The 72,089-nt window shown below is 33.3% G+C and overlaps 1 protein-coding gene and 1 non-coding gene across 4 annotated transcripts; one reads left to right on the top strand and one right to left on the bottom strand.

The window, feature by feature from the left end:
* The first annotated feature begins 12,782 nt into the window (after positions 1-12,782).
* LOC145318840 (uncharacterized) lies at positions 12,783-71,864 on the top strand. Of its 3 annotated transcripts, none has more exons than XM_080160493.1 (5): positions 12,783-12,879; positions 13,477-13,578; positions 26,650-26,734; positions 62,855-62,946; positions 67,214-71,864. In XM_080160493.1, exons 1-4 carry the CDS (start codon positions 12,810-12,812, stop codon positions 62,901-62,903), a joined length of 306 nt encoding a protein of 101 aa, XP_080016619.1. In that variant the 5' UTR covers positions 12,783-12,809; the 3' UTR covers positions 62,904-62,946; positions 67,214-71,864. The 3 variants fall into 3 exon arrangements, with proteins under 3 accessions (XP_080016619.1, XP_080016620.1, XP_080016621.1); XM_080160494.1 differs by having other exon boundaries at positions 62,855-62,950; XM_080160495.1 differs by lacking the exon at positions 62,855-62,946 and having other exon boundaries at positions 67,214-67,819.
* Positions 54,070-54,141, bottom strand: TRNAT-UGU (transfer RNA threonine (anticodon UGU)). The gene has a single exon. It is a non-coding gene; the product is annotated as a tRNA-Thr (tRNA).
* Positions 71,865-72,089: the final 225 nt, after the last annotated feature.

The following is a 72,089-nucleotide window of genomic DNA, read 5'->3' as shown; positions in this document are numbered from 1 at the left end:
ATTAGTTTCAATATTCGTATTAAACAGGAAAAAGAAACTAAGTCGTCGTTATAATTATTGTTTGTTATTTTTGGTGTAAGGTTTTTTTTAATGAAACTTTTTTGGATCTCATGAATTCGATTTCTGCGGATTTTCTGGTTGCCAGAAATGAAATCTACGCATCTTTTTTAGCTAGATGACATTTGTCTGGTTAAGATTGGATAAAAAATTCTTTGGTTGGTTAAATTTAATAAGTGTGCCCTCTTACTTTTAATTTTTTTCATAAATAAAAGGGAGTTGGGAGGTATAAGTGATCAACCAGCCACTTGTGGGAAAGAACCTCCTATTGGCTGCTCTTATGCTATTTGTTTTGTACTCAATCTTAAACAATATCAGGGATCTTAAGGGATAATACAATGGATTTTTAATTAAATGGTCAAATCCAATTAGGCTTCTGGACATTAAAATGGTTTGGACACTGATAATTTTTACAAACCATTCAAGGTTTCATGCCCAAGTTTTTTAAGCCAACGAATGAGGTATTATTTATATGGACTTTATGGTAAATGGAGAAAGTCACTCAAAAATCAGACATGTTACGTCATAAAAATGAGCGATTATCCATCTCTTATTTAGAGGTTTTCTTTCCCACTTCTCCTCTCATCTCTCACATTTTTATGACGTCACATGTCTGATTTTTAGGTGACTTTCTCCATTTCAGTATCAGTATAATTTTCATTCTAATATCCCCTACTTCCTGAATATTCTTGCCTATGTATTGTTATTGTAAGTAGAATAATGAGAATAAAAACTAATTAATTACTGTATATACATTTCCTTAACTTAGGTCTGTATCTGTTATAACAAGGAATATTTTATGCATAGATAGCAAGGCAACAATGATTCATAGATTATATAAACTAACCTCCACTCATTTTGAAATAAATTGAATAAAGGGAGAAGAGTAGGTTTTCTTATTTTTGTTTATGGTATGTTTGTTTGGGTAACACTGCAGGGTTAGGGCACCGCATTTATAATCCCCGCAGGGTAAGGCACAAGAAGAAAACTACCACCCCTTACTTTCAATATTTTTTTTAATTATGGGGGGATTTCAGTGGCTATACAGTCAGCCAACATTATTAATCTCATTATCAGCAGCTGCCGAGCCTTGGTTAATTGAAAAAACCTGAAGTGTAATGTTAGAAGGTGTTTGTGGTAAATAAGTTGTGGGGTCATTTGTATTTCTATATTTCTCTCTCTGTTAAAAGCCTCATAAATCAAACTCTTTTGTTGGTCTTATAACACAAAATCCTTTAAATTGCAATTGTTCAACCGATAATATAAAGAGTGTTCATGTGGAAACTTCCAGTCAAATGAGCTTATTAGGTCAAACTGAGGTGGATTCTTAAAAAGCTTTTAGTGGTGCTCGCTAAACTTTTGTGTAAAAATCCTCCAAAATCGCATTAAAAACTTCATAAATTAAACAAAATCTTATGTTAATAACCCTTTTGTGATTTAATTAAATTTATGTTGATTTTTTATAGGATTTTGGAGGATTTTTCACAATTTTTTTAGCTAGCCTCACTAATTTTAGCGAGGCAGTGAGCCAAAAAGTTTTTTTAAGAATTCACCTCTGTTTTTAATTATGCGTCAAAATTGAGTAGAGATTGACCTAATAAGCGCATTTGACTGGAAGCTTGCACCCAATTTTACAAATTATTGCAAAAAAATGACGCTCTTTAAGGGATAAGACAATAGACAAAAAGTTAGTTAATGTACATCCCCAATTATGATAAAGAAATTTACAATTTCTGAAGATTACAATGATTGGTTGAACTAGTTTGAACTAACTAATCAAGGTTTCATCAACTTTTTAAGAAAAAGTGTTTTAAAATTTAGATACCAGTATAAGTTACAGTTCAAAATTAGCTTAAAATCGCCACAAACGTTTTAAATTGTCAATATCTTAAATTTCGAAGTTTCTCAAAAATTGGCCATGTGATGTCATTAGGGAGAAGAGGGAAGTGGGAAAGAAAACCTCTTAAAAAGACACAATACAATCTTTCCCTATTTTGTATTAATTTTGCGGAACATGATTCCAGTTACGTCATATTTTTCTTTCCCGAAAAAGGGAAGGGGGAAGAAAAAAAGAAATGGGAGAAAAGGGGGTTTTCCCCATCTCTTTTGAAGAGATTTTCTTCCCCCCTTCCCTTTTTCGGGAAAGAAAAATATGACGTAACTGGAATCATGTTCCGCAAAATAAATACAAAATCAGGAAAGATTGTATTGTGTCCTTAAAAAGAGTTGGATAATCCCTCATTTTTATTACGTCACATGGCTTATAATTGAGACACTTTGTAAGTTAAGTCCCTCAAAATCCCTCTATAAACAAAATAGATGCTGTGAGTATTGGTGCAAAAAATATGACGTAACAAAAAAAATTAGCCAATGAGAGGCCGTTATTGACCAATGGTAAAATTTATAGTGGACTCTCATTGGCTAATTTTTTTTGTTACGTCATATTTTTTGCACCAATACTCACAGCATCAACAAAATATAAATAGCTATTTAAATTTTTATCATCATATTATTTTCTGCAGCCAAATTTGCTTTGATACATAATTTTCCTTTTAGCAGACAACATTTGTGGGATTAGCTATAAATGTTTATCTAAAGAACAAAAGCCAAAATATGGTCATAATATTTTTGGTCTCTAAAACTATTTCTAGTATTTGTTCTTTTTAGTAGCGAGGCTAGACGGCTCAATTTTTTTTAGTGAAGTTTTCCTGTACTTTAAGCATACAGTATGTAACTTAATTGGTCCGTCGGTCATGCTTAAAACATTGATGTAAATCATGAAAAGATAAGTTGATAATGGCCACTTTTCATATAAAATTTACATTATAATATTAGGTCAACACAATATCTTTAGTTTTCCTTATGAAAAAAAATTTTAAAATTATAATTAAATTGTAAATAAAAATTGATGAACAAATGTTGAAACTTATCTGATTTGTCCTAAATCTAAATTTATCATCCCGAAAACTTTGATTTATACTCTTGGATAACTTTATATTTTATTTATGGCATCGCCTCTCGCCTATAGCTCTAAACATGCGGGGCAATTATTAACATTTACCTAAATAAACCTTTAGAATAACCTACTGTGAAAATAGGACGAAACCCGCTACTTCGTTTTCTTCCCATGATCTAGAAGTTTCTAAAGTTTGTAAATGGTCAAAATTTCATAAAGGGGAAACAATTTTTACAAGATAGTATAAAGTATTGACTTTTGCTATCATGCGTTTTGCTATCCTGTTTTATATTGAAGAATTTACTTTATCTTAAGAAGTTTATTGTTAAGATATTGAAAACGTTTTCCACGTCTGATGCATATCGATGAATAGAATATATCCTGATATGTCTCAATAATAATAGAGCATGCAAGAGAAATTATTCCCTCCTCCCACCTCCCCAGTGTAAATTCATCTTTTTAATTAAAATTTTATAATTCAATATAAAAAATTTTAATGAAGTATTGACTTTTGCTATCCTGTTTTATATTGAAGAATTTACTTTATCTTAAGAAGTTTATTGTTAAGATATTGGAAACGTTTTCCACGTCTGATGCATATTGATGAATAGCATATATCCTGATATGTATCAATAATAATAGAGCATGCAAGAGAAATTATTCCCTCCTCCCACCTCCCCAGTGTAAATTCATCTTTTTAATTAAAATTTTATAATTCAATATAAAAAATTTTAATGAATTTTCAGCAATTATTTTTGAGCTGCTATGCCTAACTATGTATATATAATAATCAGTGATTTGTTAAGGACAGACGGACAAACAAATAATGCAGAAAAGCTTTGTTGTAAATAAGTTTAATGTTACACAGAGTTTTCATACCTAAACACTGATATGTAAGGAACAAATAATCTTAAGAGAAATCAACTGAAGCAATCAATGAAAAGCAATAATGTTAACTTTATTGGGGTATAGTCCTTTCCACGACATCCCTCCATAAGGGGCGATTAGTCGTATTTTTAAAATGGCTTTTTATAGGTTATTTTAGGTTAGGTTAGGTTAAATTGTGTTAGATGATTGCTCCACAGGGTTAGGTAAATGGCCTCGCAGGGTTAGAGCCCCCTGCAGGGGCTAGAAATGGGAGAAAAGCTACTGTGAAAAATACGAAGAATCGCCCCTTATGGAGGGATGTCGTGAAAAGGACTATACCCCTTTATTGTAAAGCAAAAGTGTGATTGAATTTTATTTAATTACAGTGAGCAGTACAAAGGTTTGATTGAATTCATTTTTAACTCAACTTTCTTTTTATTCTCAATTACTTTACAATTGGGATATCATTATGATTTTCTGAAGCGCTTGCAAGTGTCATGTGTGATGTCATAAAAATACTTCTTAAAAGGAGATATGAGAGAAAAGTGGTAAAGGAAACCCCTTTAAAAGATATATATGATAGAGATTTTTTTAAATTGCACACACAACACTTTCTATCGCTTTGGATTTTTAATCTGTATGGTTACAGAGAATGAGTCAGATAAAAATATTTACTTTCATTCTCTGCGGAGTTTCTTTTTGAGGAAACATTTTCACTATCATTGTGATATGGTATTGTAGATGGTATTATCCATATTTGCATTGATGTCAGAGATAAGGGTAAAGGCCGTATCAGTTTTAAGAATTGCATTTTTATCGATAAAAATTGGAAGATGTGTTTATTTTTTTTGGAATTTGAGAAATATTTTGATCAGAAATTGTATAAACAACCTTAATAATTTAACAAAAAAGATAATCAACTTTTTCAACAATATATAATATTGTTGCATTGTTAAAAATTATTTTTAAAAAAATTGTTTTGCCATGGAGGAGGGGATTACCGCCCTAAATATTTTGGTGAATAAAATATCCAAATTCACCTGATTTTGTAAAAATACAGAAAAGCTTTGAGGATTAACAAGGACGTCAACCTCCATATTCCTTTATTCTTGATTGCATGCCAAAATGCATCAAGATAACTTTGTGGAAGCAAAATGCGGGTGTGTTCAGGTGTGTGTATGTGTGTGTGTGTGGGTGTGTGTATGTGTGTGTGTGTACGGAGTAAAACTTATAAAAGAATTCAGAAGATGATGTTTCTACCTTTTTAGCATTATAACATCCTGACAAGGATAATTATGTCCAATAATAAACAGAGTTTTAGAAATTAACTAACACAGAACTCCCTTTTTATTGTACACTGGTACCCGACGTTTTATGTACTGGATTTCTTATAAAATTTACTAACAAGCTTTGGGACCCTTAATAAAATATTAATGTGTACACCAACTATTGTCTATTTTCTTAACCCTTAAGTTACCTCCTCACATAAAGTTTTGGATATTTTTTTAAGGAATGAGAAACTGTCCCAATTTTGTATAACTTTAGCGGAACAAGTTCCAATTACGTCATATTTTTCTTTCCCGAAAAAGGGAGGGGGGGGGGAAGAAAATCTCTTCAAAAGAGATGGGGAAAACCCCCTTTTCTCCCATCTCTTTTTTCTTCCCCCCTTCCCTTTTTTTTCTTCCCCCCTTCTCTTTTTCGGGAAAGAAAAATATGACGTAATTGGAACTTGTTCCGCTAAAGTTATACAAAATTGGGACAGTTTCTCATTCCTCTATTTTTTGGCTATAAATTTTTCTTGTATTTTTACATACAGTTTTTTACATGTATAATAATGTAAGGTAGGGGAAGATATTAGTTCAAGTAGAGGGATCACAGTTGTATATTAGAAGTAGAAATTAATACTTTTTTGTCCTTTTCTAAAGCTAGGGTTAGTCCAGTCACCATATTTTTTTGCCATTAAAAAATATCCACACATAATTTGCTTAAAACTTCAACAAAAATGTTTCATAAAAAAAAAACAAGGATTACAACAACCTTAAAAGCAAAGCTTTAAATCAGAAACAAACTACTAGCAAATATATAGTAATAATGCATTTAATTAAGTAACATTGTTCAGAAATTTGAACGTATTCTAAAATTCAAGTGAATAGAATGATTATCTCATTTAAATATTGTTTTTTAAGCCAAATATCGTGTTTAAAACGGACATACCTAAACTGATATCATGGTAATGAATGATTTATTACCATGAATTGCTTGACATAATTTTAATGTGTTTTTTTTGTAAAAAAATATCAAAATTAAGTTTTCATTTCAATAAGTCTCTAAAGGCAACGCAAATAGTTTTTTTTCTTCAATTTCTTAAACTTTTTGAATGAGTCATTTTGAATTCCAATTATTTTCCACTGTGTCAGGATAGAAGATATTATACAAGTGAAAATTGAGCTGGGCCATCGAATGCACAAAATTAGACATTTTATTCTTATGGCTATTCTCAGGGAGGGAGGTGACAGTGGGCTAAAATTGCACTTGTACCTAGTACGTATAATAATTACCGTATCTAATTTTTTAACTCTAAAACTGTAGGTGCTTTTATTGAATTTAAATTAGTTAGTTTTAAGCATGTATTGTCTGCAAACTTTTCAACCAATAATTTTAATCTACAGAATTGGGATAACGGTCAAATTATCATCCATTGACGTATATCTTAAGATCCTTGGGTTAATCTTAACGGTTCTTTATCTAAGTAAGGATTATTTTACTCTTTTAAGGAAAGTCCACGAGCAGTGAACATAATGAATTAAAGAATAGAATTGGAAAGAGTTTAATAGTAGTCTTGCCCAAACAATACATAATATAACTTAGTTGTCTACATTTTTTAAAATTAAATTTTTAATAAAAACTCAAAATACTGCGACGCATTTTCTACTTTTTGAGTACACTTCAGTGCACTTGATGAAAAAATACAATTTTCTCAATAAAAAAGTTTTCTGCAAAAGGAGGGGTCATCGAAGAATAAGCCAGGTAGTTGATTGGAGTATACATCTATACTTATAAATTTATTCTAGGAACAATAGCTTAATAATCAAATCATAAAATTAAATAGTTTAAAACTGTATATATCAAAAAGTATGCAAGTAGTTGTTAATTTTGGTGTTTGTTGATAAAATGCTTATTTAAGTTAAAGAGTAACTGCAAATCTAAAAATAGCACCAACCATATTTATAGCTTGGAAATATAAAATGCAAATAGATTAGTGAAGGAAATTGAATAAATTTTTTTCTTGTGTGTTTAGAAATAATTAATTCTTCTTTTTTGTATTTTCGTGTTTTTAAATGTTTCTATGTTATATGTAAAATATACAATTGTTAAAATAAGTATATTCAGCAAAAAAAAGAGAACAGTAAACTGTAATTAAGAAATAATAAAAGTCAATCTTATGACAGGGATCTTAGGGGATAAGACAATAGACGATAAATTTGTGTACATCCACATTGATGAAAACAAAATTATCTCTTCTGTAGAATTATTGGTTTAAAAGTTTTTACATATGCTAGTCTACCAATAAAATCCCAATTTACAGTCCAATGTCCCATCCCTACCTGAGTTATGGCAGATTTAAACTATCAAAAGTTAATTTTATAAAAACGTTTACAAAGTTGAAAAGTAAAAGGTTTGCAGGTTCTTATAATTAAGTTCTCATACAATAGAAAAAGGAAAATCTGAATATAACATAATAAAAAAATTCATCAAGAAATTTAGAAAATTTATGCTATGAAACATACATAGTTTATAGAAGTAGGGGGTGTAGACTGTAAACTCCCATTATTTTCAATTTAGGAGGGGGGTTTATGTACTCGCTAGGCACTTTGAGGGAAAGCACCAAATCTTCTCCTATCTATTTTTCCTCAAATTTGTCAACTTATTTGTTCTTTATGTCTTAATAAACAAAATCCAAATTATCAAACACCATCTAAAAGTCAAACATACAAAAATGAAAACAAGGATGACAACATCCATAAGAATGGAAGGAAAGATAAAAATGTATTACAAAGAACAGCTGCCGATTAAACTAGGAATATACAGACGGGTGGATAATGCATACACAAGTTAAATAAAAGATAAATATTACACTTGGTATTTTTCTCAAATTTTTTTATCCTATTAAATAGCATCCTGAAAAATCTATGCTTCTTCCAAAATGTCAAAGATTGAGAAATGAATGACAAAAATATATTTTAATATACTAATGGCTACGCACCTAGCCTCTAATGGAGGGTGGGAAAGGTTTAGAGAATAATCTAAAACCATCCAGTCATTTTATAAACCTTCACTAAAATAGTAACTCCAGCATATTCTGAAATCTTTAGCTTCAGACTAAAAATAACTTTATGTATTTATATTATAGGATACTGTATCTATCTGCTTTAAAAACATTTATTTAAAACAATTTTCACCTTTACCTTACGCAAAATAATAAAAAAAAACTTTTTCGATAAAAACAAAAATGAAAAATATGTTGAAAAAGTTAAAAAGAAGGATGAATTTAAATTTTGCCGTGAACGCTGGTGGAATATATTTGAAATTCTATTTTTGATCTTAGGTTCATGGTTCACATCTGGGACTCAGACAAAAATATGGTTTTTTTGATATTTTTGTTTTTTTTTTGGCAAGAAGTTTCAGCTGTATATCTTTAGTAGGAGCCAAGAAAATCCGTTATTAAAAGTACAAGTGGCTAAAAATCTGCTTAAAAGTAGTCCGACTGCATACAGTCGGACATTTCTACTAAAAATCTTTTTAAAAAAACACACACACACTCTACACCACTCCCATAGAGTTTTTTAATAAAAATAATAAATGAACAAATATGTTATTAAAAGATAAGGGTTAGAATTATATAGGTAAAAAGATAAGGATATACAAACTAATTTATTATCGCATAAAATAATATCTTTTAAAACATCATTAAGATTGACGAATTGATGTACATTTATTGTTAATAAAAAAGCTGCACTGCAAAAAAAATTTAAATTGTTCTTGAATTCTTACTCCTGTTCGCTGTTGAATTGAGAATATCCACTTTTTATCCACAAATATCTTAAGCAAATTCTCATATACAAAGGAGTTATTTTTTCATTTTTTTATCAAGTTTAAAATTACATTGGCTAGGTTAGGTTAAAAGTAAACGCGAACACTTTTCGTAATTATAGTCAATAATTTTTTTCCTAGAGTAATTTTAGGTGATTTATATTTTTAAATTTGTAATATATCTTTATTCAGTTCTTGGACCGTAGGACGGACGAACGTACATAACTGCTTCATTTATATAGCAGCTAAGCAAAACAATTTTGTAATTCAAAATAAAATGGAGTGCTTGAAATTTGAGAAAAAAGTAACGCAATATCTGTCTGTCCGTTTCAGGCAAGTTGTTTTTTTCCCAAGAAATCTTTATTTTGAAATTATCATTAACATTATCATCTACGCAATTATGACCATTTGCGTTCTTTAATTTAAATTTGAAGAAAAGCAAGGAACTTTAGGGATAAGACATTAGAATAAAAATTGATCTACATCCTTAATGAATATAAACAATATTACCCTTTCCTGTGTTTATGCAACTGTGGGTACCATTTACAATGTATGTATTCCTCCCTAAAAATTTGTTATACTAAGAAGGGTGACAACTTGAATAAATGTTTAAATCCCAAACTGACACAAATAATACAGGGCATTTCTTTTTAAAAATTTTAATATCCTAATATAAAAGTAACAGAATGTGTGTGAGTCTGTCTATCTATCTGTGTGTAGCGGATGGATCTCGGTAACCCATAAACCGATTTAAACATTTACAAAGTTTTCTCAAAACTTTGGGTACTGAATTTCAAACATATAGTGTCCAAACTTGTCAACCAAAATTTTTAATCTATGAATGGGGTGAATGTTTATTATCATTGGGTCAATTTATCGCCCATTGTCGTATCCCTTACGATTCCTGGGACCCCGTAGAAAGATATGAAAATCCCTAAACTGACAGGTCTTACTTTAGGTCTTCATCTTTACATAGTCAACAACATCTATTCAATAAATACTATTATATTTTCTGCACGTCAATTAAGATCTCACCAACTGATAGAGCTCGTCATTATAGGAAATCTTTAAATAGGTCCTAGGATGGTTTTCGGCTATTTTAATTTCAGACTTAAGTCTAAAGATAAAAAATTGTATTTTTTTAAATAAGGTATATGCCTTCACTGAAAATTTCCTCTGTCCATATTTAATAACAACTGACTGACTGACGGACAGACCAAGTGAAATATAGGGTAGCTTACTACAAATAACACACATTAACAAGGATGATTATAAAAAGCTTAAATTATAAATGGACACAACCAAATTGTAAAAAAGATTCTCTTTTACCAATCTTTGTTGTTTTAATGTTCTTTTTATCCTTTATTACATAAAGTAGTATTTTTTTTGTCTTAAGCTTAAGATTTTAAGAAATACTGAACTGTTAAGTTCTCCTTTTTACGTCAACTTAAAATAGGTTCTAGGATGGTTTTAGGCTATTTTATGCCACCTTATTATTTACCCTTTGTATACACAGCCCTTAGATGTTAGGGGCGCTTCTGCTGGTATCTATTCTAAATATTGTATTTGAATATACTGCCTTTTCTAACAAAATACATTTATTTGTTCCACTTAGAATTGTCATTTTCAATTTACACTTATATTTTTCACTAAGGCTCAGCTGCTGTTAATTTTAAAAATCTTCTGCGGCTGTAGATGGAGTAATAATGCGGATGCTGATTCAAAATTGTTTTAAACAAAATTTTAAAATTGAAAATTTAGAGCTGAACAAAAAATTTATGTAGAAATCGACTATACATAAGTTTTATTTTGAGTAATTTTGCGATTGATCAGTACAGTGGGGCATGTGGCTACGCGGCTGCAGTTGCTAGAAAATACAACTGAAGCTGCCAAGCCCTGTTTTATTTTTATTGTTAGCATAAAATTTTATATAAGAATTATTATCTAACCATACAATTTGATTATCATATATGGAAAAAAATATTTCTTATTTAAACTAAAACATAGTTCTGTTTTCAATTTTTTTTTGGATATTTCTGTATTTTATGCATTTACTACTTTTTTATAGGACGGACGGATGGACAATGACATCCAACTACTGCATTTTAGATGGAATAATAATCTCTACTTTTGAGTATGCTTGAATAGTTTGCTTTGTAATTGACCAGTACCTTTTGTAATATATAAATTATTTCATTTCAAGCTTGATTCGTAAAAAAGATTCAGATATTTTTTGCAGATCACTTAATTGAGCACTGATATACCTCCTCTTCCCCCAAATCCTTATTTTGAGGTAAGTAAAAAAATAGGGGGATTGTAGTTTTTCATTTGTTTATTATTTAGTTTAAGTTAGGTTATATTGGATACTGGGTAGTCCCACAGGATTAGTACACAGCAGGTATAGGCCCTGCAAGAATAGAGCCCACTGCATATGATAGGCTTTATTATTTTTAATTTATTGTATTTCATAAATAAAGAAGGGATTATCAGTCCTCAACTAGCACTTTGTTGGAGAGCATTTTTATAAGTTCACATTTAAAATCATTAGATAAAAAAATGAATCATTCAAGATTTATTCTTTTTCAAGAATTGGGTTCTGACCAGGTTGCCTTTGAGTGTTTGCAATGACCACTATGCAAATATACTTAGATTAACAAGAGAGACAATAGCCAAAGGAAAGAATGAGAAAAAGGGAACGGTAAGCTGTAAAATGACTGCTATCGATGGATAAACAACCTTAACCATATAGTTGACACCAACCACTGGAATATTTAGTTTTGAAAGAAGCAACTAAAATTTAATTTTTACAAAATATGTAATAATTCAACTTTAACTTAAGATTGATAAATAAAATATACTTAGAATGATTTACAGTAGACACAAGTCATTCCTGAGGAGCTTTATAGTTAATTAGGCTCGATTATTCTCAGGTCAAATCCTTTAGGAACACTAGAAACACAAATAAACAAAGGAAAGTACATTTACTTAGGAGGTAAATATAAAAAAGAATATATCTGAGTGTTTTGACTGATTTTGAGGCTATTCCTCAAGAGAATAGTGTTTGTAGAGCATGTACAGTGAATATCTTAGTACATTAACAGACAAAATATATTTTCTATTCAAATTTAGCACATGAAAAACGACAAATTAATCTTGTCTCAAAAATTTTCTGAATCAATTTTAACAACCTTTCATCTAGCTTCTATTAGGCTGAAAAGTTCTTGTAGTTCAAATAATCCTTTAAAGTCTATAAATCCTTTAAGGCTTTGTTTTATTTGCATGGTTAAATAGAATCTAAGATTTAATCTTGGAACATAAATTTTGTAAATGATGCTAAAATTTATAATGTCATTAAACAATGCTTTTAAAAGATATATGATTTTAATTGTTAGTCTCAAGCAGTAGCGCCTATAGCAACTCACTAGGGGAGTAGTGGGAGTATGAAAAGGGGAAGGCAGATCTTCCTAATATGTGGTTTTTATGGGGGTGACAACACCCTAATTATGCTTGCTACTAAGCCTAGTTCTTTCTTTTGGTCATTTTGAAGGATTTTCTGAAATATCTTGTAGTGGTATGATTGGAGCTACTCTATTACTGCAGGAAATGTTTATATTCATCTACCCATTACAAATTACAACTACACCAAAACCACTTTGAACAACTAATTTTGAAAATGTTTTAATCTCATTGATTATAATTAGATCAGCTATCTATGTCATAGAATATATATTGAAAATAACTGCTCTAATTAAATAGATTTTTCTATTTCTCATGTAAATTTTTGTATGATTTTGATTTTCTTGCATATTTCAGATAAAACAATGTGATTTAGTTTTGCATGGTGATCTGGGGAATGATTTTAATCTATAATGATCCTCAATACTTGTTATTCTTCTTAATGTTAGCAGGTATTATAATTATAACTCTTCAGTATGGCTTTGAAACTGATTAAAACCCATTTATTTATAACTGGTTCTGAGCTGTACTGAAAAATAAAATTTTATGAAAAAATAATAATAATAAATCATAGAATTAATCCCTGATTTATAGGCTTTGATCAAATAATTCTTCACTTTACTATCTGTGAAAATCTGTTTATAATGTGACAAAATAAATTAATGTTTTCAGTCTAATGCGCATAATTTTATTAAAACTGTTATGAATTGATTCATCGCATCTCTTTAATCGCTAAATTTATGCTTTACCATAGCTTTCTTGGATAAGAGTATAAGTACAGAGAGAGAAGGGAACAGTGAGCTCTTATTACACTATTCCCCAAAGTTTTATGATAATTTTTTCTTATTCGTCGGCTTCACAACTTTTGGGACTTTGGTGCATTTTGATTGGTTTATTAAGTTGATTGTTCAAATGTTTTAACCACTAATTTTACGCTACAGAAACCATAATTTTGCATCATTAGGAATGTACATCAATTTATTGGCCATTGTCTTATCCCCTCCGATCTCTGGTATAAGTAACAGAGCATGAGATAAATTATGTTTTAGGATTACTTGAGGTTGGTTCGCCTGTGGGTGCTGCCACAGACTCAACACATGTTCAAGTTACAGAGGCCTGGCAATATTCTAATGAAGTCAAAGCTATTATAGGTAATACTATTTTTTTTATGTATCGTAGCTACTATATTACTAATGTGTCTGTCCGACTGCCCATCCGACTGAAACACAAGAATTAATAAATTGTTTTATCTTGTTTTTAGTGTTGGCTGATTTTAAATTTCAAAATTTTTGATTTAAGAGATATCTGTAGTTACCAATTTGGTAACAATATATTTCAAAGATTACCAAAAATATTAATAACAAATCTTTTTTTAAAGTATTAGAGAAAAAAAGAAAATAAAACTAAATTTGTTAAAATGTGTGTTATTTTAAATAACTTTTTATATTGTATTGCCAAAAGATTGCAGACATTTTATTAAAACTTTATTAAATTTTTTCAAAAATCGATATTCAAGAAGAAATCTATTAAACATAGTGGTCACTCTTGAAACAAAAAAAGTGTTTTATAGTTTTTTAATAATAATGAAATATGTTAAATTTCATTAAAATTCGAATTTTATAATTAATTCAATAAAAGAAAGAATATAAAATATTGAAACTAAACTGTTCTATAATTCCACTTAGATTAAATTGTGGGTAGAAATTTTGTTGAAATTGTAATTCCATTGAGTAACTAAGCCAGGCCAAAGGCTTGGCAGCTGCAAAAATTTTACTGCTGCTGATAAGTGTTTTAAACAAATGATATCTGCAATTCAGCAACAAAAATAAACATATTTGTAACTTTAAGTTTGTTGAAACGTCTTTGGCTAGGTTGAATGTGATTTTATATTAATTAAATTAGAAGATAAGGGGGGGGATAGTTTTTCGTTTCTTAGTTTATTGCTTTAGGGCAAGTTAGGATAGGTTATATTACTGCAGGGTAGCACTGCAGGGGTTAGTCTTAGGTAAATAAGTAGCCTCTTTCCTTTTTAAAAATATTGTCCAATAAAAAATGACGCCATACAATACAAATGATCAAGATAAGCCAGTATACAATTTACCATTAGTCAACTACAATGTAAACTGGCCTATCATAGGTCATTAGTATTGTATGACGTCATTTTATTGCACAGAATACGCTGTTTCAATTTATTTACAAAAATATGGTAAAGTAGTTTCAGTGCTCGATAGCCACCAAAAGGGAAAGCACCAGTACCTCCTCTGGGTGTGAATGCGGCAGACGAGCCTTCCGCGAGAACAAAGCTATTAGTTATTCAAATTAATTCTATGAGAAGCCAGAAAATTTACAATTCACTAAAAGAGAAAAAGTATCTTCTGTATGATTGCATTCGGGGATAAAAAAAATAATAATAAATAAATGTACATCACCAATGATAATCAACTAAATTACCCTTTTAAAGATTAAAAATCAATGGCTGAGAAGTTTGGACATTACTAGTTTAAAAAGAATAAATCATAATTCGATATATGTACCGTATGGTTTTGAGCAAACAAATAAGATTTGAAGTTGATTATTTCACAAATTAAATTCTTGAATGGTTGTTACTCTCCAAAAAGTAATTTTGAATTTCTGGGTTTTAGAATGATTATATTAATACGGTAGAGTGAGCATTGCTTACAGAATATAAAGAGTTAGATTAGTAGCAGGGAAAGGATAATGGGAAATATATCAATCTAAAATATAGTTCCTACTGCTTAGGTACGCAACAAAGCAGGCGCAACTTATTACCATGCACACTTAGGACTTCCAGGCAAAGGTCGTGTAAACAAAATAGCTCATGGATTGTTGTATGCTTCCTGATTATAAGGTTCATAAATTTAAGTAAATTTATTCTAAACTTTTAATGCGAAATTTATTGTCAAGCTTTTGTGTTTATATTAAATCAAATATCAATTTTGATAGAGTAATAGTTAATGTTAGTCATAATGTTTTATTAAATGTTAGAAAAAAAATACTACTTTGAAATGTTCTTATTAATATAATTTACTGTTATTTTTAGGAATTTACAAATCAAATGAAAAATGAAAAAAATATTGAAAAGCTTCAATTCTAAAGAAAATAAAATTCTACACAAAATTGAATTTTCAAGTTATTTATCACTTCATAAATTTTTATTTTAAATAAAATATGTATTCCTTCTTTTTGTATTGGTTTTCCTAGTACTAGGTTCGGTAATTTTAGGGAAGCTGGTTGTACTGATTAAAATATCGTTATTGTATAATATATAGTAGAACAAAAATAAAGGCAGCTGATTTATAAAAACGGTAGCTGTGGTCGACTTTATTTAAATTAAGAATATTGGCTGAACGGTTTGCAGCTTATTTTTATAAACTGTAAGAAAAAGGGTGGGAAGCTGTCTGCTTGTCTGACTGTACCTAAAGATCTCACTAACAGCTAAACTTATATGGTTCTCCTTTTAAATGAAGCTTTAGATCTCAAGGTTTATTACTACTTTATGGGGGGTTGCCTCAATACTCCCAAGGGGAAAAAAATGAAAGCAGAGGATTGACCTATTCCCCCTTTCCTCAGGGCTGCTAGTAACACTTTAAAGCAATATCTTACTTTAAATATGAGACATTTCGCTAACTGCTTTACAATATTCAGGAACAAAGGGGAAAGTAAATATATTTGTAACCAGTGGCGTGCGGAGAGGTGCTAAAGGGGAGTGTCAACACTTCACTAAAACAAAATATTGAGGAGAATTTAAGTTTTTCATCTTCATTAAAAACTAGTTGCTAGCCCTAAGAGACCTGTATTGAAAGGGAAGGGAATGACAGAAAATAGCCTAAAATCATTTCAAAATTAGCTCTAAAAATAAAATACGCTAAAACTATCCATGAACTTTCAAGTTTCCCTAAAGAGGAGAACTTAATATGTTCAGTAGGTATCAAAATTTTATGCTACTGACCAGGGAAAAGGGAATGTGATACTGACAATATTAAAGGAAAATTTTCCCACAACCCCCTTCCCCTTTTACTTTCCTTCTTACCCACTCCCCTTCAGAAACATCAAAAATAAAATATACGCTAACTTTACCCCAACAAAATATTAAATTGGCAATTTCAATTGGAATTAATTGGCTGAATAGCAGCCCCTGCTTCTGACAAAAAGGTTAACAATCAAATGCTATATGAAAGTCAGGGTGACACAAATTACAAATAAAGAAAATATGAATAAAATTTCTATATCAATATTAATGCTCATTACATTTTGAAACGTACGGACCCTGGTAATCAAAACAGAGTTACTACGCTTTCTAAATTGTACCATGCTGTTACAGGAATCACCATGAAGTTTGAAATCGATAGGGCAACTATTATAACGATAATAGTTATCTGTAAGGGACAGACAGACCAACCCTATATGTATTTAGAAAATCGCCACTTTAAAAACTTTTTTTTGTTTGTATAATTCTTTTTTTGTACAATCATATTTAAAAATTATTTTCTAGCTGAGATAAATTTTTTACAATGGCTCTTTCTATATTTGAAAGATGTGCTCACACACCCTTGAGAATTGTAGGTTGGCGTATCCGAATAATTTATACCTTAATTTGTGAGACAAAATTTTCAAGCAATTTGTTTACTCCTTTATCCGTTTTTTTTCGTCTAAATATCTGAAGAAAATTTATAGTTTGTGTTGGGGAGGGTTAACTATGCATATAAGCTGTCCCATAATTCATACATCTATACATACCAGGGATAGGACAAGGGATCATTAACTTATATACATACCCAATAAAATACAAAATTAATATTAAGATTATTACTTAAAAAGTTTGGACACTACAATTTTAAAACAAACCAGTCTAAAGAACTCAATGATTTGGATAAAGCTATTTTAAACTTAGAATATCAGTTTAATTTACAGTCTTCTGTCCCCTCCCTCCCTGCGTCTTTACACACACAGCCAGACTAAGGGTCGTGCATACACTCCCGCATATTTTCACATTCGCATTGTGTTTAATATTTGCAGACAAATTTGCAATGGCTATTATACAAATATAACAAAATCCATAAGTAGTGTAGCATCAAAAATCATGGATGGATAAACGGACAAAGCAATTTACAAAGCAAACGTTCAGTGGTCATGAAAAAGAAAATGAAATATAATTAAGATATTTTGAATCATGAACGACGAACTGACAGACAAAGTAAGTGGTAAAATAGATGTTCTTTAAAAAGGGGTATTCTTACAAAAAATAGCAGTTTATCTATTAAAGCTGCCTAAAATATCATATCTCGTTACGGACGTACAGACGGACTGACATACAGACACAGTGAATAAGGGGTAGTATTAAACAGATACGAAAAGTATTTTGTGCTGTTTATGTGGTTGGATTGAATGACCGGAAGAGATAGCACACCAACAAAAGTGCTTTAGATATATCATAGAGAGACTTCCATACTAAATATTATAGAGCAGGAAGAGAGGATTCCCAAAGTTTAATAAGCATGGTCTCTAATACGCTAGCTTAAAATCTTATTGGATGGTTATATATCTCCAAACATTTCAACCTATAGATTTAATTTACTGATGTATACTTTCTGTATCATCATTGGGGATGTATCGTTTATTGTCCTATCCCTTAAGATCCCTGAATATATACATATTAAAAACAATAGAAGATAAATCTTTACTCCAAATTATAGTGCTTAATTATGCCTTTGAAATCTAACTTTATACATTACCAGTCAATTACCAGTTCTTTAGTTAAAAAGTATTTTCGGACACTACTAGTTTAAACCAATCAATCAAGATTAGATACAAAAACAAGTTTAGAAGCAACAAATGAGAGAAATTGTTATAAATCTTTAAGTACCGGTATGATTTACATTCTAAAGTTCTTGGAACAAATTAACAATATAATTTTAGATGGAAAAAATACTGTTGTATAAATAAAATGCCCTCACATCTTCTATGGACATTGTCAACCTTGTTCCATAATAATTTTCTCTTGATTATTTAATCTATAAAAAATTAGATGATTACAAAACATTATGAGTTGGTTTTCCTCTTGGTGAAATTTAGTTCAACCCAGGATACAGGGATTGAACACAGTAGATAATTTGAGTGTAGTAGTCCCTTTTATGACAACGCCTCTTAAGGGTTGTTCCATCGTATTTTCACAATAGCTTTTCATAGGGTTAGGTAATTATCACGAATGGTTTATCAATTGTCCCCACAGGGTTAGAGCCCCCCGTAGGGGCTAGAAATATTAGAAAAACTATAGTGAAAATTCGACGAAACTCCCCTTAAGAGGCGTTGCCACGAAAGTAACTATACCAGATATTTTTTATACAAAAAAATCTTGTTTTAAATGTGTTTATTTTGAACTTTATTGTCTGCTAGTAATAGTGTTGATTGTGTTAAGTAAGTCTCGTCTCTTTTTAGCGGCAAACGATGTGTTAGTACCAAAAGTTTTTAAAATTAGCCAAAATAAGAAAAGTTGCGTTGGTTCCTGGTGCCCAAAGTCAAAGGCAACCAAAACAAAGAATTTAGGATTCATTGTCTCATCCCTGGGTTCAATCATCCTCTAAACTTCAGGAAACTGGGGATAAACCAATTGATTTTAAATTTATCTTCCTCCAATTCAAATGAAGAATAATTAGCATTTAGAAAAGTAAAAAAGCTATCAAAAACAGAAAATCAATTTGTCTTTTCTATGTATTTCTGCTGTTTTGTAATTTATAATTAGAGAGAAACAATTTATAATTGACCCCTCCCTCCCTGATTGAGTCTCCAAATATTAGTTTTAGATTAGCAAAGTTGCGGATTACTGGGGTTGGTTGAAACGGCACATTTGCCACGATTGTTTCAGCTTTTAATGTAATTTTGACAAATAATCTACTCGGTCCCAAAACCCCCTCCCCTCTTAGTTTTTTAAAAATAATATGAAAATAAAGGGGAACGTTATTTTGTCTGTTTGTTTTTGTCAGGTTTAGTTAACTTATATTGGGTAATGGTTAACCCGCAGTATAGATACTACATAGATACTTATGTTTATGTCAGGTTAAGTTACCTTATATTAGGTAATGGTTAACCCCGCAGTATAGATACTACATGGATACTGTGTTTATGTCAGGTGTAGTTAGCTTATATTAGGTAATGGTTAACTCCGCTTTATAGATACTACATGGATACTGTGTTTATGTCAGGTGTAGTTAGCTTATATTAGGTAATGGTTAACCCCGCAGTATAGATACTACATGGATACTGTGTTTATGTCAGGTTAAGTTACCTTATATTAGGTAATGGTTAACCCCGCAGTATAGATACTACATGGATACTGTGTTTATGTCAGGTGTAGTTAGCTTATATTAGGTAATGGTTAACTCCGCTTTATAGATACTACATGGATACTGTGTTTATGTCAGGTGTAGTTAGCTTATATTAGGTAATGGTTAACCCCGCAGTATAGATACTACATGGATACTGTGTTTATGTCAGGTGTAGTTAGCTTATATTAGGTAATGGTTAACCCCGCAGTATAGATACTACATGGATACTGTGTTTATGTCAGGTGTAGTTAGCTTATATTAGGTAATGGTTAACCCCGCAGTATAGATACTACATGGATACTGTGTTTATGTCAGGTTAAGTTACCTTATATTAGGTAATGGTTAACCCCGCAGTATAGATACTATATGGATACTGTGCCAAATTCTCCTGAAAGAATGTTTCTCCCATGTGGCTAATATAACGATAACCCCACGTTATGACCCCATCCCTCCACTGATAATGGTGGAACGTATTAACCAATATTTAAAAACAATAATCAACCTAAATTGACAACAAAAATTCCCATGTCACAATAACCACGCATTTTATATCCATTGCTAGAAACAAAATTGTAAAATACCACAATAACTGTCGGATTTAACACAAGATTTTTATATTTCTGAACACTCAAACATAAATCCAACTACTTTAAGATATAAAAATTTAGGTTATTAAATGTTCAGATTTTATATATCTGAAATTCCACTCTCCATATATTAGAATTAATTCTAATTTCTGTGTCTGTGCCCTCTTTCTATGAATTCATACATTCTAACAAAATTAATGTTTAGATGTAGTATCTATAAAAAGTGCCTAGTTAAGACCTTAACCTTTATTTCAAAATAATTTAAATATGGGGGGGGGGGTTGACGAGGGCCAAACTGCATTACTTTTGCACCACTTTTGACGTCATATTCTCCATCTCTTTTTTAGAGGTTTTCTTTTATGACGTCACAGGAATCAAAAGTGACACAAAAGTAATGCAATTTGGTCTTCGTCTTAGTGTTTATTTATTAGTTTAGGTGAGGATAGGTTAGGTTATTTTGGTTACTAGGTAGCGCCGCAGGTTTAGTTCCCACAGGGTTAGGGCCCGTGAAAGGGGTTAGGTATGAGGGGAAGACTTAAACTCTTAAATTATTTTTTAAATAGGGGAAGGGGGGGTCAGTACCTGATTGGCACTTTAAGGAAAAGTTAGAGCATCCCTTTTTTCGCTGTGCTTCAAGATGATTTTTTATCATTTTTAAAGAATTAAAAAAAGGTCTTTGCATGATTTTATTTTTCTGTTGTCAGGGTTAAACACTTTTTTATCCTCTCCTTTTATCTAATCTGCTTTAGTGTGTGTGTGGTTTCCAGTAGGGTGGGAGGGGACAATAGGTTGTTTATTGCACTAGTCCCCAAAGTTTTATAATAATGCTTTCTTGTTCTTTGGCTCAACAATTTTGGGGACTTTTATTGAATTTTGGTTGCTTAGTTTATTAGGCTGAGTGTCCAAACGTTTCAACCCTTAATTGTAACCTACAGATGGGGTAATTTTGTGTATCACCATAGGAGATGTACATAAATATATAATAATATATAAATGTACATATATCGGCCATTGTCTGATCCCTTTAGATTCCTGGGTTTTCAGGGATACAGGGATAGGACAATAGATAATTTACTATCCTCCTCTCATATTGTGTAATTAGTGGATAGTAAATATTAGAGGAAAAAAGGGTCGTGGATTAATTTTATATAATTATCCTATCCCTCACGGTTAGATGGCGTTGGTTATTTTCCATAGACATTTTGTAATTAGCACATTTTGCCGGGTTTTAATGATCTAGGTATTTAAAAACAGATGAAAAACAAATATCCATATATATAATACATTTTTAACAAAAAAAACTTCAAAGACTACCTAATCTTAAAGAGCGACTTGAGATTAAATTCTTATAATATATCTTTCAGGGAGGAGGGAGACATAGAACTGTAAATTACACTGATTTTATCTATCAGGAATCGTCATGTAAAGTTTGAAATCTATAGGACTTTCCTAAACTAACAATAGGGCTATCCTTAATGGATGGAGCTACCCTTAATAAAGAAAAGCTTGGCTTGTACAAATTAGGAACCTAAATTGAACGGGGTAAAAGATAAACAAAGATATACAAGAGAAGACAAGACATAGAGAAAGAAATAAAAGACAAACAAAGACAAAAGTAACATGATACATCTAATATCAAAGTGAATGATATCCAAGAACTATTTTGTTGATATATAGCGGAGCAAGACAAGCTAACACTATTTTTGTATTAATTAGGATCTGTGGCGTCCTCTAGGGGTTATGGGATGGTTCAACATGTTCCCCCCCCCCCCTTAACATAGAAATTTGAAAAGCCTGTCCTAACCTTTCTTATAGAAAATCTTATAACATATTCAGCAAATGTAATGTTTAAGTTACAATTAGAAAGTATAATTTGTAAAAAATAAATGGATATTCCTTAACTATAGAATAGCTGTGCTACTAAATGAATAGATAAACAGAGGGAGGGGCTAGTAATGGGATCAATTTGGTAATTGTTTTAGGAAACAAATAAACGATTTTTGATGTATGTATATGTAAATAAATCTTCTTCTGCAAACAATTCACTTTAGATAAACAAAGCTTTGGCAAATTCCAGTTTTTTAAAGTGGAACATCCACCCCCCTTCCCGTCAAAGCGGAAGTGTAATGTTTGTACATTTTGTTAAAGTGTCTAATCCCTTATTTTAAAAAATAAATAATGGGGAGGGGTAATGGTGCATCCCGGAAAAAATAAAGGTTTCTACCAAAGTGTTCCCCGATCTTTTACAGATTATGACCTAGATTATTCTTTTTTCTGTAAATACTGCATTTGATTTTAAATATTATGTCTCGATTCCTCCTAACCTTTGCCCCCAAGAAGCCTCTAGGGGCGAAACCGCTTGTAATATATAAAGAATGCAACTTTTCAAGTTGATTGATATATATAACATTAAACTTTCATTTTGAATTCAATTTTGGCATTGTGAGTAGTTTCACATGATCAAATATCAATAATTAAATACATGTAAATAGTTACATAATATTGTACTTACATAGAAGTCCAAGGATGAGGGGAGTGGGATATATTTACCCCGTCAAATTTTAAAACGACCATTTTATCACACTCAAAATTTTTTAAAATACATTAGATTAATTTAATAGTCAAAATAAAACCAGGACCTTGTGGGTTGTATTTGATTTAGCATTAAAGCTACCTGCCCTATTATCTACAAATAAGTTTCATTAGAGCAACTGAAAATTAAATTCAAATATTTTTTTAAATGATACAAAAAAGGTTGAGTAAATCCCATTGACCACTAAGCGTTACGGACTGATGAACAGACATAGTGTATTTTATAGTAACTTTGTTACAAAAACATCTGTTGTTTCCTATAGAAAGACTTATGATTGTTGGATAGTTCCTATTATCAAAAATCTTTATAATCACAGTGTAATTCCTACCCTGGTTATGCTGCTAATTTGCTGTTGAGACTTTGCTACAAAATATCCATAGGAATTGTCTAAATTGTTTACCTATATTCCAATGATTACATAGGCTTTCCCATGTACAAAAGTAATAAGTTGTGTGTGAGTGTGTTTGTTTTTGTGTGTCCAAGAAGATCTTAAAAACTGTAACACCAATGGGTCAACAATTGTCTCAATCCAAAGGCAAACTCTACTCTAGTGCCGCTGCATGCATTATTGTGGCCAATTTTCTATTTATATTTTTCATGTGGATGAATAAATTTATTACACACAATCTTTTTGGGGTGTCTATCGTCCCCTTAATTAATTTGAAATAAATCTAAAATAAAGAGTTCTTTTTTCTCCTATACCCAACCACTGTAAGGGCTCTAACCCTTTAATGCCTAATTATAAGCTAATGTTACTAATACTAGTAACAATAGTGTTTTTTATCTATTTTTTATAAATGTAACATTCTTTAGCTTCGCAAAAAATATTTTAATTTTGAATTTTTTGTTTGAATTTGTAAAAATGTAGATAGTCTTTTAATTAATCATTGTACTATACCATGGAAGTTCTTAGTCTAGAAAAGTACCTCCCCACCACATCAATTTATCGGCCATTGTATTGTCCTTTTCGACCACTGAATATAAGTAGAAATTCGATATTTGATAACACTTTGACTTTAGGCTAGTGTTTCATCAGAAATAGATGTCAAACAATCAGATGCTTTAAATTGATAGGTTTAAAATGGAAAAACCCATCTTACATGATTTTTTTGTAATGGATAAATGGATTCTAGCTTAATATAAAAAGCTCCGTTTCTTGAAATACTATGAAATTTCTTACAAATTGATCCTAGGAATTCTGTAATAGGCCTGTCCTAAAAGAATCCTTTTTCTGACATGATCAGGAAATTGAAAATTGGTGCACAAGAATTTTGCTAAGTATGGACAATCCAGATATGGAAAAACTTTATCAAAAACAAAAAAAAATTAAGAAAAAAAAACAAAAAATTAACGAAACACAGTTTGGAATTATAGAACAAACTTTAAGTGATAAAAAGTTAAATGGTTATCTAAAATAAGGAAAATTTGGTTTTGAATCACAAAAGTTCATCATTAATTTATTATTTTTAATAGTAGTAAACAGTATTTCATACTGCACCCCATCACATTTAGACAGACTGACAAAGTGTGTTATAGAGAAGATTTGCTATTGAAAATACAAAAAAAGTTGAATATCAGATGTTTGAAGTAAGAGCTTTTACAAAAATAATAATCTTTTTCCATTTGTAAATGTATTTGTTATATTTTCTATAGCCATATTATACATACAGACAGACAATTTTATCATCTGCCAATCAAGTTTGTAGGTATTTACAAAGCAATACAAAATTTAAAAGCAACAAGCATTCTGTCTGTATGTTTGCTAAAATCTGGTAAATGTCTGGATCACAATTAGTTAGTTTAGGATTCAATGAAGGTTATAGGTGATTTGCAAGCTCTCAGCAGCTCCATAAACACTTGGTTTATTTTGTTAAAGCTTTGTTACTTTTGGATAATATCATCTTTGTTTTGATGTTTTGTTGAAAAAGGCTTTTTTTGTAATGAAATAATTTCCAGCTGTTATTCAGGGAAGAATACTTTTATACAAACAATAGAAAAGCATTTGTTTTCAGGGATCTTAAGGGATAAGCAATGAATGTAACATTAATATTTGTACCCAATGAAGATAAACAAAATTACCCTTTCTGTAGAATAATGTTATTTGTTGAAAGGATTTGGAAACTGCTAGATTGAACAATCAATATTAAAATCTTATTATAGCAACTCAAGTTATTAAGTTAACAAACGAGATTTATATGAGACATCGTGCTAAAATAAACTTTGGGTCAAAATGTATCTTCCTTCCTGATTTGTAATTATACATTCTAATAATCAAATTAACTAAAGAAATCATACAACATTGATATCAATCCGATTGTTAGAGAGTAGATTGTTACTCCTTTAAGATCTCCCAAATGGCAGTACTAATTTAAACTAAAAGTGTCAAGACTTTTCAACAAATAATTTTCAACTACAATAGAGATAATTTTTGTTTTTCATCACTGGGTATGTCACGGTTCCCTGATTAATCTACATAATAATAGCCAACGGGTTTAAGATTTAAAGAGTAACTTTATCGGTTCCGCGGTAAGCAAGATATTATTAGGCTACAAAAACCTACTCAAACAAAGACATCCTGCTACTTTTATGTAAGGATTATATTTTCTTTTGAAACTTTGTTAGCTTGTTGTTTTTTCGCGTTTTATGGACATAATTGTCTTTTTTCTTATTATTATGTATAGAAAAAAGGTTTTGTATATTGTTTGGTGAGTATTCACTTACGCATTTTATTGATACACCTTGCACATTCCCAATTTAAAAAAACAAATTTATCCCTTTTGTACTTTTAAATTTTTGTTGTTTAATTTGTACACTGGTAATTTCATCTATGCAACCTACAGTTTGAGACACCATGTTTATAAAATTTTGGGTAACATTAGAATTTAGTCCAATCCCCCTTCCTCCCTGGGGAAGTGAATGGATGGTCATTGTATTGTTTTCCTTCTTATGAGAATATTGGGTGATTTCCATCAAAGAACCTAGTCGAGCACTGACCCTTCCCCCCCCCCCGCCTTCGTCTTATTTAGAATTAATTGAAAATAAGGAGGGGGGTACGTTTTTGTATTACTTTAGGTAAGGTAAGGTTAAAATCTGTTATTTCGGGTACTGGGTATATTACTTTGGGGGGGGGGGGGGGGGGGGGGAAGGGGTTCAGTGCTTGATAGGCATTTTAAGGGAATGCACCGATTATTGATACCCCAATGCGTACATTATTATCTCAGAACAAAAGAAAAGTTATTGGTAAATGCCAGGGCTAAAGGGATGAGACAATGGAGAATGAATTAATCTTCTCTCTAATATATGTTAAATACCAGTTTTGAAGGAATAAGACAATGTGCTTTTAAAAAGCCAAGCAAACAATATTCCTCCAGTTTAATTCCTTAATAACAGACTTTGTCAGGGAATCTTCACAAAACAATAATGATTGGTCTCATATTAAACACATTCTTATGGTGACGTTTTTAGTTGCGAAGCTTTATAGGCGTTCAAATCACTTTGTCTTGAATATTTTGTTAAATTCTATTTCCTCTACCCCCTAATAAAAAAAGCACCAAATTGTAGTGTCGAACACTACAAATTTTGAACCAACCAATCAAATTTAATAAAAGTACCCAAAGATTTTAAGCCAAGGCTGTTGTAATACTGAGTACCACTGAAATTTACAGTCAAATTAATTAACTAAATATATTTTTATTGTAGGCGGAGTTCTCGGATTCTGGGGAGGAGTTGGAACTATGGGCACTCTCTTCCTTGTCATTCTTATGGGACAAAAATACTGCTGTAGGTAGGAAACTTATTATAACTGGTCACAGCCAAATATATGCTTCCATTTTGTACAACACAAATGGGTTTTTCTTAAGTTTTGCGAATATTTAAAAGATTTATTAGTACTTTCAAAAAAAAGATCCCTGCCCCATACACCTTATTTGAAGAAAAAAAATGAAAATAGAGGGAAAGAAGGAAGGTTTTCTTTTGATTGTTTATTACTTTATTTAGTGCATCCTAGGCTCAACGGCCACTTGTGGGAAAGCACTAATTTATTTAGCTGTGTATCAACTTCTGCATATTAGTACATTCGCAACATAATAACAGAAAAAGAGTGTTGAATACCTTTGATGTTTTCCGCCCGAATAATAAGTCAGCTATTAAACAGGTGAATTTCTACGGTTAGAGCTTTGCTTTTTAACTTTGACAGATTATTTTGTCTGATTGACCGTCTTGGGTATTAAACTCATATCTTTCAAGAAATCATAGAAATTTTAAAAATTTTACTCAGGTATCTTAACCCTTAACAGTCGGGCCCCTTGCCGCACCTTAATCGGTCTGGGGGGGGGGGGGGCGTTCAACGCCCCCCCCCCTATTATCTCAGTTCCTATTAGAGCTAGAGGGCTAAATTTTTTTGTGCAAGTCCCCTGTTAGATAATGCTTTTCCGACCTTTTATAAGTCAAAGTCAATTTTCGCTTCCTTCACCCTTTTATTTAACAACCTTTGTTTTTAGGTCCTTTTTTACTTAAAAATTTCAAACGGCTGTCATTTTCTTATTTTCGAAGCTAGAAGAACAATTTTTTTACAGAAAATGTTTATCTTTATGTAAATTTTATATTAGAAATATCAAAATATAAATTTCAGCGGCCGAAGCTGTACTTGGCAGCTGCCAGCCGACGCAGTCGGCGGGAAAACGGCGGCGGATCTTTATGAAATTTTAATACGTCATGTAGACATGTAAGAAAAGCTTAACTTTAAAATTTGACGTCTCTAAGTAAAAAATTGCGGCCACAGGAGCCTTTTAAAGATTTCTGGAGACCTGGAGGATCAGGACCTGCAGGATCATACCTGGAACCTGAAATTGACTTGAACACCTTTATTTCATATGAGGTTGTACTACTAGAGGATATTTTAGTATTTTGGTAAGAGAAAATGCTTTGTTTAAGTCAAAAAAAATATTAAGGGTTAAGGAATAAGACATTGGAAAATTCCCAATGATGATTAACAAAATTGCCCTTCTGTGGGTATAAATTATTGGTTGGCAAGTTTAGTCACTTCACTACTACTAGTTTCAAACAAATCAATCAAAACTCAATAAAAGTATTCAGAGTTTTTGAGCCAACGAATAAGATGTTCATATAACTTTGGGTACTAGTGTAATTTATAGTCCAATGTTTCCTTCCCTCCCTTATTTTACGACAGTACAATGTATACATATGTATGTAAAAATATTATACAGCATATTGAATAACATTAAAGTTGGCTTTGTAAAACTAGAATAATCTTTTCCTAAAGTAGAGTAGTAATCCATATATATATATATATATAATAAAGTAATAGAATCTTTGTCTGTTTGTCTGTCTGTCTCTTTGTGTGTATCAAAGGATCTCCCAAGCAACTGAACCGATATGGTTCTCCTTTACAGGGTAGCTTCTATTAGGTCCTGGGAAGGTTCATAAAAATTGTGGGGGAGGGTACTACTACCTTCCAAGAGAAATCACCCCTATAATAAAATTTGCTCCACTGGGTAAAACCTCCTGGACCTGGAGTGTTTAGACATAAGGACAAAACACTTTCCACACTTATTTTCAATTCATTCAAAAAAGAAAGAGACAGGGGTTACTTTGCTAGCTATCCGCTTTGAGGGAAAACACTGAAAATTAATTTCCTTGATTTGACTGTAAAACATAAATATGCACACAAATTTTGCATCTGCAAAGTAATAAACGTGCATAAAATTAGTTTTGGGAGTACATATCTTTTAAATAGATATACCTAACCTCCCCAAAAGGATAAATAATAGTTGGTGATCGCAACGTATTTTACACAGCTTTTTTTGCGGATTTTGAAATGAAAAATCAAAAGATTAAAACCAGTTTTATGATTTTTATTTTTATAATCGTGGGAAATTGTCTGTAATACGATGATTTAATATGACTGAGAACCGATTCTAATCCACCGAATATTAACTGGTTTCGATTGAATACGAGAAAATACTTTCCCTCAAAATACAACTATAACCAGCAGTTATTTTAAAACATGTAGTTACGTGTAAAAATACTTACTCTGGAATATATCTTAAGGGATAAGACAATGGATAATATATTGATGTACATGCCCAATAAGGATAAACAAAATTACCTTCTTCTGTTATTTTATACATTGGAGAAAAAAAACTTTTATTAAATTTTGACAGGTTGGTTCCAAATTTAGAGCGTCCAAACTTTTCAACCAATAAAATATATTTACAGAAAGTGTAATATTGTTTTTTTTTATAATTGGGTTGTACATTAAGTTTTCTTTCAATGTTCATTTAGATCCCTGAAGAGTTTAAACTCTGGGAGGAAGGGGACATTAGACTGTTACACTAGTACTCAAAGTTTAATAATCACTTTTTATTGTTTGTTTGCTTAAAACTTTGGGTACTGTTATTAAGTTTCGGTTGGTTGGATTAATAAGTGAAGTGTCTTAACGTGTCAACCCAGAATTTTAATTTACAAAAGAGGGGTAATTTTATTCACCATAATTGGGAATGTACATCAATTTATCATTCATTGTCTTATCCCTTAAGAACCCTGAACTCTTTTACAAGTATTAGTTACTTTTTAAACTACTACATACTTAATAATAAACTTAATTTTAACTTTTTTTCTGCATATTTATTACGTCACTAGCTTAACTGTGTAAATTGACTTTATTGAGAAGAAATATAGATATATACATGATTTAGTAGGATATCTAAAGCCTGGGGCGTAGCCATACCTTAAGTTAGGGGGGGGGGGGGATTACACCGCAGCCTAAAAAGTGTTTAGCTTAAAATTGTCATTACATATATCATAACATAGCTTATTTTTTTTATAAAGCTTGGACGTCTTTATGAAAAGATTTTTTTAAGTAGCGGGACAAAGTGTCTAAAAAATCAGCCATGTGACGTCATAAAAATGAGGGATTATCCATCTCTTTTTAAGGGTTTTCTTTCCCACTTCTCCTTTTATCTCCCTTATTTTTATGACGTCATATAGCTGATTTTTGAGACACTTTGTCCCGCTACTCTTTTTAAATTTTAGAATTGATTAACCAAATAATATAATCTTGAGATGAATACTAATTCCTACTCCCCCGCGTTTCTACGCCTATGCGAAGCATCTACCATATATTACATAGATAGGCTTAAACCTGATAGGAATATTGATGACCGTGCCTTAAACAAGAATGAAAATATCAATAAACGAGTAGGTCAAAAGATATAAAAATAATTGGTACTTGCTTACATGTGGTAGACTGGAGCACCGAAACCCCCCCCCCCCCGCTTAGTTTTGACAAAAATCAAAAATAAGGGGGGGGTAGTTTTTTAATGTCTGGAAAACGGCAAGGAGGAAAAGTGATCAGCAAGGCAAAGACTTAACCCCCCCCTTAATTTTGAAGAAAATCAAAAATAAGGGGGGGGTAGTTTTTTCACTGCACACACGCCAGAAAGTTGAGTGAGGTAAATCAAGAAAATCCAGTATACCAGAGGGGAAACCTTATTACAGGGATATTCATGTTTTGGGGCATAATTTCCTTATTTATTGACTTTGGCCAGTAAAAGGTTTTAATTTTGCGCAAAATTAAAACCATTTACTGGCCAAAGTCAATAAATAAGGAAATTATGCCCCAAAACATGAATATCCCTGTAATAAGGTTTCCCCTCTGGTATACTGGATTTACTTGATTTACCTCACTCAACTTTCTGGCGTGTTGTACAGTGAAAAAACTACCCCCCCCTTATTTTTGATTTTTGTCAAAACTAAGCGGGGGGGGGGGGGGGTTTCGGTGCTCCGGTCTTCACATGTAAGCAAGCACCAAATAATTTTTTATGTAAATCTAGGAAGAGAAAATAATTAATTGCACCTTGTACCCAAAGTTTTAAAACCAGATTATTCATTGTCTCAAAAAATTTAGGTACTTTCATTGACTTTTAATTGTTTGGTGACAAACTATTTGTGACAAACTATTGAACAAATAATTATAATCTACAAAAGGGTTATTTTTGCGTATCATCAAGTAGAATTTATCATCTTAATTAATCGTTCAATGTTGAATGTCTTATCCCTTAAGAAACCATATGCTTAACCAAGGGATAAGACAATGAACGAAAAAATCATACTCAACTCCAGTGATGATTGACAAAGTAATCCCTTCTGTTTTTAAATAGAATTATTGGTTGATAAGTTTGGACAATATTGTCTAGTGGTTATAAAACTTTGGTTACCTATGTAACTTTTTGTTTTTGTCACCTTAATCCTTGTTAATATTGCCGCATTGTCTTAGAAATCATCATTCCAAAATTAAGAAGATAGGATAGTTGATTTGTATTATAATGGTACAAGGATCTTTTAAAAATGTTTGAAAGGAAGCGGACAATTCTAACATGCCTTAAATTGAGGCCCTAATTAATTATTTTTTACTAATTAATTGTTTGATTAGCATTTAAAATTCTTTGTATTTTGAAGTTCAACGGATTATTGTTTCTTATTGGCCATCTATGGAAATACATCTGTTTATCAGACTACATTATTCAAACCACATTTCCAATATCTAGTTTTATTAAAAAACAGATCAGTCCTATAAATCAAATATATGAAAAATAAAAAAAAAATAAAAAATTGTAAATGTATCAAATCTAAAACTTTTATTTAATAAGGTTCTTAACGATAAAATTTTTTTTTATTTTTTTAGAATTGTCCTATAGTAAATCATACAGGTTGAAATATATCTGCTATTTTACTGTATATCTGTTTTTATTTGCAAAGCAACTCTTTAATTCACTTTGTCTGTCCGTCATTTGATTTATCTCATATTATTTCTTTTTAGTTTCCTTTGATATGACATCTATTTATCTACTATATAACTCATCTTATCTGTTTTTCCAACCAAGATTTTTTGTACTTTGTGAGAAAAGATTATTTCATCAGTCATTCCTCCATCCTATAGATGAAATTGAATCATAAATTTCTTTAATTAATATAAAAAAATGTGAAAAATTAGTTAAAAGTTCTGAAAAATTGATGAAATTGAGGGGGAAAGAGATCGCCCAAATTATGGGAGTAATTTAATTTTACGAGAAATCTAACGTGATAAAAGTACGCACATAGAATAATTAATGTATAAAGTTGCATGGATGTTGTGTGGTAATACGACACCCATACGGACAGGCCCAATACAGAGTTGCTTCGCTGTGACTTATGATAACAAACCCACCGCACTAATCCTATTATATCACTATCCATCTCATGACCGCTGTTAACCCCGCACCCGGCGGTCAAACTAAGCCTGCCTAAATGTGGGGAGGGGACTTGAACATGCAATTATCACGAGTCCATCATGCACTTATATAATCGGGAGGCACTGCCTCCCCTTTTACCACCGCTGCCCCCACAGCCTGTCTACCGGCGGGCGCTAAGCCCTAGCGCCCCACACCCCCTTCAAACCTAACTATTGTCATATTTTTGTTGTATATATATAGTAAACATAACTTGTAAATATTATTCAGTTTAAATATATAATTCTGTATGATTGAATCCTGCTTGTTTGTTTGGTAGAATACTTAAAGGCTAGGGCCCGTTGAATCCGAACTCGTTACCCCGTGGGCCGAGTACGCTCGGCTTACCAGAACTTGGTGTCAGCTGTGAGATCGAGCCTTACAGAACTAGCCTATTCTACCTCTGATTGGACCCTTTGGCAAGTAAGGGGACAATCAGCCGCCAACTGAGAAGCCAACTGACCCGTGAGACGGCCTTTTTAGGTCGAATTTCCATCATTTTGAACGCAATATGTGGGCCTCTGGCCTATGGCAAGCAGATTTAGCCTGCTAAAAGCGCCAGTTAAGACGCTTTGTCCGTGTCGGGTAGGAGTAGCGCTAGGTGCGCAGCCACGGCAACCGGATAATTTAGCTCAGACGGCTACAAAACTGAGTCTAAATTGGCAAGTGTAGCTGGGACAAGCCCCAGGACACCCAGGCCAAACCTACGAGACAGACAGCTGTGTGCTGGTCTCCCTAAGAAGGCAATGTGTGGCTGCAAAGCTTCAGCACACAAGTAAGCCCTACCACTGCGACGGATAGCAGATTTTGAGCCACAGGCACGGCAGGACGGGACATTCCCTGCCGCTGTCTCCCAGGATTCGAACCCGAGGCGCTGTAGGACGGGCCATTCCCTGCCGCCATTTGTCGGGATTCGAACCAGCGGCGCTGTAGGACGGGTCATTCCCTACCGCCGTCACCCCTCTGAACCTTGCAGGACGGACATTCCCTGCTGCCAGTGCTTCCAGAATCACACCTAGGGCTCCTAGTGATAACAACACATCATTGTGTATAAAAAGTCAACCAAGTGATAAAAATAAATATAAAATTGTTGACCAAGTGATAATTAATAAGCTCTAGTGATTCGAAGCTACAGTCTAAGCCACCATGGTAAGCGATACCACCATAGCTGCGGTGCGGCCACCACCAAAGTTTCTGCCAACCCCAGCCGAACGAGAGGCCCCCTTGTCTCAAGGGCAGGACCTCCACTTCCCCTGCCATATCAGGGTGAGGTTTCCTACTCCTGACCCTGCCCAGCATGTACAGGTTGATGCCATGGTTGATTCTGGCAACCGTGTACCAGGGTCTGCTGTAATTTCTGAGCACCTCATGCACGCAATGGGCGTGCAACGCATGTTGATTCCGGACAACACCCAGATCCTGACTGCTAATGAGGAAGGCCAGCCCCTCCAGGTAATTGGAAAATTAAAAGAGTTATATATGGCAGTTTCACACACTCTTATACTCCATCTATACCACGTGACTGTGGTCCGAAATCTCTCCCACCCTCTTAACTTGGGTGGGTATTTTCTCAAGGAGTTCGGAACTAGGCTCTGTTTCGACATGCAACCACCTTGCTTGTGGGCGCGTGGGGAGTTTATCCCACTCCGTGGCGTCCCCATTGACCGGGAGACAGCCGAGAGAGAGCTAAGCTATGAGGGGCCTCTGCCAGGCCCCCTGCCTGAGCAGCCGCGTGTGGTTGAGAAAGGCACACACTGGGTGGACGCTGAGCTCAACGCACACAAGGGCGCTAACCTGCTAGCCATGGGGTTGCCCCCAGTGCCCAAGGTGCCAAGGGAGAGCCTGCCAACAACGTTTCCTGAGATTGCCAGCCCTCCAGAACCAATCTTCTCCTCCGACATTTTTATCAATGGCCAGCCGTGTCCACCTGGCCCCCTCTACCTGGGACCTCCAGCCAGTCCACCAGCCAAGCCCGAGTCCAGACCCGTCAAGTCGCGGTCTGATGTACCCGGAGCCACACTCAACTCTCAGGCCCCAGCCTCTCCCGGCGCCGTGCCCGTCAAGTCGCGGCCGGACGCCCACGGAGCCAAAGCTGGACCCAGTATTTTGGCCTCTCCCAGCACCGAGCCCGTCAAATCGTGGCCGGACGCCCCCGGAGCCAAGCCTGGCTCCGACACGTCAGCCTCTCCAGAAGCCGAGCCCGTCAAGTCGCGGCCGGTGGGTCCCGGAGCCAAGGCTGACCCCTCACCAGCCACGTACAGGCTGAGCGCTGTCACTCCAACTGACGGTCAACCACCCCAGCTCCGCACAGCCAAGCGGGTGGTCCTGCCTGGCCGCGGGGTTATGGCAGTCCCTGTTGAGCTAGTAGGCCATCGCACCAAGGATGCCATTCAACTAGCTGCCCCAGAACAGAGGTTTGGGGAGGACCTTGTTATTCCAGAGGGCCTGTATGCCCACAGGCCTGGCTCTGCCACTGTGTTTAGAGTACTGGTGGTCAATGAGGGGGAGGTGCCCCTCTTGCTGGATGCTGGCCTCCCAGTGGCAGGGGAGCTGGTCAAACCTGACATTCTGGAAGTCTCTGATACGCCTCCCCCGCGTCTCCACTCGGTCCAAGAACCTGCTGAGCCTATAGACATGCAAGAGTTGTGGGAGGCCTTGGAGATGGAAGACAATGAGTTCCTACGCAAGGACCCCTTACTCAAGAAGGAGGTCTGGACTACGTTGTCAGAGTACAGGGACGTCTTCTCCAATTCTACCCCCGGCTGCACAGATGTGGTTGAATTGCAGCTGCGCCTCAAGCCAGGGACCCAGCCGATCCGCCAGAGATTTAGGGATCTGAACCCGCGGCAAGAGGCTGAACTGGAGAAACAACTGGACACTTGGCTGCAGGAAGGAGTCATAGAGCCGTCGGACTCCGCCTGGAGCAGCCCCCTGGTGCCCATCAAGAAGAAGGACGGGAGCACCCGCTGGGCCGTCGACTACAGGGCCCTCAACAAGTGTCTGGAGCTGGACAGCTACCCCCTGCCTAGGATCCAGCAATTGGTGGAACGAGCTGGCGGGCACCGTGTCTACAGTGCTCTAGACGCGGTGGCCGCATACTACACCATCCGTGTGTCTGAAGATAGCCGGCCCTGCACCGCCTTCACCACCCCCAGGGGCTTGTATCAATGGAAAAGGATGCCCTTTGGCCTGTCTACGGCACCGTCTGTCTATTCCAGGTTTATTGCAGGGGTCCTAAACCCACTAGGCACAGCCAACCTCCAGTCATACCTTGACGACGTCCTGACCTTCCACCAGGATACCTGGGCCCACCTGGCCAGGCTCCGAGAGGTCTTGGAAGCCCACCGCAGGGGAGGGATCCGCCTCAAGCCAGCCAAGACCAAGCTGTTCCGGTCCAAGGTGGATTATCTGGGTCACACCCTCAGCCGAGAGGGGATAGCCATGCAAGAGGACTATATTGACCGCATCTTAGACTGGCCAGCCCCTAGCACCCCCAAGGATTTGCTGGCGTTGCTGGGCTTCTTTGGATACTACCGCCTGTTCATCCCAGAGTATGCAGACCTCACATACGAGATGAATCGGCAGAAGACGGCCAAGGCCCTAACCTGGACGCCTGAGATGGAAGCCCAGCTGCTGCAACTCAAGGACAAGTTCCGACAGGCCCCCATCCGAGCGCCGCCCAGATTTGATTTACCAGCAGTGTTCCAGCTCACCACAGATTTCAGCAGCCGCGCCATCTCTGCCATACTGAGTCAATGCCAGGAGGGCAAGGAGAGGCTGATTGCCGCCGTGGGGCGCAAGACAACCGACCCTGAGACGCGCTACCCGTCCTGGAAGGGAGAGATGGCCGCCATTATCTATGGGATCCGAAAATTCCACGGCATCTTGTCCTACCGCAGCTTCCAGATCAACACTGATTCCTCTGCCCTGCTACAGATGAAATCACTGAACACATCCACAGGGATGGTGGCCCGCTGGCAGGAGGAGCTAGCGGCCTTAGACTTTACCGTCTGCCACAGGCCTGGCACCCAGAATACCAACGCCGACGCCCTCAGCCGCCGGGAAGATGCCAACATGCCAACGGCTAGCGCCGAAGAATTAGCAGAGCAGGCTGAGTATATCCACAACCTGGCCCAGCTAGGGGAGCCCGCAGCTAGCCGGCCTCCTGCCGCCCGACTGGACTCAGCTAGAGTATTGGAAGCCCAGACACAGGACCCCCTCCTGCTCCGTGTCCGCCAATGGGTGGCTGATGGCAAGGCCCCAACCAAGGCTGAGCTGCGTGGCAAGGAACGAGACGAGCAGCAGTACGCCAGCCGCTTCTCAGCCCTGGGCCTTGACGAACATGGCTGCCTCACCACCACTGACCAGACTCTGACGGGAGAGAGGACAAGATACCTGCTGCCTTCGGCCCTCCAGCAGGATGCGTTCTTTCTAGCCCATGGGACCCCCATGGCTGGGCACTTTGGGATGGACGCAACTATCGCCCGCGTTGCCATGCATTTCTGGTGGCCCAACCTAGCCCGTGACGTCCGCCTGATGGTACAAACCTGCCCTGAGTGTGTCCAGAAAGTTACCAAGGAGAGGCTGAAGCAGGGGATCCACGTGCCCTCCCGCCAGGGGTACCCACAGCAAGTCCTATTCATCGACCTGGTGGGGCCACTGCCAGAGACTCCAGCTGGGAACCGCTACATCCTCACCTGCCAAGATGGATTTAGCCGGTTTGTCAGCCTCTACGCCATCCCCAACAAGCGCACCCTCACGGTGGCTGAAGCCCTGTTGCACCGCCACCTGGCCACGTTCGGATGCCCCCTGAAGATCCATTCCGACAATGGAATGGAATTTACCGGCCAGGTATTCCAGGAACTGGCCTCCCGGCTTGAAATTGGCCTGACACATCCACCACCCTACAATCCGCAGTCCAACCGAGTGGAGAGGTTTCATAGGACGCTCAACACAGGCATGCGCCTGTTCCTAGACAGAGACGATAACAACTGGGAGCCCCACCTGCCTGCCATCGCCTTTGCCTACAACACCAAGGCCTGTAGGTCCACTGGTGTGACCCCGTTCCTGGCCTTCTTTGGGAGAGAGGCCAAACTGCCGGTGGACATGGTGCTACGGCTGCCAGAGACCGAATATGCTTCAGTTCCAGCCAACGTCCAAGCTCTGTTGCAGCGCTACTATGCAGTTTATGATGCCATCCAGCAGAAAGAGGAGGGAGCCATCAGGAGGAGCGCGGCAGCTTACGAAGGCACGGCCAAGTATGAGGTTGGAGACTTGGTCTGGTACCTGGCCCCTCGCCTGGTGCCAGGAAAGGCAGCCAAGATTACCAAGAGATGGACTGGCCCCTGGAAAGTAGTGAGGAAAGCTACAGAAGTCCATTATGTCATCAAACCTGCCTCTCCAGTAGCCAGGGTCTCAGAAGTTACCGCGCATGTAGGCCGACTGCGCAAATACACTGGAGATGTGACTGCCCACCAGATCCCAGAGGACATCCAAGTTGACGCGGACGGCGACGAGGATGCCACCGAGCTGCCAGTTGGAGCGGCGGCGCCCGCAGCTAGCAACCCAGGAGAGTTCCCAGTGCACCAGCCAGCCGCAGCCGCCCCACAGCCTAGCGGCCAAGATCGTGACCCAGTGGAGGAAAACCTGCAGGAGCAACCCAACGAACCGCCGCCGCCGCCTGCTCCAGAGCCACTCAGAGATGCCATCTGGAACCCTGACGCCGACATGGAGAACCTGCCAGCCAGCAGCGGACCTGTAGGAGAAGAGCCAGCCACTGCGATGGAAGAAGCTGCCCCAGAAGAAGAAGAAGAAGCCATGTGCCCCCTGCTGATGACAGCCATCCCCATCCGGGTAGGAGCTAGGAGGCCAAGCAACCTGAATCAAGCAGGCGCCCCCATGGAGTTCTATGCGCCCTTTGCCATCACCATTCCACCCTTAGGAACCACCAGAATCTGCCTAGGCCTCCGTGTCCAGTTACCAGCCGAGACAGAACTGATCCTGCAGACGAGGCAAAATTTCCAGCGGCGAGGCCTGGCCGTGGCCAACCCACGCCTAGAAGCCAACCAGGAGCTGACAATGCTGATCACCAACCACAGTCAGACCGAGCAACGAGTGTCCCGAGGAGCCTGTGTAGCCCGAGCTGTCCTCCATCGAGCTGTGCCCCAGGAGCTGCCTGTCCGGCGCATGAGCCGGCTGTCGTATCCCCAGGTTCAAGGCCTGGTGTCTCAAGAGCCACGCAACCCTTGAAGGGGAGGTTGTGGTAATACGACACCCATACGGACAGGCCCAATACAGAGTTGCTTCGCTGTGACTTATGATAACAAACCCACCGCACTAATCCTATTATATCACTATCCATCTCATGACCGCTGTTAACCCCGCACCCGGCGGTCAAACTAAGCCTGCCTAAATGTGGGGAGGGGACTTGAACATGCAATTATCACGAGTCCATCATGCACTTATATAATCGGGAGGCACTGCCTCCCCTTTTACCACCGCTGCCCCCACAGCCTGTCTACCGGCGGGCGCTAAGCCCTAGCGCCCCACACCCCCTTCAAACCTAACTATTGTCATATTTTTGTTGTATATATATAGTAAACATAACTTGTAAATATTATTCAGTTTAAATATATAATTCTGTATGATTGAATCCTGCTTGTTTGTTTGGTAGAATACTTAAAGGCTAGGGCCCGTTGAATCCGAACTCGTTACCCCGTGGGCCGAGTACGCTCGGCTTACCAGAGTTGCACCATATTTTTACATACACTAATAAAAATAGTTCTTTCATCTGGCTTATATAACGATACCTATCCACCCCTTTTACCCCCTCCTTAATCCTATCATATAAAGTAGTAAGGTTTTTCTGTCTGTAGCGAAGGGTCTTACTAACCGCTGAACTGATATGGTTCTCCTTTACAGTCATAGGTCTCGAGAAGGTGATCTATTTTGGGGAAGGGTACTACAACCCTCCCAAGAGAAGTCGCCCCTAGGAAAAATTACTCCCTCCCCTCATAAAAATTTTTTTTTTTAAATCTGAAATAAAATATTGGTTTTGGGATTAAACTCCCACCTCCTCAAGTGCTCCTAGAGGCCTCTAGGGTGCGTATCCGCTAGAAGTGACTAAAGTAGTAATCTAAATTGACAAAAAAAAAATTCTCCTGTCATAATATCCACGCAAATTATATCTATTTAAAGAACATACACCTAAGTCAGGAAAAAAGAGGGTTAGAAAATACTTTTTAACCCTATTTAGCACCAAATCACTTAGGTTTGTTTGGCAGTGAAGATATATTGTACTGAAAATTATACTAGTCTAGTACCCTAAGTTATATAACACGTTGCCTTATTCGTTGGCTCAAATTTTGATTACTTTTGTTGGTTGCTTCAAAATTTAAATAGTTTTAAAGTTTTAATACTTTTCATCATCATTGGGGATGTGCATGAATTTATCATCCATTGTCTTATCCCTTAAAAGGACTCTCCACAGAAAAATCAACTTTGGATTTTTGAAAATCTAACCTGAAATTATTATTCTCTGTTCAATTTTAAGCATTTTTGTTTTTGTGGCATCGCGATCGAAGCCCTTTGAAATTTTTTACCTCCTTTAAGTGAATCCTCCCACCATTCAATTTGTGCTGCTTTAGTGATTTTTAGCTTCTATGTTGCCGCATTCATCGCCCTTCTCCGCCGCTACTCCGCTATTCATTGCTGTACGTCGTGTTTCAATACATGCTCCCCTCTCCCTTGTTCAGAAATTAAATGGAGGCTGGGGGTGTTGTGTATAGCGACGTACGCAATGTATAGCGGAGTAGCGGCGGAGAAGGGCGATGAATGCGGCAACTGCGGCAAAAGATGGTTATATTTGGCGAAGGCGAACACAAAATGGAGGCGGCAGGATTGTCCAGTCAAGGAAGAGGATAAATCGTAGAGCGGCCGGTTGCAATGGAGCAAATGTTCTTTAGCGGCAAACATATATTGAGTGGAGGAAAGTGTAGTATATATTGTTATAGCTGCAGTACAAATAGGCGGCGGACAAAATTTTCAAAGGGCTTCGATCGCGATGCCACAAAAACAAAAAATGCCTAAAATTGAACAGAGAATAATAGTTTCAGGTTAGATTTTCAAAAATCCAAAGTTGATTTTTCTGTGGAGAGTCCCCTACATTGAAATAGTTGGTTGAAAAGTAACAGGCACTAAATTTCCTCAGTTTTCATAAGCAATCATATTTTCTAAAGTAATAAGGTTTTTAGCATTTTCTTAACGAAAGTTTTATATTTTTCTCTGAATTAAAAGGTAGCTGTTGGTTCAAGGCCATTTTTCTGCAACTTTCTTCTCCCCCTTCAAATGTAGAGAGCCCCTAGATGTTAGGTGCGACTAAAATATGATCCATTAATCCTAGCAGGAACGAGGTAGTTCAAGTTCAGGTACATTTTTGAAGGTGACAAAAAAATAATAAACCTCAAACTCTATGCCCTTTTTTCTCCAAGCTCAAAGTAACATTGATTTTATCTCAATTGTAGGTATAACAAGGATGACAACATCCATAAAAGCGAAGCTCTGAAAGAGAAGGACAAACGGACTTAAGACTTGTATAATGTCAGAACTGAATAATCAGAATGCGAATGTATAAGAGTCAAAGCAAAATTGTAAATAAATTTGTTGAAAAACTGCTTGATACAGGATAATGATTATGGACATACTTACATTTTTAGGACTTGATTATAGAGTTGCTTCGCTTATAATATTGTACTTTGTTGTCCTAGGAATCAGTATACCAAAAATCAGACCAATCGGATAATTAGGTCACATACAAATTTGTTGTTAAAAATGTAAAAAAATCAACATGTTTAAAATGGACGTACGGACATTCTGGTAATGATTATAGAGTTGCTACGCTTTCTAAATCGTACCTAACTATTACAGGAATCACCATGCAAAATTTTAAATCGATAAGAAAATTCTAACATGCCTAAATTAACGAAAAAGGCTATTTAAAAAAGTAAAAAAATCAACATGTTTAAAATGAACGTACGGACATTTTGGTAATGATTATAGAGTTGCTACGCTTTCTAAATCGTACCTAACTACAAAAGGAATCACCATGCAAAATTTGAAATCGATAGGACAATTCTAACATGTCTAAATTAACGAAAAAAGCTATCCGTTACGGACGGACGTACGGACGGACCGACCCTAATTATAGAAAAGCTTCGCTTTTAAATACATGCATTGCAATGAGTCAAAAAAAAAGTAATTTATCTTTTTCACACTTCTAAAAGTGTAAGGTTGGGTTGAGATGGCAAATTTAACGTCATTACGAGGCGGCAGGCGTCGCTAGAGAATTTTAAACTTCTTAATTACAAAACTTTTCCGTGTTCTAACTTGCCAGGCACAGAAAAACGTAAAGTTTTCGGTGGAAAAACTAATTACTGCACAAAACTCGCTTAAATCTCCTGTTTTTTATTGGACCACCAACCTCCCCCCCCCCCCTCAACCCAGATTTGAAAAATGCAGTAATCTCAATAATTCAATAGATGTTAAATTGATGTAACTCCCAATTTGCCCCTTTTGTAGATTAAGATTAACGGTTGAAAAGTTTGGATACTGCTAGTTTGAACCAACCAATCAAGATTAAATAACAGTTCCCAAAGTCTTTAAACCAAAGATTGAGAGCGCGTTTAAAGGGATCTTAAATGGCCGCTTAATTGATGTAGATTCCCAACTATGACTGACAAAATATCCCTTTTTGTAGATTACAATTAGTGGTTAAAACGTTAGGACACTCAACTTAATGAACCAACCAATCAAAATTCAATAAAAATTGTTAAGCCAGCGAATAAAGAAAAGTTATTATAAAGCTTTGGGGACTAGTGCAATAAACAGCCCAATGTCCCTTCCCTCCCTAGGGTATCAAAAATGGTTGTGTATCAATATAATTTACAATGTCAAATAGAATATGAGGAAGGGTTTAATCTAATTTGAAGAACCTTGAAGATTTTTATTTGGAGGAAAGTGTAAAAGATCTGGATTTAGGGGTTAATTATTTACATTTTTTAGGAGGGGGATGGCTTGGCAAAACAACATAACTTTTTCTCCTGTGACTCACAAAAACTTTGGTGGTTGATGTGCCCCCCCCCCCCCCCACTTGGACGTCATTGGGTGTAATATTGTTCCCTAGTCACTCTGGGGTGATTTCATTATGCTTCACTTTCGATTAGAGGTATCCCTACCAAGAGAGAAAAGTTTGAGTATAAGGATGTATAATAATGTAGATCTATGCGGGGATCTTAAGGGATAAGACAATGGGTAATATATACATTATTGTACGTACTCAATAATGACAAAAAAATTAACACCTCTGTTAATTAAGAATATTGGTTTAAATGATTGGACATTATTAGTTTGAAACCATAATTTAATTAAAAGTATTTACAGTTTTTTTAGCGAATATGATACGTGGATGCTATTGTAATTTACTGTTTAATATCATCTCCCTCCCTGAGCTCTATGAGTGTTAAAAGAATAGCTATGAGTTAGCATTCTCAGACGTGGAGAAATTGAAACACAAACAAACTTTTATTTTATGTACTTTAAAATAATTGTTTTTATGTAGAAATACGAATTTATTAACTAATTCATATATGTATATTTTTTAGCGAAATGTAAACTTAACATGATAAAAGTAAATCCAGGCATAACAGTAATCACTTTGTCAATGTCAGTACTGCTTTTTACGGAAGCTGTCTGAAATTTATTTCCCATTTTTATACTTTAGCCAAATTAAAGAAGAAAAAATGCTGAAGAGTCAAGAAATCAAAGTATTAGGGTGTCTAACTATTTTTCCACCTAAAGTATTAGATAGTATAGACTTTTTTTATAAATTAATTTTGTTCCTTAGAAAACACACACTTATACCCACAAACTCACAATACACTTATTGAAAAGAGGAGCCCAAAAATTGGTTAATTTAATTTAAAGATGCATCTGATAATAGAAATGGCAAAAGATCACGTTAATTCAATTCTTTTCTCTTCCAAAATTTTGCACCAAATTCAATAAAAGTAAGGAGTGTTAAAAGCTATATAATTTAGATAAATGAAATCATTAGGCTATGAATGGTTAACCAATTCTGCATAGATTTTTTGTTGTGTATTTTTTCAAATTTTTTAACCTTAAGAATCTTAAAGAATATAACATTTGGTGATAAATTCATATACGTCCCAAATGATGTTAAACAAAATAACCCCTTCTGTAGATTTGGAATTTTAACCCCAAAGCATAACTTTAATGCATCACAGAAGGAACAGAAGAAGTTTAGTGGTAGAAATCTTCATATCAGACAGACAGATGTATTGACTTATTCTAAGTATTATTATTATTATAGTATGTATAACATGGGGTTTATGAGGTTGTATGTGTACAGTTAAGTCAATTCTGCATTAAAATATGAAGACTTGTGGTCATAAATATTCTTGTCAGGTTTTGAGATAATGTATACTCGTATAAGAGTGTTTCAAAAGCTTATCCGTATTTTCACAATATTTTCTACATTCTCTCTAATTCTATATTCTAAGTTCTTCCTAATTCATACAAATTTTTCTCATATGTTTTTCCTTATTATCAATAATTCTTCCTAATTCTCACAAATTCTTTCTAATTCTTATAAATGCTTTCTAATTCTCACAAATTCTTCCTAATTCTCACAAATTCTTCTTAATTTTCACAAACTCTTCCTAATTATCACTAATTCTCTCTATTTCTGCATTGAAATATAAGAACTAAAGGTCAGAAATATTCATCTCAGTTTCAGATATAATGTATACTCATACCTTTATGAGCCACAATGCAGTTTGTGTATGTGTTTGAAGTTTTTCGTGTGTTTTTCTGTAGGTCAAATAAGGCTAGTTTATTTGGGTTAGAAAGAACCAACACCCCCTTCCACGTTCTTGATTTTAGTAATCAGTTTTTGCCAAGTGCTTTGTGGGTAAGCACCATTTCAGTGAACATTAATGCTGCTTAATGCTACTAAACATAGATTAAAAAAATTATATTCTCAGAAGCTTTATTTATATTATAGCATCAAAAAAACATGTATTTGACACTTTAGTTTATAGTCTGATTCATCTAAAAGCAATATCACCATTATTTGGAACAACTAGAAAAATTTGAAAATACTTCAGAATTTATAGCAGTTTTTTGGAGCCCTCTAATTCACATACATTCATGTATTATATAACTTAAAGGGCTTAACACTATGCTATATTAAACATTACACAATGGATAATTACACATAAAACTACATATAGTACAAATAGGATTTAAGAATTATGCATCTAAGGAAAATCTATAAGTTAAATTCACATTTGCTATTCATTTTATTGAACCTTTTCTAAGATTATTCAATAATCTCAATAAAAAGCCGATATTTTTTGACATTATCATAATCTACTAATGAAAGTATGCCATTGATTTTTGATGGACTATAAAACTTTTCTTGAAAGAAAACTGTAAACATGTTTGAAATTACTTACATTTTAGAATTTGTTATTGCTTTTTATACACAAGGATACATTTTCATAAAGTTTCAATTTAAACAGAAAAACAAGCAAACTTAAATTGTATATCTAATAAAGATTACTAACCTGTACCTGTACCTGTACAAGGGCTCTCAATCCATTTCTATTCTGTGCCTCTGTCTATACTTCATCCAAGGATAGGTAAGCTTTTCCTTTTGGCTTTCTCCTATTCCTCTGTCTTCTGGTACCCATTTAAAGGTTTGTTAAGTAAGTCTTCTAGCATTCATTTGTAATACATACCTAATTCAATAAAAACATTTCTTCTTTATTTGTAATGACATTGCTTCAATATTTGTTCTTTTGTGTAAATTTTTGTTAGATTACTAACCTAACAAATGTAAATCAGACATTAATTAAATCTTTCTCAACAAACATAAACGTTTTGCTTCTTTATGTATAAGTATTTATTCAAGCTTTCCTTGAATTGAGAATGTACCCTGTAACCTGTTTCATTTATTCAACAACAAACTTCTCTTTACTAACTTGTACAGAATGTCAATACAATGTTTCATATTATCTCCATGCCTGTCCTTACTAACTTGTACAGTAAGTCCATACAATGTTTCATATTATCTCCATACTTGTCCTTACTAACTTGTACAGAATGTCTATACAATGTTTCATATTATCTCCATGCTTGTCCTTACTAACTTGTACAGAATGTCTATTCAATGTTTCATATTAACCATGCTTGTCCTTACTAACTTGTACAGAGAGTCCATACAATGTTTCATATTATCTCCATGCTTGTCCTTACTAACTCGTACAGAAAGTCCTACAATGTTTCATATTATCTTCATGCTTGTCTTTACTAACTTGTACAGAATGTCTATACAATGTTTTATATTATCTCCATGCTTGTCCTTACTAACTTGTACAGTAAGTCCATACAATGTTTCATATTATCTTCATGCTTGTTCTTACTAACTTGTACAGAATGTCTATTCAATGTTTTATATTATCTCCATGCTTGTCCTTACTAACTTGTACAGTAAGTCCATACAATGTTTCATATTATCTTCATGCTTGTCTTTACTAACTTGTACAGAATGTCCATACAATGTTTTATATTATCTCCATGCTTGTCCTTACTAACTTGTACAGAAAGTCCATACAATGTTTCATATTATCTCCATTCTTGTCCTTACTAACTTGTACAGAAAGTCCATTCAATGTTTCATATTATCTCCATGCTTGTCCTTACTAACTTGTACAGAAAGTCCATACAATGTTTTATATTATCTCCATACTTGTCTTTCCTAACTTGTACAGAAAGTCCATACAATGTTTTATATTATCTCCATGATTGTCCTTACTAACTTGTACAGAGAGTCTATACAATGTTTCATATTATCTCCATGCTTGTCCTTACTAACTTGTACAGAGAGTCTATACAATGTTTCATATGTTCTCCATGCTTGTCTTTCCTAACTTGTACAGAATGTTCATACAATATTCTCCATGCAAAAATCCTGTTACTTTGGTGTACAGAATTACATTTTAGTTATATGCCAAACACATGTTTGTTTGTGAGAGCATTTAAGTTCTTGAGTTGACATCTGTATAATGGTTTAAAGGAATTGGGTCTTAATCATTTCATTATCAAGGAGAAATTAACTTTGAGGAGTGCATTCGCTTCCACAACTTTCACATCAACAAAATGTATCTTATTATCACAAATACACAATAGAAAATAAATAATTAAGTTTCTTTCAAGTAATAAAAAGCACAGAGAAAAGAATTGTATGTGCTTTTGTAATAATACCCAGCTTCTGTTTTTTATATATTTTAAGCTTGTGATTTAGGGTGGAAACACTCAACTAACAAATTAGGTAGGACTGCCTTTCCCTTTTTTATCACAACAAGACTTTACATTCCCCCTTGGTAAATCCCTGTGCACGCCAATACATGGAATTGAAGGTACACTTTACTTTGAAACTTGTTATACTTCTTAACCTTTTGAACATACAGGTAGCGTATCCTACCCAGTAACAGGGATTTTAGGGGACAAGACAAATATATGCTCATTCTCAAAGATAAACAAAATTACCCCTATTGTAAATTCAAATTTTTACTCATAAGTTTTAATATCGCTAGTTTGAACCAACGAATTAAGTCCATGGTTAACACTGAGATCTTAAAACCAAAAGCCTTTCTATTTAATAGGAAATGATAATAAAAATTAAATTGAAAAGCTTGAATATACCTAAATAGAATAAAATATTTTCTTATCAGTGATGATATTAGACATTTTCTATTGGCTTGCTTTCAAAAGATTTATGGTCTTTTTTCTATCCTAGAAATATTTGCACAATTAGATCTTGATTCACATTTATCATAAGAAGGGAATTATATTTCAAGTAGACTAACAAAAGAGTTTTTAACTTCTTCATTTCTTTTTATTCTTACATTAATATAAGTGGCACTTTGGTGTGGACAATTCGACAATTTACTTTCAATTTTACTGTAAAAAGATCAATCATCACATTACTTTTACACAAAGATTACCTAAAATTTCTATTTTTTTAAGGAATTTCTTTCCATTTTTGCAGGGTTCGGAAGCCGCGCTATCAGCCGCGCGGCTGCGGCTGCTTAAAGTTATGGAAGTGGCTGAGGCTGAGAGTGGCTGAGGCTTAGTGCGGCTGAGAGTGGCTGCGGCTGAATGCGGCTGAGGCTTAATAAGAATTGGGGTGGCTGAGGCTTACAGTGCACACTGGTCTGAAAACGCAGTTTTGGGTAAACAATTCGTTTTCAGCCGTCTTTTGGCCGATTTTAATGCCCAATACAGCAAATTAGGGGTTTTATGGGTCAGGGAGTCCATTTATGAAAAAAAAATACATGACCTCGAAGGTCAAAGACCGTTAAAATGACCTTTAAAGTCTGATTTTTGCCGTTCCCGAGGTTTTATTGGACATTTAGGGCGGGAAGGAGTTGTCAAATCAAGAAGACTCTGAAATACTTTTTTGTAGACAATTGCATTGGCTAAATATCATGTGAAGTAAAAATTTTTGTAAGTATAACCAGTTTTTCACCAGCTGCAAATTTCAAATTTGCGCGTTTTTAATTTTTAATATCTTGATTATTTTATCTAAATTTTCTTGATTTTATCCATTTAGAAAATATTTTAAATCATTGTTATTTCATCTTACTAGAGGCTAATAAAATTATGGCATATTTTTATAAGGATATGCATTTGTTTGTGTGTTTGAATGTGTGTGTGTGTATTCTTGTTTCTCCTCATTCTACGCTACGAAATAACAAGGCGCGAAACACACACACACACACACACACACACACGAAGAAACATAAAGAGTAGGCTGAAAGAATAATATCAATTATATGAATATAAAACAATAAAATTGACATTTAAAAATTTATTTTAACTAACCTACATGAAATATAACAGATTTTTATACTATTTGGCTATTTCGTATGTTTTCATTTTGTTTATTAGATATTACTCCGCAAAAATAGATCCTTCCCCCCTCTACGTGCGTCGGAATAATTCTAAATTACAACATCGATGAAATTTAATCGATCTATTAGTTTTTAAGATAATGCAAAAAACGAACAAAACCGGATGCCTTATATATCGTGAAATATGAAGCTAATTGCAATACCAACAAATTCTCTTTAATAAACATGCAAAAAGCTCAGAGAGTACTCAATAAGAAAATTTTGCCAAACTTACCCTTATCTTAAAAACTAAGAAAAAAAAACACATTTTTGCATTTTGTACCATTTTTTGTGTTATAAATAATTTTTGAACTTATATAGGACTTATTTTAGTTGGACAATTTCCAACATGCGGATATTTGATTTTATCAGATTTAAGCAAGTATAGCCAATTTAACAATGTCAATAATACGTTCTTAGATTTTAGAGTTCTGCAGCTTTGGCCCCAAATTATTTCAAAAAACATATTATCAACATGGGTTGATATTTAAAATATAGGTGGCCCAGGATGTCTTTGAAGGCTGGCAGGTCAACTTTTGTCTAAATTGATGGGTAGGAAAAATTGAATTGTTGACCCCTCCGGACCAGTGTGCAGTGGCTGAATTGGAATTTTGTGGCTGAGGCTTCGAGCGGCTGAGGCTTACAGTGGCTGAGGGTGGCTGAGGCTTACAGTGGCTGAAGGATTTGTGGCTGAGGCTGCGGCTTACTGAAAGCCGCGCGGCTCATAGCGGCTGCGGCTTACAGTGGCTGATTAGAAAATTAAGCCGCGCGGCTGAGTGAGGCTAAGGCTGAGAGTGGCTGATAACATAATTAAGCCTCGCGGCTGATTCTGAGGCTGCGGCTTACTGAAAGCCGTGCGGCTGAGGCTGTGGCTGAATTAAATTCAGCCGCGCAGCTGAATGCGGCTGCGGCTGAATACAATATTAAGCCTTGCGGCTGATCTTATGGCTGATTATAAAATAAGCTTTGCAGCAAAGGCTTCGGCTAAATTGGATTTTTTAAATGCATTCTAGGACATTTTTTGGAGAGTTGAGGGTGGTTAGGGGTTGTGAGAATAAGAGTGGAGGGAAGAGGGGGGAGGACAGCAGGATTTTTTCAAATGTTTGATTCAGAATTAGTACCCAAATTTTATACTGGTACCCAAAGTTTTATACTGGTACCCAAAGTTTATTCTGGTACCCAAAGTTTTATTCTAGTACCCAAAGTTTTATACTGGTACCCAAAATTATATACTAGTACTCAAATTTTATTCTGGTACCCAAAGTTTTATTCTAGTACCCAAAGTTTTATACTGGTACTCAAAGTTTTATACTGGTATCCAAAGTTTTAGTCTGGTACTCAAAGTTTTATACTGGTACCCAAAGTTTAAGTCTGGTACCCAAAGTTTTATAATGGTACCCAAAGTTTTAGACTAGAATCCAAAGTTTTATACTGGTACCCAAATTTTACTGGTAACCAAAGTTTTATACTGGTACACAAAGTTTTATACTGGTACCCAAAGTTTTATACTGGTACCCAAAATTTTATACTGGTACCCAAAGTTTTATTCTGGTACCCAAAGTTTTATACTGGTACCCAAAGTTTTATACTGGTACCCAAAATTTTATACTGGTACCCAAAGTTTTATACTGGTACCCAAAGTTTTATACTAGTACCCAAAATTATATACTAGTACTCAAATTTTATTCTGGTATCCAAAGTTTTATTCTAGTACCCAAAGTTTTATACTAGTACTCAAAGTTTTATACTGGTACCCAAAGTTTTTATACAGGTACCCAAAGTTTTAGACTAGTACTCAAATTTTATTCTGGTACCCAAAGTTTTATACTTGTACCAAAAGTTTTATACTAGAACCCAAAGTTTTATACTGGTACCCAAAGTTTTATACTGTTACCCAAAGTTTTAAACTGGTACCCAAAGTTTTATACTGGTACTAAAAATTTATACTGGTACCCAAAGTTTTTTACTGATACCCAAAGTTTTATACTAGAACCCAAAGTTTTATACTGGTACCCAAAGTTTTATACTGGTACCCAAAGTTTTAAACTGGTACCAAAAGTTTTATACTGGTACTAAAAATTTATACTGGTAGCCAAAGTTTTTTACTGGTACCCAAAGCTTTATACAGGTACCCAAATTTTATACTGGTACCCAAAGTTATATACTGGTACCCAAAGTTTTATACAGTTACCCAAATCTTATACTGGTACCCAAATTTTATACTGGTACCCAAAGTTTTATACTGGTACCCAAAGTTTTATACTGGTACCCAAAGTTTTATACTGGTACCCAAAATTTTATACTAATACCTAAAATTTTGTTTTAATATTGGTACCCAAAGTTTTATACTGGTACCTTAAGTTTTATACGAGTACCCAAAGTTTTATACTGGTACCCAAATTTTATATTGGTACCCAAAGTTTTATACTGGTACCCAAAGTTTTATACTGGTACCCAAAGTTTTATACTGGTACCCAAAATTTTATACTAATAGCCAAAAATTTATTCTGGTACCCAAAGTTTTATACTGGTACCCAAAGTTTCATGCTGGTACCCAAAGTTTTATACTAATAGACAAAAATTTATTCTGATACCCAAAGTTTTATACTGGTACCCAAAGTTTTATACAAGTTTTTTAGCAGTAGGAATTTATTTCAACATCTTTAGTTATGATGCAGTACAAAGCCTATCAACTCCCAGACGACGAGCCGATGCGCTACATGTTGAGCCACGGTCGAGGGTTTCTATGACATTAACTTAAGGTCCAACAACCCTGGATAACTAAGGGGAATTATATCTTTCCTTTGCGCCTGTTCATGTTGCACACCTAGCACCTAGGAACCATTTAATGTCTTCAGTTATAACGCAATGTCTGCGCGAGATTTGAACCTATTACATCCCTGATGACAAGCAGATGCGCTACTTGTTGAACCTTGGGGAACCAATTCTTTCCTTTTCTGTATTAGTTTAAGTGACATCTATCCAGCAACCAACTTTTTTTTATTGAACTACCTGCCTGAAAGTTTTATGGTAATGAGTTACGCCTGTTTATGAGCCAAGGAAATCCTCCTACTCCAACTTTACATGTTGCACACCTGCCATAGCAGCAGTAGGAACCATTTAATGTCTTCAGTTATAACGCAGTGTCTGGCCGAGATTCGAACCTATTACCTCCCTGATGACAAGCAGATGCGCTTCTTGTTGAACCTTGGATAATTAAGGGGAACCAATTCTTTCCAATTTAAGTGACATCTATCCAGCAACCAACTACCTGCCAGAAAGTCCTATGGTAATGAGTTACGCCTGTTTACGAGCCAAGGAAATCCTCATACTCTAACTTTACATGTTGCATACCTGGCATAGCTGCAGTAGGAACCATTTAACGTCTTCAGTTTTCACGCAGTGTCTGGCCAAGATTCGAACCTATTACCTCCATGATGACAAGCAGATGCGCTACATGTTGAGCCATGGTATGCAGGTTAAATTTGTCTTAAAAATAATCGTCTTTAAAATGCTTATCATATGTACACTTGCAATAAATGTATTTGTCATAAAAACTTACCTCTTATGAAAAATGTTTTTTTTTACAAAAGTGCTTTTTATTACAATTATTCATGGGTATAATTTTTATGACTAACTTTTTATGTCACATAATCTTAATGACAATGTAATTATGAAGTTATTACAAAAAATACTAAACAATAGGTACTGGAAAAAGAAGAACTGAATTAAAATAATTTTTTGGGGGGTAGGGTGATTTTTATTGGGTGGGGAGGGCCGGGGCGAGTAAATCCCATTTTTAATTTTGGGGTGATGTTTAATTTTTTTTCTAAGGCAATTTTTTTCTGGTAGTGTGATGGTACCCTCCCCCAAAATAGTTGTAAACCTTCCCAGTACCTATAAGAAACTACCCTGAATAGGAGCACCATATCGGTTTAGTAGAGATCCTGTAGTACAAACATATAGACAGACAAACAAACAGACATCATAATACTTAATGATCTAAAAATAAGACAAATTTTCATTTTGAAATATTGGAGCTCTGATAGCTTTTTGGTACGGTAACAGCTTTGAACCATCTATCATCCAGGTTCGAATCCCAGAAGAAAAAAAAATTTGGGGGGATGAAGGGTGACTTTTATTATTTTTTTATGGGAAAATAGGGGGGAGTTTGGTTGAGCACCCACCAGTTTTAATTTTAGTTTTTTAAAAAATTCAAAAACTTGGAAAAGGCAATTTAAAAAGTTTTCATTAGTTCAGTAGTTATCGAATTCTTAATCTACAGACAAAATAACTCTCCATACTTTATACAAGGTTTTAGAAATAATCATATGTAATTCTTGGTGGAATTGAACAGAAAACCTTTCTTACACATTATGATGCACTAACCCTTAGAACATAGGTGTAAAGCAATTTTATATTAAAATTTAGTTAATAATATTACAAATAAAGTAAGTTTACCTAGAACAAATCTCCTCTAATCTTTTTTTACACATTATATCCACCCTCCTTTTAAAATTTTTTTTCAACTTGAGAGGAAAATAACTAAATATAAATGAGAGGAAACAAAAATTATTGTCCATTGTCCCAATGTCCATAGCAGAATAAAAACTTTAATCACATTCAATTCTTGGTGGAATTGAACCAAGAACCTTTCCAACACACGACTGCCACACTAACCCCTAGACCAAAGGTGACAGAAATTTTGAAGAAAAATTTAGGTCTAAATATCACAATTTAATAAATTATTGGGTGCTAAATTTCATAGGTATAACTCTTATGTACATACTTTTAAAACCTGTTTTAATATGTAATGAGTTAATGGTTAAAGGATACTAGTGGCTGCGCCCCTAAAACCTCTAGGAATACTTAAGGGAAGCAAAAATAATTTATTTTGAGGGTCATCTTTTTTTGGGAGGGAAAAGATACATTTCCCCAAAAAAATTATAAACTTTCCCTGGATCAATAAGAAGCTTCACATTACCACTTTATATAATAGAATATGTGGATATATTAAAAAAAGAAAATTTGTTAATAAAATTATGGACCTCATTTATTGGCCAGTTCATTTATATATCCCATAAGAGGGGAGAGATGGATTAAAGGGGGTGTATTGGGGTTATTGTTATTTTAGCCAGCTGAGATTATTTCTTTATCAGAGTACATGAAAATATGGACAACATCAAAGTAATAATATATCGATTCATGTATTGCTTATAAATTCAGAAATTTGATAACATAATGATAAAGATAAAGAAACATTTTTTTTATAATAATTGCAGTTTCGAAAATAAAATCAATTTTAGTAAGCATCTTTGTAAAATAAACAAAATCGGATGATATATGATAATCATTTCACTATTTCAATCTATCGAGTACATAAAGATTATGTAGATTTTTTTGCATATTATACAGGACAATTTATTGCATTTTACAGTCCTTTTTTTAACCAACTTTAAAAAGTAAAATACATCGCTGTTTAAATTTTTTTTGTTAGAAAACATATTAGGATAATTTGTGTTCAAAATAAACACACACACACACACCCTCCCCCCTCCCCAAATCTTAATTTAATTATTTTCATTAATTTAAAAATACTATGAAAAATGAAATATGTATAAATCTTTTTTTTGCATAACTTTTTCAGTGTCTCTCATCAACCACAAAGTATTAAATACATTTAAAATTGAAGAAATATCTAAGTAGGAGAAGCTTAATTATATAGAACAAGTATTGCGTACCTAAACGGAAAAATAATAGAGAAGCTACTATATAACTTGAGTATCACAAAAATTGATTGCCCCCTGTGAGGTTTGAACTCACGGTCCCTAGTTTACAAGACGAGTGCTCTACCATTGAGCTAAATAGGCCACTTGTACAAGAAAAAAAATTTAAGATAATACAAATTCATAGTGAATATTAAGTAAATTCTGAAAAATTTGTATCTTTTAAAAACAATAAAATTAGGCAAACGTCAGTAGGGCAGTTACCCTATAAATAGTATTCAATAATATTCATAAGTATCAACGTTCAAAAACGTATTGCTCCTGGTGAAATTCGAACTTATAACCCCGGCATAACAGTGTAAAAGAACCGTGCGCTAACTGATTGCGCCACTGGAGCTCTTACATTACAGGTTCAAACTTTTTGTAGTTGTTCGAGATGGTAGTTTCTATGTTGTAATTTTAAAAAAAACTTAAGATAAAATTTTTATAAAAGAATATAAAAAAATTTAAAAGTATAACATTTAAAAAAATTATTTTTGGGCGATGGAAATGTCTGACCCCCACCCCAAAATTAGCTCAAAACCATCCAATGTCAATATATATATAACTAGCGGCTACGCCCCTAGAGGCCTCTAGGGGGCACTTGAGGAAGAGAGAGAGTCAAATTTAATAACCCAATTTCTTATTTTAAATTTTTAAAGAAAGTAAAAAAAAATTTTTTTTGGGGGGGGGGGAATTTTTTTTTTTTAGGGGGGGGGCCTCCCCCCTCATTTTTAATTTTAGTTTAAAAAATTTTTTTAAAATTTTCTTTTTTTTGAGGGGGGGGGGATTTTTAATTTTTTTGGGGGGTTGGGGGTGTCCCACCCCCAAAAAAATAGTTATAAACCCTCCCAGGACCTATGAGAAGCTACCCTGTTAAGGAGAACCCGATCGGTTCAGCGGTTAGAGAGATCAATCGGTACAGACACACAGACATCCTGTTACTTTAGTAAAAGGATTCCTGAGAAGGACAACATTGTCAGTTCAGTGGTTGCTGAGATCTTAAGCTTCAGACAGACAAAATTAAATGAAAATTAAGCCCCGCGGCTGAATTGACGGCTGAGGCTTGTACTAATTTAGCACCTGCGGCTGCGGCTGGGGCTTACAATATCTCAGCCGCGCGGCTGTGTCAAAGCTGCGGCTGAATTTAAAAAATTAAGCTGCGGCTGAGGCTGAGGCTTATTGGGTGGCTGAGGAAGCCGCGCGGCTGATTTTGAGGCTTCTCGTAAGCCGCGCGGCTGATGGTGGCTGAGGCTGAGGCTGCAACTGCGGCTTCCGAACCCTGCATTTTTGCTTCAGATTAACTTTGAATTAATAGTTTGTCCCCAGGAGTTTCCATGCAAACAAGTTTTTGAAAATTATGTTAAAAGTATGCTCGATATTTTTTTCTTCAGATGAAGAGCGAGGATTATTCTAGTAGTAGTATTTCTATCATTTTTAATTTATGAAGAAATGGGTCTAATATTTCACAAACAGATGGAGCAACATCAAAAAGAAATAAATGTTAAAAGTTATAAAAAATAGTTTAGACTATTTTAGTATACAACTAATTTTATTAAATTGAGGATAAGTGTTGTTTTCTGTTTAATTTTTAAGCTTTAAGCAAATAATTAAAACGTTTTTTTTACATATTTTTTGCATTTTGTTTATTTTTCTTTTCTATACTTGTTTTAAATGAGAAAATAGTAAGATATCTAAAAGAACTGTTATTTTTTACGTTGCAAACGTTTTTCAAACAAAATAAAGTCATATATAATTTTAGACAATTGTGCTGTTCTCTGGACCAAGTTGCTATCCATTTTAACAAAAAATCTTAACTTAAATTTTAAAAAATTACTTCTCAAATAACTATAAAAACTCTGAGTTTGAAACTTAGTTATAAAATAATTTGTCTTTCATTTCATCTTTATTTGTATTTCTGGCATTGTAAAACTTTTGTCTGGTTGAGGCGTCAAAAACTAATAAAAGTGTTTTTTATAAAACTTTTAAATATTTAAAAATATGTCAAGAGAAAAGTTGTTGGAAGTTGCTCGGTCCTATTTTTCTTTATAAAATACAAATTTATAGAAATAAAATTTAACAAATGAAATAAAAATAAACAGCTAGAGAAAACTATTTGGCACATATTCTTTTGTCTTTCTACTAATTTGCAAAAGCCTCAAATGTATTTTTTTTCATGAATCTTTCATAAAAGATAAGAAAACGGATTTTAAATTAATCTTAATACATCCTCAATGATGATAAAACAAAATTTCCCCTTTTGCGGATTAAAATTATTTGTCAAAAGGTGTGGACTTTGATGGTTTTGAACCAACCAATCAAGATTTAGTAAATGTAACAAACTTTTTAACCCAACGAATAAGATACAATGGTTGTAAAACTTTAGGTACAAGTGTAATTTACAGTCCAATGTCCCCTTCCTCCCTAATTTTTTTCCAAAAGGTCATTTGCAATATACGGAATTTCTTCGGCTATTTTATCCTTTACTTTATCTGTTTTTTTTTACCTAGAGTTAAAGAATTATGGAGTAGCTTTAAACATAAATAAAAATGCACATTGTGTCGTTTGCAGGGTTTTACTTTTGCAAGAAAAATGGCACTACAGTAAAATATTTTATAATTCTCCTTTTGTAAAACATATAAAGAATTAACCTCGGAAGTATCCATTGGGGCAACATTAACCTTATCCCCCCCCCCCCCCAAAAAAAAAATATTTTTTGAGAAAGAAATTATTTGTGATATTTAGGTTAAGTAAGGTTCATGAAAGCTACTCTTAATTAGAACCCCCACTTAGCCACACCCTAGGGATCTAGAGGGATAAAATAATGGCCATTAAATCCCTAATGTGTTTACCCAAAATTACCCCTTTTGTAGTGGTTGAAACTTTTGGTCACTCAACTTAATGAACTAGCCAATCGAAATTCAATAAAAAAAAATGTTATTTCAACGAATAAGAAATTGTTATCATAAAACTTTAGGGACTATTGAAATTTTAGTTTAATATAATAGATAACTTTTGTATATAAGAGCTTCCTTTATAGACAATGATTTGATTTTAGGAGGTTCTTAATTGGTCCACTTTTACCTGAGAGGAATATTAGGAACACTACCGCAGTACTGCAGTTAACATACCATACAGGAGAACAGTGACAACCACAAACACAAATTCTTTTTAAAAGTATTATTGATAGATTATTATATTGTCCTATTGTCATTAATAGAATAATATTGCCACATACATTATAATTTTAAAGGGAGGGGTTAAAAAAACATTCTAAAACCTACCGAAGATTTTGAAAAAAAGGCCAAAATCATCCCACGAATTATATCATGAAAAATTAATTAGTTCTATGGTTAAAGAGATCTTATAAAACAAACAAACAAAAAACAATGTGAATGTGATGTTCTTGTTTTTTTTATGTCTGTACTTGGCTCTTTAGATGGAGGAAAGAGACATTGGACTGTAAATTGCATGAATATCCAAAGTTTCAAAAACGCGATCTCCCATTTGCTCAACTTTAGTGACATTTAAATTGATATAGATTGCTTGGTTTAAAACAGCAGTGTCCAAACTTTGTTATCAATGCTTTAAAATTTAGAACGGGTAATAAAGTTTAGTTTACCATAATTGGAGGTGTACATTAATTTATCGTATATTGTCTTATCCCTTAAGGACTATTAAATATTGATACTCTTGATAAAATTGAATAATTCCCCTCAACGAAGAAAACATCTTGAATCTGATGAATGGCTAACTGTTCTTTCTTTGGTGCAGTATTTATCTTAGATCCTTTCAAACAAGTGAAATGCTTGGTTTTTATTTCTTTATTACATAAAGTAGAATGGATTTTATGTTTGTCTGTTAGAATATTGCTATCCACTGAAGTTATTGAGTTCTTCATTTTATGGAAGCTTCACATAGGTGATGCTATGGTATAAAGCTATTTTAGGATAACTCCCTACGCTAGATGCTAGGGGTGCATCTGCTAGTGTTTGATAAAATAATGACAAAAAAGCATAATTTCTTTTCAAATTCATACCTGCATATAGCTTTTTAAAATTTTTTTTATAGAGAAATCAAGCAGTAAAAATGTACCTAATAAAACTAATTATTTAACTCCGTTATAAGCTTTATTTTATTGGTACTTTTTGAAATTTTGTTAATGAAGAAAAAAATAAAATTTGTAGGAACAGTAAAGCCGTAATTTTTTAAAAGGTTATTTTGTAAACACTCTAGTCTTAAAATGAACCAATAAATCAATAAGTGCATAAATATTAGCTTTACAATGCACCTTTTTTTTACAATTGCAGCAAAGATAAAGATTTCTAAGATAAGTCCAATAAAGCAGGGTGAGAGGTCTTATTCATTGGCTCAAAAACTTTGTGTATTTTTATTGAATTTTGATTGGTTTGTTCCAAACTAGTTATCTTCAAACTTTTTACCTAATAATCTTAATCTACAGAAGGTATAATTTTGTTTATTATCATTGGGTAGGTATATTAATTATCAATTTATAGTCATTGTCTTATCCCTTAAGATCCCTGAAAATAGTCATTCACATGACTGAAATTTACTTTTAATAAATCTTTCTGATAAAAATGTATGAAGTAACAGGACGTCGGAGTGTCTGTATGTCCACTAAGATCTTTCAAATTGCTAATGCATTTTCACTGTCATGAAATGACTCTAATTAAACTTATATTCACCTAATGGGTATTTTCGAATTTATCAATTTATATATTTTACAAGAAGAAAAAAAGAAGAAAATATGGAAAAATATATTTATTATTCATTGTGTTAGGCATTATTGTGTATTCATATTTAAGATAAAATGTTTATGTTCATTGTTTATGCATTATACAAAAAAATATAGGTAAACCAGGAATAGTAAGGATTCAATTTTTCTTTCTATAAATGTTAAAATCCATAAGAATTTATGTAGGGTTACAAATTTAAAGTTAGATCATACCAATCAAGAAAACCTACAGTTTTTAAACAAACCTTATTTATGAAATGTTTGGATACTTTAATGTCCTTTCGATCAACCTGATTTTATAAGCACTTAGTTTCAAAGTGTCTCTGAAATTATCTTCACAACGAGCTAAAGACATTTATGGAATTTTTCATCCTTGTTATTTAAAATATACCTGGATTATTTAAATGCCCCATACCTTTTATTTGAGTACAGAAAGGTATCTTCATACACAACACACTACACAGTGTGGTAAAAAAAACCAGAAAAATATAAATTACGTTTGTGTTCAATATTTAGGTTTTGGAAATTATTCTTCTACAACTTTTCAGAAACCAAACACTTTTAATTTATTTTAGTAAAAGAAATACATTAAATATAGACTTGATATTTCTAAAGTATTATTTTAAATAAATCTAATTCAATAATCAGAAAACAGGAAAAAAAATTGCCAAGGGGGGTACAACTACACAAAACGATGACTGGTGCTTATATAATATCTGTGATATACTAAAAAAAGGCTACTGTCTCCCAAAATAATATTGTAGTCTTGTGTTTACGCCACTATTGTAGCGTAAAGAATAGATAGTCGATATTAGTAATATTTGGTGCTTCCAACAAACTGATTATCGAGCACAGAAATCCCCATCCCCTTATTTAAAAAATAAGTTTAAAATAAAGGTGGAGAGGGGAGGATATTTTTATCCTTATACCTAACCCCTGTGGGGCTTAATACTGCAGTTTTCCAACCATGCAGGGCTATATAGTACCCAATGTAATGTAACCTAACCTGACATAAAGTATCAATCAAACTAACGGAACACTACCCTCTATTTCTAATTTATTTGAAAAATAAGGGAGGGGAGTTTCTGTGCTCAATATGACACTTTGAGGGAATGTAATATTGATGATTCCTCCCTTGTCTCATCAATAATATTATCACTGTATTTGTTCTCTGAGTACTCAATCATACCGTTCAATATCTCGGCCAAGGATTCCGGGGCATGCACAGAAATTTATTTGGCTGTTTCCCTCAAAGTGAATTGCCGAGAACAGAACTCCCCCCCCCTCCCCCTTTGGTTTTGAATAAATGAACAACAAAGGAGGTTAGGGGTTGTTGGTTTGTTAAGGCCCAGCAGGGTCAGAGCCCCTGCAGAAGTTAGGCAAACGAGCTGTATCGAATATGACACAGAGCGAGGGAGAAATAAACACCTTCTGCGTGTAGAAGAAGCAGCTTATAGTGTCTATAAAAATGAAGCCATAAAATACAAATGACCAAAAATAGGCCAGTGTATGTCTTAATTTATATATTGGCCATTATATACATTGGTCATTTGTATTGTATGACGTCATTTTTTTATAAAAACTATAAGCTGCTTCCGTGTGTATATAAAAACAGTTGAATAGTTAATCCAGTTAATCTTATTAGTTAAAAGATTAAAATACAACAAATCATTCTCATGGTCCAGCCTGACTTAACTCTTTTATGGCTTTAATTTACGCAGAAAAAAAGTTCTCTACATATTTATTTTTAAAATTGTAGCTTTTCTAAAAGTAAGGTCGATTCTTCCTTACGTCCTCTTAACGTATGTCTATTCTTAACAAAATGGTTCTTGGCTATTTGAAACACAATTTTTTCATCCGATTCATTTTACATTTAGCTAATGGATTCCTAGGACAATTAGGTATAATATAAAATTCAAAGTAAAATGATGTGTGTTCGTCCGTCTGTCCCTTAAGATCTCGGTAACCACTGAACCGATTTAATTCTACTGGTCCTGTGGTGGTTTTAGGCTATTTTTTTGAGGGTTTGGACACCCCCAACCCACCCAAAAACATAAAAATACTCCCCCCCCCCATTTTTTATTTGTTTATATCACAAATTGGCGCAGTTGAAAGTGAGGAAGGGTACCTTTTATTTTAGGTAGGTAGCTATTTTTTTATTCAATTACCTTTTGGAGAAAAAAGCCCCTAGAGGCTAGGGGTGAAGCCGCTAGTTATTAATAAAGCATTTCTATATTTATAATTAAAATGTAAATATGTTGATAATGATAATTCAACAAATTTTGGGATAGATTTTCGTGGAATTTTTTTTCGGACTTCTAATGTCGAATGTTAAATGAGATGTTACTCTATATTTTTAAAAGTTTTCTGACTTTTTCATTTGTTTAGCTTTGCTTTTCTGAAAGTTATATTCCTTGTTATGCAGGAAATATGTAAAGTTTGGAAAGAAAACAAAACACATTATTTTTCAGCTTTCCCATGAATAAAAAACAAAGTTTGAAAATAAACATTTTCAGAGTACTTTATTATAACCACCCCCTTCCCTTCCCTCCCCCCATATTAAATTTTTATATTAATGAACAAAAACAACAACTGCTTGGGGGGTGAAAGGTTAACCATCACACTATTTCTTACATTAAGCATTATCCAAAGTCATTATTATTTGATTTTTTTGGTGGGGGGGGGGGGGGGGGGGATTATTTTTCTTAGTCAAAAAAACCTAAAACATTTGTTTGACTAATAAATATATTCCAAAATAGTTGGTTACATGATGTTCTTGTCAACATGGACTTTTTGATAACGATTATAGAATTGCTACATTTTCTAAATCCTACCTAGCTGCTATAGGAATCATCATGCAAAATTTAAAATCGATATAAAAATTCTAACATGCCTATTTGAAGAACTATCCGTGACTTATGCAAGGACTTTCAGACCTTTTTTGTAAATAAACTTGGCTTTAAAAGTACAACTTTCGATTTGATATAAACATTTATAAACTGACTGGAATTGCGCAAACAAAGCAATTTTATAGAGCGTGTAAAAACCTACAATAACAAATATTTTGAAACAGTTAGTTGGAGGAATTCTTTGAAGCATTGCAGGTTTTCTGCACAGTAGTTTATATAATAGGTGGATATAATCTTGCAAAATAACCTATCCTATGTATTAAAATATAGTCTGTCTGTATGTATGTCCGCTAAGGTCTCGGAAATTTATAGAATAAATATATTTTTCTATTTGTCCAGGACTTGGGAAGGGGGTGAGCAAAAACATCACAGGGAAGAAAACTCTTACACCCCCCACCACAAAGGATTTTTTTGAAAACAAAAACAATCAAGGGCGACTCCTAACCATCTCCTAAGGCTACAGGCGCAACCACTATTATATATGACAGGATTCAAATAAAAATTATACATATTTTGATATGAAAAAAGTATTTAACTCCGACTGTTAATGGTCCTCAAACAAACTTCTGTTCAGTTTGGGCTAGGGAACCCTGCAGGGATTACTAACCAATAAGAGGAGGGTAGGGGGGGGGGGGCTACTTTTCACTGGGCAAAAAGAGGTAACATATCAGATTTGAGATGTTATGAATTACATTTTTAATTTCTAAAATTAACCAATTTATAGCAGCTTGACCTAGAGATAGCATTTGATAGTATAAACTATTTGTCCATCTGACAATTTGTCCAACATGAGTAGCATTCTCCTGCTGGGTACAAATCCTCAATCTTTCCGCACATTTGCCAATTTTTTGTGCAACCATGAATTTGCAACATTCAATGTATTTTAGGTTAAAGAAATGGAGACCATTTACATTCGGATTTTGCTTTATGTAGAAAATTTATTTTATTGTTAAGAATGGGAGAAATTTATGTTCTGGAATTATTCATTTAAAGTGCTTACATGGGATATCACATGGTGCAATAGTTGCAATATCTAAAAAGTAACAAAAAAATTTTAATTATAAGATAAAAATTTTAATATCTTGCCAAAAAGGACTTGATGTGTTTATAATTAATGTCACTGAAATTTAATTAGGCTTATTTTATTTACTAGCGGCAGGAGGTCATCACATTCATCTTGTCAACAAGTGCTTTGTTGTTAATCTACATTTCAATATCTACACAGTCTTTCATTTACATATCATAGTAGGTATTAAATAGATACATGTTTAGATTTGATTGGGGTTAGGTTGATAACAACATAAGATTTATCTTAAATTTGGAACTAAAGGACTTTTTATGCAATATTTTTTCATGTTGTTGTTACCTAAGCCTTATACAAATTGGTAGAATTTCTCTTTTAATGGTTTTCAATTTTTGCTTTTTTTAAAACACACACATTAGCCATTAACTAGAAGTTTAGACCATAATTAATGTATTAGATGTAATTGTATAGCTACGCTACTGAAGACATACTTGTCCTTTTCTTTAAGGACAAACAAATAACATATTAAATAGACATACATACATGTTGATTTTAATGTAGGAAACATGTAAATAGCTAAATAAACACACAATTAAACTCAATCAATTCAAAAAGGACAATTGAAAAATAGATTGCTAGTTTTAATAGGATGATTTTTAATTAGATTAATGTATGTATGTAGTTTCCAGTATTAAATTTGATAAAATACAAAATTTCTCAGAATAATTCTATTTTGTTAATAGAATAGAATAAATATTGAATTTTACAAAATAAATATAGAATATTCTAAAAGTTTTCATTCAATTCAAATTCTTGATTTTTCTTGTTAATGAATCTGAGTCCTTTATCTGCAGAATATCAAGTCTAGCAAATTTGTTTTTTCCTCATGCTCATACTTTATCTCAATTCTGTCATTGTTTGTCATAATTTCTCTTTTCCTCTTCTTATGTCAACCATTGATCTCTCCCCCCCCCCCCCTCCACTCTTTTTCAATCTCTCTTTATTTTGCTGAGTCTAGATTTTTTCTAAAATGAAGGAAAAACAACCTATCTGCCAAATTTTCATCATTTTCCAGGAAATATTGCCCCTTATATCCAAACAACTTTTCTATTCTTTATTAATCTAGGCTTGCTAGAGAAATTCTAAAATCTTTTATTGTTTTGATTTTAAATGGTTTTAGTAATACTGGAAGGGTGACCAGATTAATTTTATAAATGGTTAGCTTATTTTGACTTGAGTAATATTTTAATCATTCAAGTTTTAAGTTAAAACTTGAAACCAATAAACACCTGATAAAATAGACTTTAAATATAACTAATAGTATAAAAAAATTATTTCCTCCAATTTAGGACATTATTTTCTTTGAATGATTATAGTATGTATGTAAAATATTGTACACTAACAAACAATATAAAATAAAAAAAGTTTATAAATAAAAGTAGTTTTGGTAAATGACTTATTTTCATCTTAATAATGATTCATTAGGATTAATTAAATAAATTTTACTAAAACAGAATAATGAGAAATAGCATGGCTTATAAAAAGTTTTGAAACATTAATTTATATTTATCTAGACTCTTTCTGGAAAGCATAAAAAGAGTATCTGTTGAGCAAAATAGAATTAATTAAGTAAAAATGCGACAAAACCCTTGTCCAGAAGTTTTGCAAGAAAAAGAGAATTTGGCAAACTATTTTGTTATCTTGGATATTGTATTGGGAGGTTTATTGTGTAGTTATATGTACATTATTATATATTTCACAGTATATATATTTAACAAAGAGCAAGTGTACATGTTGGGAAGTGGTGAAGGGGTTTAGCACATGTACTGCTCTCTTTTGTAAAACTTTATTATTGAGTTCAAAGAAGCCTTTGGTCCAAATTCATAAAACATCTTTAAAAAAAATAAAAATAACAAATCTCTATGAATCCAAGTTATATTTTTCTTTAACAATGATTATCACATCAAAAAGAATTCATAAATTAATCTTATAACAGAATTATAGAATTTTGGCTCAATATCTCGACTTCATATCTTTTTATGGTCCTTACAGACATAAGATGACATTTACTGTAGATAAGAATGGAGGAAATATAAAAAAAATAACTTTCATTTTAATTTCTATATTAATTTTTTATTTACTTTCCTTTCTTTTTAATGAGAAATTAATTAAGGAATTTATTTTATTTTTCCTTCTACTAAGAATTAATTAACTGTAATGAAATTCTAGTTTTGATATATGTAGAAACTCTTACATTTAAGTTTTATAATAATCAACAGAGCAAATAAACTTTTCAAGACATTAAATGTTTATTTAGTGGAAATTAGATTCAATTGTGTGTATTGTATTTGAGAATTTAAATTCTATATGAATGCTTTGCTTGTCTATTTGGAAGTATTTAGTTGTGTGTACATAATGTAAAATAGATATGTTGACATATGGACAAATTATAACTAAAACAAAGTTCCATAATAGACAATAGAAAAAAACATCTTATGACAGTTTTGCAAATTAGGGATAAACTTAATGATAATTTTAAATAAGTTGGGCTAAAAAAAATCCTTACTGAAATTTTACAAGGCTTAATTTCAGGCTTTTTTCTTTAAAGCCTATTTTAAGGATATTCTTCCCATTAATCCTGTTGTATAAAGTAATAAGAGTTTTTGTTTGTAGCTTAAGATTTTAGTAGCTTCAGAACAGATTTAGTTTATCTTTTTTGGAAAGCTTTAAGTAGGTCCTGAGATGGTTCTAAGCTATTTCTCTACCCCCTCCTCACCCTTTAAATAAATGTTCCCTATATGATAGGGGAACAGCCACTGGTATATTTCTAAAGTGTTAAGTGTTTTTAAAATATTATATCCATATATTAATAGATTTGTAAAAGTGTGGGTAGTTCTATACTACAGATGAAAGGATTCACAGGAATTTAAATAAACATAGTAAATACAATTCAGAATATATGTAGACTAAACATTTTAACAGAAGAAAATCAATTTTATATTTTATTTCTGGTACCCTACAAATAAGTTTTAATTTAAACACATGAAAGGAGCAATTTAGGAAAATGCATTCAAGTAACTAGAAAACATTTTATTCACATGGAAGGAAAACAAATACATAATATTAGAAAAAATTTGTTAATTTAATACAATGCTGTGAATGTTATAAACCTAACTACAATTAAAACCTAAATTAATCATAATCAAAATTTTTATTTTTATTTTCAAATTACAATAAATACATCCTTTCCCTTTAATCATACCTGTATTTTGATTGAAGGATTTTTTTACTCTTAAGGCTACATTGCCTTAGGGTCAGAGGTAGCTTTTTAAGTTTTACTCTATTCCAACACACATTCTACAGGGTCATTCAAGAGAAATGAGTTTTTAAAAAACCTAATTATGCATAGAAAATAAAACAATTATGTAAAATGCTTTATATAATTGGAAAACCTATTATGGGACATTTATGTTTCAAATATTTAAAAATGAATATTGCATCAAGTTATGCCTTAAAAACCGGTTTTTCCAAAGGCCTTTTTTTCGAAGATTTATTGATACATTGTTAAAAAGTGCGCACCTTATTAAAATTCAAATTGCGCGGCTTGTGTTAATAGTAGAAAAATGTTATGCATATCGTTAGAATTGTCACAAGCTCTAGTTTTTTAATATATAAAAACCATTCCAGTGCTACGTGTAGTATAGGAGCTACGTGGTAAAATATTCCAATTACTTAAAACTTTTCAACCTTTTTCTCACATTTTTCAACGTAGCTCCTAAACTACAAAAAGCACAAAAACGGTACTTATATTTTCAAAACCTAGAGCTTATGATGATTCTAACGGTATTCGTAACATTTTTATACTATTAACACAAGCTGCGCAATTTTAATTTTAAAAATGTGCATATTTTTGCACACACTGTAAATCCATAAATGTTCGGAAAAAAAGGCCTTTGGAAAAACAGGTTTTTAGAGCATAATTTAATGAAATAATCATTTTTAAATATTTGAAATATAAATGTCCCATAATAGGTTTTCTAAATATATAAAGCATTTTACATAATTATTTTATTTTCTATGCATAATTAAGTTTTTTTTTAATCATTTCTCTTGAATGGCCCTGTATTTTGATTCTATGGCTTTGGTATAATGATATTTAGTTTAACAAGACACATAAATACATCGAAATTTGTTTTAATTATTATTGTTTTGTGTTACATCTGCTTATCTTAGTTGATAATTCTTAGAAAAATTTAGTTAGCTATACAAATTTTTAAAACTGGTTTTAATTTGTGCCATTGATTGTTGTATCTTTTATAAAGTTCATGACAGTTTAAACAAGTTAATAAGATAAGATAGTTATATTTATTGAATAAAATAGAGACTGAGGGGTTTAGTATACCCTAAAAATGACTATTTTGGCTTCTTGAAAGTAACTTAGGACAAATAAACTTTAAAGTATTATATTATTAAGTAAAACTTTTTCAGATCGAGGCAGAACAAGGATGACAATGGATGATTCAGGCCAAGCTTCTAGAACAATGTTTGCCAGTGTTGGACAATGTTCAAGGAGTGTTTACAAGGTTAAGTCATTACAAAAACAATATTTAATGCATGTCTTCAGAGTTAAGTCAACCCTCAATCTATTGACACCAAAGTTCATCTGCAGGGTTAGTTCAAACAGCAGACTTTTTTCAAGAAATCTATCTATTTCTAAATCAACTCTGAATAGAAGACAATGTTTAAGTTATGTTGGCAAAAAAATTTCAACTAAAGATGATATTAGTTAACATTTGCCTTAAATTTGTTTGAAAATTGGTATTAATTTCTTAAAATCATTATGTTCCCCCCGAAGAATGTGAATTTTAAAAGTGCTTACTTTATACAGGGTGAGTCAGAAAAAACTGAGTTTTCCGATTTTCTGATACAACCAGTATTAATATGGAAAAAACAATTATTGGTTCTTGTTCTCTATAAAAATATACATTAAACTTAGAAAAGGTGTTTTTAAATATCTCTGAAAACAACGGCGCTTTTTAGAGCATAAAGATTTTAAAAAGTGTGTGTGATGACTTTTTCGGCCATTATTTTGTACTTTTTAGGTAGATTTATGAATAATAAAAAATGTCTACCATTCTAAAAAGGTAAACAAACAAATTTTTTGATTATTAAAATTTGTATTCAACATATTGTAAATATTTAACATCTTAAAAATACAATTTATTTAAATTAAATTATCACATTATAAATCAAACGTTTTGTTGTAATCTATTGTGAAGATTTAATGCTCCATGACCGGAAAACCAGCTCATGACCCGAAATATTTCATCTTGTTACCTAAATTCCTACCCCCTCCCTCTGAATTTCCTCTATATTTGGTGCAAGACTGGATTTTAATCTCCAAAATCTCCGCCCCCTTTTGACAAATTATACTTGTGTGGGATAATCCATAATAATAACTTCATTTAAATAGGGTAGGGTTTCTAAAAGGCATTTTCATTTTAAAAATTCAAACCTTGATAACTTTTTTATCTTAAGAGATTTTTTTGTCAAATAAAAAGGGTTTTTTTTCTTTTTACTATAAGCTACGTTATTATAGAAGATTCTTTTAAACCACATGCATCACAATCAAGAAATATGAAAAAATGACAAATTGCAGTATTCTAAAAATGCTTTTGTGAGGCGCCAAAAAGCATTTCACCTTTAAAACTCATTAAAGTACTTTTCTTAGACCTTTTTCTAAATAAATATTGAAATTTTAAGATTTTTTTATACAAAATAGATGAGTTATTTTAATTTTTCCTGATCAACATTTTTCACACATGGCATTTTTTGACACCATACACCTATCATAGAGGCCGCATTTTTAGAGATAATGAAAAACACCTTTAACAAGTTTGATGTGCTTTTGTACAGAGAACAAGGATATATAATATTTTTTTCTGTATTCCTTCTGGTTGTTTCTGAAAATCGAAAAACTCAGTTTTTTCTGACTCACCCTGTATATTTTTATATTGCAAAGAAGTTGTATCAACTTTTTTTTTTATAGCTAGCCGGTTCTTTTAGTAAGTAGTAGATGTAAAATTTTTCATAGAATTCAAATATGCAATCGGTTTTTTTGTAGACCTCTTATTTTTTAAGTAATTTAAGTTTTTTAAAAAAATAATTAAGTCGGTTTTAAGGTACTAAAACGCAACAAAATAAAAGAAGAAAATGGTCAGTAAGAACAAAAATAGTAAGATCTTTAATTTGACACCTTACTTTTAAAATTCTGTTGAGTAATTATTGAAAAAATCTATTTTTTTAACCTCGGTATAATAAAAACTTTAGACCTAAATATTTTCTCAAACAGACATAAAAAACATGGGTTCATATATACCATTAGAATCAGAAAAATATTACGAATCCATTGTAAGCAAAATTGAAAAAAATTAAAAAATTAAAAAATTACAGAAATGGCCAATTATTTTTTTTGTTCAGACAACACTATTGTTTTCCCTTTTTTACCCCCTCTTTACCCCCTCTTTACCCCCTTCCCATTTTTATACTCAATTGAAGAATTAAGACGTTGCCTGTACAACATAATATGATATTTTCATATAATTCCTTTTATTGTAGTTTATATACTATATTGTAAACTTTTTTTTTCAATTTTGCTTACAATGGATTCGTAATATTTTTCTGATTCTAATGGTATATATGAACCCATATTTTTTTATTTGTGAAATAATAAAATTAAGTTCAAAGTTTTTATTCTCGTGGGTTTAAAAAAATCGATTTTTTCAATAATTACCTGACAGAATTGAAAAAGTAAGGTGTCAAATTAAAGATCTTACTATTTTTGTTCATAATGACCATTTTCTTTCTTTTTTTTGTTGCATTTTAGTACCTTAAAATCGACTTAATTTTTTTTTTTAAAACTTAAATTACTTAAAAAATAAGAGGTCTACAAAAAAACCGATTGCATATCTGAATTCTATGAAAAATTTTACATCTACTACTTACTAAAAGAACCGGCTAGCTATAAAAAAAATAGTTGATACACCTTCTTTTAAAATTCCAGACATGATACCTTTATTTTGAACTTTAAATATTTCTTTCCTTCTTATGATGAAAAGAATAGCAATAAAATCTTCAGCTATTAATCAGAGTAATAGCTTTTCAAAACTGTTTTCAACTTTACAATTGCAAAACTTTTTCAGTTTGCACTTTATTTGCACTCATTTTGCCAGTTTGTTGCTAAGCTGTGATACAATTTATTCAACAACTTGGCCAACATTTACACTTTCTAACTTATTTTCAAGTCAGTAAATATTTAAATCCATTATATTATTCCTTAGAAATATTAATGATCTAACATTTTTTTTCTTATTCATGTATTAAAGACAATATTTTGTAGAAAAAGGTAATTAATGCTAAAATAACATCTTTTTTGTTTCCCTAGGGCATTTTTTGCATGAATGTGATATAAACTAAATGATAAGTTGTAGCCAAGGAATAACAAAGATATCTCTACAACACAACATGGAGATAATTAGGAAAAGTCATAAACATTACACAGCTTAGCTTACATACTAACACACACAAACACCCACACACATACACACTAACACACACACACACAAAAGTGCAATGAAACATTAACAATGAAATAAAATAGTATTCAGTATAATATGTAAATGTCATTTTCATATATCATGCAATTTACCTTTTAGTAGATATTTATAAAACTTTTTACTTTCTTTTATTCTTTTATCATAAAAATATTAAAGTAAGCACTAAAAATTATCATCAATTATTAGTTTAGTTAAATAAATTTTAAATAAGCATGCTTGTTTTCTAAACAAAAATATTAAAGTTAGGTAACACACATAAATTTGTTTATTTTCAAAATTTGATTATTTTATGATGTTAAAAATGTTGTGTTAAATGTAAAGGATATGCATATTTGTATAATTGGAATTATCCAACTTTTTTTTCTTTTCCTGCTCTCACTTCCCTTAACTTTTTAATATGTTTTGCATATTTAGCTGGGCCTGAAACATAACTAGATTACAGTTCTCTCATATTTCCGCACATTTCCAGTATAAAAATGGTATCTTGTTTATTTAAAAGTTTTATAATTACTGATTTACTATGCTACAGTTGGATAATTACAAATAATTATTTAAAACAAAACCTCATCTTTATTAAAAAGGTAACAAACAATTGCATTTACTTATTTTGGTTTGAGTTCCTTTTAATAAAGATGAGGTTAAAAAATGTGCTTTATATGTTCTCTGTGATTCATTTTGATACTAAAATATGATATGATGATATGACAACCTAGTTTTCTTTTCAATATTAACAATGTAACTTTGGAATATAACCTAGTGGTATAATATATTGAGAATGGTAAATTCAAAGAAAGATATATAAATATTTCTTCAAGACTTAATTGATGCTTTCCAGGGATCTAAAGGGATGAATTGATTTACATTCAATGATAAATTAAGCCCTTCTGTAGATTAAAATGCTTTAAAAAGTTTAGAACTACTAATCAAAATTCAATAACCCAAAGTACCCAAAGCTATAAATAAAAAAATCATTTAAAAGTATTATTTTTAATTAAGTGATTATGGGTGTTTAAAAATTTAGAGTTAATAATTATTTGATATGATAATTTGTAATACCACTAATTTATATTCCTGACAAGTATAGAACAAGTCATTTCTTGCCGTGTCAATGTGATGGTGGATTTTATACATCTTTTTAACAGGAATTAAAGACATTGAGCATTTGCAAAAGAAAACTTGACGCTTTGAGATATATGATGATTCAATAAGTGTTAAAAAGACATTAAATTTTTAAAAGGCAAATCAAAGTCAACTAGGGACATCCAAGCTTTTTGTAGGGGCTAAAATGAGAAGTTTCAATGGTCTATAGAGGGGTAAAATAATGTATTTTTAATTTTTTTTATTATTCTTAAATGGAAGGTCCTATTCGTTTTCCCAATGCCCAATTTCATTCATTCCTGTTATTTCCATGTATTTATAACTGCATCTCTAAGCTTTTATTTGAGAATCATCAATTAAAAATATGCTATCTACAATAAGAGATATAAGTTTTCCGGAATTTTAATGTAGGGAGTAGATTTGAAATCTGCATCAAATTTTAAGGATTTTTTATAAAATTCGTTTTTTGTATAATTCTTTATATAAAAGCGGAAATACATTTTAAGTTAATTAATTTTGACCAACAGGATAGGTGGATTTTAAACTACCTGCGCTCTGATTGGTTGAACGATGTACGATATCCAATCAGAGCGCAGATTTTTTAAATCCACCAATCACCGATGCTAAAATTAATTAACTTAATTTGTATT

The sequence above is a fragment of the Acartia tonsa genome, chromosome 5 (assembly GCF_053477335.1).
Source record: "Acartia tonsa isolate MP-2025a chromosome 5, ASM5347733v1, whole genome shotgun sequence".
In the NCBI taxonomy this organism is placed as follows: Eukaryota; Metazoa; Arthropoda; class Copepoda; order Calanoida; family Acartiidae; genus Acartia; species Acartia tonsa.
This window is presented reverse-complemented; position numbering and strand designations above follow the sequence as displayed.

Excerpts from the sequence above, each read along its gene's own strand:
- LOC145318840 (XM_080160493.1), top strand. The coding sequence starts at position 12,810 with ATGGTGATCTGGGGAATGATTTTAATCTATAATGATCCTCAATACTTG. Across the intron at positions 12,880-13,476 it reads ATTCTTCTTAATGTTAGCAG|GATTACTTGAGGTTGGTTCG; the intron begins GTATTATAATTA and ends ATTATGTTTTAG. Across the intron at positions 26,735-62,854 it reads GGACAAAAATACTGCTGTAG|CGGCAGGAGGTCATCACATT; the intron begins GTAGGAAACTTA and ends TTTATTTACTAG.